The sequence below is a fragment of the Mustela lutreola genome, chromosome 2 (genome assembly GCF_030435805.1).
Source record: "Mustela lutreola isolate mMusLut2 chromosome 2, mMusLut2.pri, whole genome shotgun sequence".
NCBI classification, from domain to species: Eukaryota; Metazoa; Chordata; class Mammalia; order Carnivora; family Mustelidae; genus Mustela; species Mustela lutreola.
The window spans coordinates 11,445,766-11,517,854 of NC_081291.1; the positions used below are offsets into that span (position 1 = coordinate 11,445,766).

Here is a 72,089-nt window from a genome sequence, read left to right on the forward strand (position 1 = left end):
AGTCTTTATTTCTGTAGATTTTCTCTTTATTTCTGCTCAACGGCATTCTTAGGATTTTTCCTCTTTTATAGAACCCCCCTTAATATTTCCTGCAGTGTCGGTTTGGTGGTTGCATATTCTTTTAAGCCTTGCCGGTCCTGGAAACTCTCTATCTCTCCATCCACTTTGAATGTCAGTCTTGTTGGATAAAGTATTCTTGGCTGCATGTTCTTCTCATTTAGTGCCCTGAATATATCTTTCCAGCCCTTTCTGGCTTGCCAGGTCTCTGTGGACAGGCCTGACGTTATTCTGATGCGCTTTCCACTGTAAGTAAAGAGCCTCTTTGTCTTAGCGGCTTTCAAAAGATTATACCTACAATTATGACTGCTCAATTTGACTATCAGGTGTAGTGATGTTTTTTTGGAATGTATAATCTTGGGTGGCGACATTTTGGCCTCTAGTACATGAATGCTGGTTCCATTCGCGAGATTGGGAAAATTTTCATGAAGAACTTTTTCCACTATATCTTCTTGACTTCTTTCTTTCTCCTCTCCTTCAGGGATTCCAATAATTCTGATGTGGGAACATTTCATGGCATCATTTATTTCCCTGATTCTGTTTTCGTGGTTTCTAAACTGTTTGTTCCAGGCTTCCTCCTGATCCTTTCTCTCTATCTGTTTGTCCTCCAGATTACTAACTCTATCTTCTGTCTCAGTTATCCTAGCTTTGAGAGAATTTAGATTAGATTGGAACTCATTAAGAGCATTGTGAACCTCAGCCCTGGTAGCTTTTAACTCTGCCCTAACATTGTGAACATCATCTCTGGTCGCTTTCAGCTCAGCCCTAATCAATTCCGTTTGGTCATCCATGGCTTTCTCCAACCTAGCTATTGCCTGGATAATTGTTAGCCTGAATTCTCTTTCTGACATATTGTCTATGTTGATAGCCATTAGCTCTGTTGCAGAAGGTTCATCCTCTGTATTTTTCTTCTGTTGGGCATTCCTCCTTCTAGTCATTTTGGTGAGAGATGACTGAATGGATGTAGCTGGATGTATTGACTGTGGTGCAGTCAAGGTGCACCTTAAACACATCTGAGCAATCAGGATTCCCCTCCCATATAAGAGACAAAAGAAAAGGAAAGGAAAAAAAGAAAAAGAGAGAGAGAGAGACAGGAAAGAAAGGGAAGATGAAAGATAAGGTTCAGCCCAAAGAGGCCCCAAGGTAAGATTTATGAAGTAGACAAACAAAAACAGACAAACACAAAGACTGATAAAAGTATATGACAAGAGAAATATATATATATATGCAAATAAAAGAAGAGCCTCATCAAAAAGAACCCCAAGTGTAAGATTTATATACTATCAGGAAAACAAAAAAAACACTGAAGCACTGGTGGAAGAAAAAGATGGGAGAGTGGTTATCAATTCTCAGAGTGGGCGAGGAACTTTGTTTTGATTCTTCCCGGATGTATCTTGATCTCTTTGTTAAAGAACTCAACTTTCCAAATAGAAAGGGGGAATAAAAATTGGTTTACCTATAGGGGTAGTATTGATTGGGGAAAGGGGATTACCTTGAAGTTTAACTCTATATTAATATTAGAAAATAATAATAAAAAAGGAATAAACTAGACTAAACTAAAATTTAGGAAAAAAATTAAAAAACAGAAATGGAAAAGAAAAATACAGGTGTATGTATAAAAAGTTCAGGTTAGAAGGTTATTATGAAATTTGATGTACTGGACATCTCACTGTGATGGTAAATAGGTTAAAAAATTATCTATATAAAAAAATACTTTTGCTAGGACTTCTTTTTTTTTTAATTTATAATTTTTTTATTTTTTATAAACATATATTTTTATCCCCAGGGGTACAGGTCTGTGAATCACCAGGTTTACACACTTCACAGCACTCACCAAAGCACATACCCTCCCCAAAGTCCATAATACCACCCCCTTCTCCCAAACCCCCTCCCCCCAGCAACCCTCAGTTTGTTTTGTGAGATTAAGAGTCACTTATGGTTTGTCTCCCTCCCAATCCCATCTTCTTTCATTTATTCTTCTCGTACCCACTTAAGCCCCCACGTTGCATCACCATATACACAATGGAATACTATGCAGCCATCAAAAGAAATGAAATCTTGCCATTTGCGACAACATGGATGGAACTAGAGCGTATCATGCTTAGTGAAATAAGTCAAGCAGAGAAAGACAACTATCATATGATCTCCCTGATATGAGGAAGTGCTAGGAGTTCTAATACTATGTTGAACAAAAGTGGTGAGAGTGGGCATCCTTGTCTTGTTCCTGATCTAATGGGAAGGCTGCAAGCTTTTTCCCATTGAGGATCATATTTGCTGTGGGTCTTTCATAGATAGATTTTATGAAGTTCAGAAATGTTCCCTCTATTCCTATTCTTTGAAGCATTTTAATCAGGAATGGATGCTGGATTTTGTCAAATGCTTTTTCCGAATCAATTGAGAGGACCATGTGGTTCTTCTCTCTTCTCATATCAATTTGTTGTATCGCATTGATGGATTTGTGAATGTTGAACCATCCTTGTAGCCCAGGGATGAATATCACCTGGTCATGGTGGATAATCTTTTTAATGTGCTGTTGGATCCTGTTGGCTAGGATCTTGTTGAGAATCTTAGCATCCATATTCATCAGTGATATTGGTCTGAAATTCTCTCCTTTTTGGTCGGGTCTTTGGCTGGTTTGGGGATCAGGGTAATACTGGCTTCATGGAAAGAGTCTGGAAGTTTTCCTTCTGCTTCAATTTTCTGAAACAGCTTCAGGAGAATAGGTATTAATGGCCACGGTCGCCAAACTATGGAAAGAACCAAGATTTACTTCAATGGACGAATGGATAAGGAAGATGTGATCCATATACACTATGCAGTATTATGCCTCCATCAGAAAAGATGAATACCCAACTTTTGTAGCAACATGGACGGGATTGGAAGAGATTATGCTGAGTGAAATAAGTCAAGCAGAGGGAGTCAATTATCATATGGTTTCACTTATTTGTGGAGCATAACAAATATCATGGAGGACAAGGGATGTTAGAAAGGAGAAGGGAGTTGGGGTAAATTGGAAGGGGAGGTGAATCATGAGAGACTATGGACTCTGAAAAACAATCTGAGGGGTTTGAAGTGGAGGGGGGAGTGGGAGGTTGGGTTACCAGGTGGTGGGTATTATAGAGGGCATGGTTTGCATGGAGCACTGGGTGTAGTGAAAAAATAATGAATGCTGTTATGCTGAAAATAAATAAATTAACTTCAAAAAATGAACCAGAATAGTGGGAACGATTTAAAAATAAAAGTTCTTCTTGAAGTAGTGGTGGTTGTTCTCTTGTACTCTTTTTTTTTTCTCCTTTTTCTGTTTCTTTCCTGGTTTTCTGGGGGAGGGGACTGCCACGTGTGTTTTCAGTCAATGATGTTCCCCGAGTTAAGTCCTCCTGCCCCCATCAAAGAGGTGGGCTCTGATGAAACCGTTTTTTTTCAGGCTTTTGTTCTCTGAGGTTTTTATGTTTGTTCACTTTTTTTTCTCTCACCTTGACCACTTTTTATCATTTTTGTAGGTTTAGAGGAAAGCAAACTGCACCCTGACCTCCCTCTAAGAAGACTCAGTCTGCTCTCCTGTGGGTGTTGCAGAGTACATAGAAAGTCCCCCTTGGCCACTGGCAGAGCAGGTTCTGAGTCACGGTCACTGGGGGTGCAGGATCTTCTGCCTGTACCACAGCAGCAATGGCTGTCTGGGCTGCTCCAGACTGCCAGAGAGGTTCCCAGCAGTGATCACACACTGAGATTTTCTCGCTTGCCTGGGCTGGGAGTGATTGGTCTTTCTGGGTCTAAGAGCGCCGGGCTTGCACACACCTCTCTCAGGGGAGGCTTTGGAAAACAGTGTGGAGATTCCTTAAGAAATTAAAAATAGAGCTACTCTATGACCAAGGAATTGCACTACTGGTTATTTACCCCAAGGATACAGATGTAGTGAACAGAAAGGCCATCTGTACCCCAATGTTTATAGCAGCAATAACCACAATCGCCAAACTGGAACAAAGCAAGATGCCCTTCAACAGACAAATGAATGAAGAAGATGTGGTCCATATATACAATGGTGTATTATGCCTCCATCAGAAAGGATGAATACCCAACTTTTATATCAACAGGGATGGGACTGAAGATTATGCTAAGTGAAATAAGCCAAGCAGAGCAAGTTAATTATCATATGGTTTCATTTACTTGTGGAACATAAGGAATAACATGGAGGACATTAGAAGAAAGAAAGGAAAAGTGAAGTGGGGGAAATCAGAGGAGGTGATGAACCATGAAACACTGTGGACTCTGAGAAACAAACTGAGGGTTTTGGAGGGGTGAGGGTGGGAGGTTGGGTGAGCCTGGAGGTGGGTATTAAGAAGGGCATGTATTACATAGAGCACTGGATCTTGTACATAAACAATGAAGCTTGGAACACTGCGTCAAAAACTAATGATGTTTTTTATGGTGACTAACATAACACAATAAAAAAAGTGTATGCTACCCATAGCAATCTACATACTCAATGCAATCTCTAATAAAAAGAAAGAAAGAAAGAAAGAAAGAAAGAAAGAAAGAAAGAAAGAAAGAACTCACATTTATATTTTAGAAATAGAGAATTCACTTTTCATATTCCATTTCAACAATGGAACAGAAGCTCCAGATTGACTTTAATATTTTTATTACATATAGTATTTCAACACACAATGCCCTAACCTAACAGAAGAGAAATTAATTGATGGAGAGACTAAAATTCACCTTCCCCAAAACAATTTTTTCCCTAAAGATTTTTTTTGAAAGTATGTCTATTTTAATAATTTTATTTTATTTCACAATTTCATTTCATAATTTTATTCCTTCACTTGGGACACCTAGTAGACTGGATATGGGATACCTGGAATATTAAACACTGAGGATATGGAATTAAAAGTATATAATCTTAAAAAAGAAAGACATTAAAGCGGCACGAGGGTGGCTCGGTCAGTTGAGCATCTGACACTTTTTGTTGTTGTTGTTTTGTTTTGTTTTGTTTTGCTTTTAATGTATTTTTTTTTATTTTCAGTGTAACGGTATTCATTATTTTTGCACCACACCCAGTGCTCCATGCAGTCTATGCCCTCTATAATACCCAACACCTGGTACCCCAACCTCCCACCCCCCACCCCTTCAAAACTCTCAGATTGTTTATCAGAGTCCATAGTCTCTCAGGGTTCACCTCCCCTTCCAATTTACCCCAACTTCCTTCTCCTCTCTAATTCCCCATGTCCTCCATGCTATTTGTTATGCTCCACAAATAAGTGAAACCATATGATAATTGACTCTCTCTGCTTGACTTATTTCACTCAGCATAATCTCTTCCAGTCCCGTCCATGTTGCTACAAAAGTTGGGTATTCGTCTTTTCTGATGGAGGCATAATACTCCATAGTGTAAATGGATCACATCTTCCTTATCCATTCGTCCGCTGAAGGGCATCTCGGTTCTTTCCACAGTTTGGCGACCATGGCCATTGCTGCTATAAACATTGGGGTACAGATGGCCCTTCTTTTCACTACATCTGTATCTTCAGGGTAAATTTTATCTATTTATTTGACAGAGAGAGAGAGATCACAAATAGGCAGAGAGGCAGGCAGAGAGAGTGGGTGAAGCAGGCTCCCCATTGAGCAGATAGCCTGATGTGGAGCTCGATCCCAGGACCCTGTTCCTTGGAGGTATTTACCAGCATCCCTCAGACATTGCTAGCAATGCCAGGGGAAAAGAACTACCTCTGGTTGGGACCACTGCAACAGAGTTTGAAACCTGGGAGCATCCTGACAGAATGCAATCAACACCCATCAAAATTTTTGGAATAAGTTTGATGTGAACACTAAATTTTTCAAACCCCATTTCTCCATAGGGAATGAAGTTCACACTAGTGCTTCCTCACAGAATGGATTTGTATCAATATTAAATTTGACAATTCCTATAAGGCAATAAACTCAGATTACATGTACAAAAAGACCTAAATATAACTCTTACAAGTAACAAATATTTTATAGTGACATTTTAAGCCATAGTTCTGAACTCAAGATAGAATTGTGAGATTAGTGGCCAGGGTTTTATATTAAAGGAGCAAACCTTTCATCTTTGTTTAAAAAGGCAAAAGTAACATTCTAGAGATATCAGGTATTGTGTCTCCACAACTCAAAGCTTTGAGTGGCCCAATGGACCTTGTCAGGGTTGATTCCTCAACTGTCAACAGGAGAAAACATTCACTCAGGAGTGGGATAATGTGCTGGGAATTTAGATCCCTGAAAGGCGGAAGAAGATATAGAAAAGAATAAGAAAAACTGACTTCATTTGGATTATCACCTGGTTTCCTAGGAACAGAAATTCAACAGAAAAAATTTCATTTCTGTCCAGACTAGTGTCCCGCAGGGAAATCATGTGCCTAAATGTAGGAGGAACAAGAAGGAAATATGCCTAATGAGCAGACCAAAGCAGCTGTAAATACCTCCTCTGCTGCAGTCCCACAGCATGGACAACCTCGGACTGGACAAGACCTGGTCTTTTCTGGTGCAGCCGTAAGTCTGGATGGGGCACAGGAATCTGACTCATTCCCGCTCTCTTGTCTGGGGACAGAGCTTCATACTCCATCATCTACCAACCGGACAGGTATTTTGACTTCCATATGGAGACCTTCCTCACGGAGGCTCAATCTAGATGAATTTTACTGCCCAGTAGGAACTGAATTTGGTCTGAGAATGAAAGTCTACAGCATTTAACTGAGGTCATCTGAGAGCAAATCCAGCCTAGCCCAGAGCTGAGAGTTTGCTGTGGCTGTCTGCTGGTTTGATTAAGAAAATTATTGGTTGATTCACTAATGTATTTATAATGCTAAAAATAGAAGTGAACATGGAACTCAGAAATGCAAGGTTCAACCTGAACAACTAAATCATAATAAGGGAAATCCAATCATATGGGGGATGGGAAGCATAAAAGTAGAACATGAAACCAAGGATCTTTGTAATTAACCAGAGTAGAAAAGTCAAGTGTTAGTTGTGGAGGGATAGACAGTGAAGTGAGGACATGTCTTTTCATGTGTAATATAGAACATAGTAAACTACATTTCCATACTGAAGAGAAAATCCTGACAAAAGAATCTCCCTGGTTTATCTATGCAAGAGCAGTGCATGAAACATACATATCACAGTACCTCCTCTCTCTTGAGTGTTCAAATGAATTTTTTACATGTATTATGTGAAAAAGGTATGCTGATAAGCTTCCTTTACAATTACCTCATTGCCTGTGAGCCTGAATATATCCTAACTAAGCTAGCCATACACTTTCTCCATTGAAAATTGTGGGAGTCCTTGATGTTTACATAATGGAGTCGGAGTGGTTTTATTCCTGTTTTTATTGCATTATTTTAAGCACAGTATTGCTTTATATCACCAATTTAGATACTTTCAATTTCATTTTTATGTATGTGTAAATGTATTTGTGCAGAATGTGCCAGAGTGTATGAATTTCATGTGATAAAGTCTGTGAGTTACTCACAATATATTCCCTCCACTGGTTTTTAGGTTTGTTTGTTTGTTTGTTTGTTTTGTTAGAATAATTGATCTGTCATCTTAATATTCTTTGCTTGTTGATATCTGTGTTTCCAAACACTGAAAGTGAATGTCCTTCTGCATACTTATTGCTCACAAATCACCCTTTATATCTGTATTCCGAATAGTGTTCACATCTCTGTATACCTTATTGTTCCTTCTGGCCTTTTATCATTGGCTCTATTTCTAAAATAGAAATTCCATCACTTGAAAGGGATTTTTCTTTATGTTTGACCAAGAAGAACCTTTACCTTCCATAAGCATGCTTGTCTCATATCTCTTTATATGAGATGAAACTAAAACTTTAGATACTGCTTCTCTCCACATTAAAAGACTTTTTCAAATTCTTTTATGCCCTAGTCCTTGGAAATCTAATTTAAATTTGGATCCATGTCAATTTCATTAAATTATTACTCTTTTAAATCTTTTTGCTCAGAAATTGGTTTTGGGTCTTCCTTCAATTTCATTTCAGACATTTGTTTTTAGACACTGCTTAACATAAGTGCAGCTTCACTGTTCTTTCTTTCAAAAGTATTCATTTCTTTTAAAATTATTCTGTTATGGACACATACACATTCACACTTTAAATCTAAACGTATGAAAAGACATCTAATATATTTTAAGTACTCTTAACATTCTAACACAATCTTTTTTCTAGCTCTTCTTCCCTGGCCTTCAGACTCAAGAGTATCTTATATAAAACCCTCTAGTCAACCAATGTAAACCTGACTCATTATTTCAATTCCTGCATGACATTTCATGGTGTGACTGTGTTATTTACACTTTTGATAATCTTTTTAAATTTTTCTTCATTAAATTATTATTTAATGAGAAATATTATTGAATATATATGCCACAAAATACTCTTTAAATAGTTAAAATTATCTTTCTTAACCAAAGGTGAATTTGTGCCCTGGGGGCATTGGGCAATATTCAAAGTCATTTTGGGGTGTCACACTGGGAAAGGGTGCTTGGTGGCCAGGGTCCCTCTAAACACCCTATCATACATAGGACACAGCGCACCACAAAGTAGGATCTAGCCCTGAATACACATAGTGCAGAGACTGAGAAATCCTGAGTTAAATCATATCCATATTTTTAAAAAGTAATATTACTCAGCCATCAGAAAGGGTGGATATCCAACTTCTGAATCAATGTTGTTGGAACTGGAAGAGATTATGCTAAGTGAAATAAGTCAAGCAGAGAAATCCAATTATCATATCATTTCCCTTATTTGTGGGACATAAGGAATAGCATGGAGGACTTTAGGAGAAGGAAGGGAAAAATGAAGGGGTGGGGGAATCAGAGGGAGAGATGAACCATGAGAGACTATGGACTCAGGAAACAAACTGAAGGTTTTAGAGGAGAGTTGGGTGGGGGAATGGGTTAGCCCAGTGATGGGTGTTAAGGAGGGCATGTATTGCATGGAGCACTGGGTGTTATACATGAACAATGAATCATAGAGCACTACATCAAAAATTAATGCTGTACTGTATGGTGACTAACATAAAATAATTAAAAAATTAAAAATAATTTAAAAAATTGAGTTTTTTAAATTACTTTTCAGTGTAACATAAGTGACTCTTAATCTCACAAAACAAACTGAGGGTTGCTGGGGGGAGGGGGTTTGGGAGAAGGGGGTGGTATTATGGACATTGGGGAGGGTATGTGCTTTGGTGAGTGCTGTGAAGTGTGTAAACCTGGTGATTCACAGACCTGTACCACTGGGGATAAAAATACATGTTTATAAAAAATAAAAAATTATATTAAAAAAAATAAAAAAATAAAAAAATAAAAACAGAATTCATTGTTTATGCACACTCAGTGCTCCATGCCATATGTGCCCTCCATAATACCCACCACCTGGCTCTCCCAACCTCCCACTCCCCGCCCCTTCAAAACCCTCAAATCGTTTTTCAGAGTCCATAGTCTCTCATGGTTCACCTCCCCTTCCAATGAGTATTTAAGTAATCTCTATACTCAACCGAGGCTTAAACTTACAAACCCAACTTCAAATCTCATGCTCTACTGAATGAGCCAGCCAGCCACCCCAAAGAATGTCTGTATTTTTAATATTTCTAACTATCTTCAGAGATTCTCCAAAACATTGTAACACTTCACAATTGTGACAGCAAAGTTAGAGAATACCCATTTGCTACTTGATTAAAAATACCAACCCAATCAATGTGACAGCTCCTTGAGTGTTTTCTTGGGGTGATGAATTTGAAAGAGATTTCTGTTGATTTTTTAAACCATTACTGAGTCCCAGTAAAGATTCATATATTTGATCACCATGTTCAATTTTCTATTGTTATTATATGCTCACATATCATATGCCTATTAACAATTATCAGCATTTCAAATAATTATTGTAAATCTGTTTCTCTATTGAATTTTAGTTTTAAATTTTATTTAGTTAAATATACTATCTTTTTACCTCTGAAATTTTTGCCTAAATTATGATTTTCCCACCTGTGGATTTCATTTCATTCTATATGTGTATTAAAAAATGGAATGGTTATTCTTATACCAAGGGTTTACTCTTTCTGGTTTTTGTAAGATGTGTGAGATAAGGAACCACTGAAATTCATTCCACAGAGAAAGCTGTTTGTGCCAACTTCCATTCAACAATCCAATCTTCTCCAACGAAGTCCAAATGCAGCTCTGTCATGTATTAAATGTCCATATATAATGAGAACTAATTCCTGGTTCACTCAACATATATTAAAAGAGCATATGCTATGTTCCAAAAATTTCTAAGAGCTTACATGTAACAGACAATTATTTCAATGTCATGGGGAGTTTTAATATTCATCCATGTTGATTTTGTAAAATTACTGCTCCTGTAGCTCCTATTTCAGTTAGATCTCAAAACTTCCTTAAATGTTGTTGAATACAGTTGTACAGAAACTGCTCTCCTGCTCTCTTTAACCTGGTTTTACTTTTTCTGTCATTCTCTGGATTTCATTATGTCCCACTTTCTTCAATTTGTTTCTATATAAGTACATATACATCCCATGAAGAAAAACATGAACAACACAGGTGATGTCCCTGCTCCTTTGGTTCTTACCTCATAGTGCCAGACAAGAGCACAGTGAGATAAATCTGAGTCTGATTTAGTGTCCTCAGATAAGTCACACAAAAAGTATTCAGAGTAAGAGGATAGATTGCCTCTAGGTGTGTAGGATTTCACAGAGTCTTGCATGTTGAACAAGAACATTGAGTCATTGTGTTCATCAGACTTGTCAAGAAAGTAATTGTACCCAAAGGCTAAAAATAAGAAATTTTAAAAAAAGATACCACAAAAGAAAAATGATAAAAGGTTCACCTCATCCTCTATGGAACCAAACAAAAAAGCATGGGTCAAATAAATATGGATGAGGCACAGGAAGAAAAATGAAAAAGTCTTCAGTCTGCTCTCTGGTAATAAAAATGTCCAAATTTTGTGAAATGTTGGTTTATTTTTTTCTTGTTATGTTCAATCAATAATGTGATTCACACCATAAAGATGTCACTACTTTGTGAACAAAACTTATTTTGCTCTTATTATTTTTGCTGATTAAAAATGGTATGTAGGGGCACCTGGGTGGCTCAGTGGGTTAAGCCTCTGCCTTTTGCTCAGGGTCCTGTGATCTCAGGGTCCTGGGATCGAGCCCGACATTGGGCTCTTTGCTCAGTGGGGAGTCTGCTTCCCCCTCCCTCTTTCTGCCTGCCTCTCTGCCTACTTGTGATCTCTCTCTCTGTCACATAAATAAATAAAATCTTTTTTTAAAAAAATGGTATGTAAGCAAGACTGGATGCCGCTAGCACCAAGGAAGCTTTCCCTTCCTTGTAGTCTATCAGAAAAACTGAGCTTATTAGATCATTTTACTCTGTATGTCCATCTCATTTCTCCCTCCCTCTGTCTGTCTCTCCCTATCTCTCTATTTATTGAACACAATTTTTTGCGGCTGCTTTTTAAAAAAACTTTATTTAAATTCAGTGTAATTAACATATAGTGTATTATTAGTTTCAGAGATAGAATTTAGTGATTCATCAGTTGCATATAATGCCCAGTATTCATTCCATCAAGTGCCCTCAATGACCATCACCCAATTAACCCATCGCCCCCCACCGACCTCCCCTCGAGCAACCATCAGTTTCTGTCCTATTATAAAGGCACTTGTGGTTTCCCTCCATCTCTGTTTGTATCCTTTTTTAATTTTTTTCTTCCTTTCCCCTATATTTATCCATTTTGTTTCTTAAATTCCACTTATGAATGAAATCATATAGTATTTGTCTTTCTCTGACTTATTTTGTTTAGCATAATACATGCTACCTCCCTCCAGGTCTTTGTAAATGGCAAGATTTGATTCTTTAATGGCCAAGTAATATTACATTGTGTATATATACTCACCTTTATCCCACTGAGTCCACCCAGGAGCCCCTACTACATCTTTATTCACTCATCTGTGGATGGACTTCTGGGCTCTTTCCACATGTTGCCTATTGTGGACATGACTTCTATAAACATTTAGGCACATGTGCCCTTTCAAATCACTGTTTGTATCCATTGCAGAAATACCAAGCAGTGAAATTGTCACATGGTATGGTGGCTATTTTGATTTTTTTCAGAATCCTCCTTACTGTTTTCCAGAATGTCTGCACCAGTCTGCATTTACACAGACAGTGTGAGGGGTTTCCTTTCTCTCTGCATCTTGGCTAACATCTGTTGTCTATCAAGTTGTTAATTTTAGCCTTTGTGAACAGTGTGAGATGGTATCTCACTGTGGTTTTGATTTGTATTTGCCTGATGATGAGAGATATAAACATTTTTTCATGTATCTCTTTGCTGTTTACAGTTGTATTGAAAACCATAAGTTATCTAGGAAGAAACCTAACCAAGGAGGTAAAATATCTGTAGTCCAAAAATTGTAGAATACTTGTGAAAGAAATTGAGGAAGGCACAAAAAATTGGAAAACATTCCATATTCATGTATTGGAAGAAAAAATATTATTAAAATGTCTATGCTACCCAAAGCAAATATACACACTCAGATTAATCCTTATCAAAATACCACCAACATTTTTCACAGAACTGGAAAAAATTATCTAAACTGCATACGGAACCAGAAAACACCCTAAATATTGAAAACATTTTTTTACATTTCTTTACACACAGGTCAGAAAGTGGCTATTACAAAATGGAGACCCAAGATGATTTGTCCCTGGGAAGCTCTGAGTAGGAATTTCTGGGTATTATTCTACATTCTTTATGGGAAAGGTAATATGATGCATATCCATTCATATCCTAAACACTGTGTTGGAGTGGGTAGGGAAAGATAATAAGGACTTCGAAGTAACACACACAAGGAGGACCTGGTGTGCTCTGTTGTATGTAAGTGACACTGTGTGTGTGTGTGTGTGTGTGCGCACGTGCATGTGGACATCTTGATGAGTGAGAGCAGTCCTCAGAGAAGGGTTAGACAGGTTCCTCCATTGCAAGATGCCAATTATAATACATAGGCCAAATTCAATAACAGAAGATACTAAGGAGGGGTGTTCAATGGACAGGAGGCTGATGCAACCAGATCATAAAAAGGAGGAGGTACACAGTGTGGACAAGGAAGTCCCTGTGTCTTGAATATTAAGCAGGTATGAGGCCACATGATTCTACAAAATTCACTGCCACCACCTCTCATCACTGCTGTCCATTCCCCTCAACACACAGGCTTCCTTTTGAGCCTTCATTTTCTGACAAAAGTACTTCCTCAGGGCCTTTGCATCAGCTGTTTCCTCTATCAGGAAGACCTCTCCCTTCCACCCACTCTTCCATGAAGTCTCATTTCAAAGGTCACCTTCTTAGCCAACCTTGACTGAACACCCAACATAACACCTGACATATTCTCTCCCTTAACCTGCTTTTGTTCTGTTCATATCATCTCTCCCCATCTCATGATTATTTAATCGTTATATATGCATCTACCCTATCACCGTTGTTGAATTGTAGGGACTTTTGCTTTTCAACACCCACTACTTTATGACTAGAATTTCCAAAACTTGGTCAACATTGCATATATTTTTCAAATTCATGAAATGTTTTCTTACTGAAACTGTAAAATACCCGACCTTTTGGGAAAACATTGGATGTTGTGATGAAAATTCCTAATCAGAGAGAACTAGGGATCCTCTTAAGGGGCCCAAATTCATTCACAAAATACTGTGATTACTTTCTTGACTGTAAAACAAAAATTGTTGCATTTCCACAATGTGAGCAAGGACTATTTGTGTAAAAATTAATTCTGTTACTTCTCTCTGTGCTGGTAGTCACCTACAACACATGGACCCAGAAAACAATACAGGAATTTCAGAGTTCCACCTTCTTGGATTTACAGAGAAACCAGAACTGCAGCCCCTAATATTTGGGCTTTTCCTCTCCATTTATCTGATCACTGTGTTTGGAAACCTGCTCATCATCCTGGCTGTCAGCTCTGACTCCCACCTCCACACCCCCATGTACTTCTTCCTTGCAAACCTGTCTTTTGTAGACATCTGTTTCACCTCCACCACTGTCCCTAAGATGCTGTGGAATATCCAAACTCAGAGAAAAGTCATTACCTATGCAGGCTGCATCACACAGATGTATTTTTTCATACTATTTACAGGATTAGACATGTTCCTCCTGACAGTGATGGCTTATGACCGCTTTGTGGCCATCTGTCACCCACTGCATTACACAGTCATCATGAACCCCTGGCTTTGTGGACTGCTGGTTCTGGTATGTTGGATCCTGAGTGTCTTTCATTCTTTACTACACACTTCCATGGTGTTGCGGTTGTCCTTCTGCACAGAGGTGGAAATCCCACACTTTTTCTGTGAACTCAACCAGATGATCCAACTTGCATGTTCTGACACCTTTCTCAATAATATGGTGATGTATTTTGCAGCCATATTGCTGGCTGTTGGTCCCTTCATTGGTATCCTTTACTCTTACTCCATGATTGTTTCCTCCATATGTGGGATCTCATCAGCTCAGGGCAAGTATAAAGCATTTTCCACCTGTACATCTCACCTCTCAGTTGTCTCTTTATTTTATTGTACGAGCCTAGGAGTGTACCTTAGCTCTGCTGCTACCAAGAGCTCCCACTCAAATACAGTAGCTTCTGTTATGTACACGGTGGTTACACCCATGCTGAACCCATTCATCTACAGCCTGAGGAATAAAGACATAAAGGAAGCTCTGATGAGATTCTCTAGGATGACAGCTCTAAAAGGGATAATTGTTCTAGCACTGAAGACGTGCCCATGAGTGCGGGGCCCAAAGCCTGATCCAAATGTTGAGATACATTGATCAGATTGTGGAATTGGAACATCCCTCTTCTATTTTTTTTTTTCTGGGAATTTCTATTTTTTTAACCTCTCTGCATAATTTACATAACTCAGTTTGTTAAGCTTTGTGATAACTCTGATATCCAAGAGATTTTCCCTTTGTCATTATCCTGCTCTCTCAATGTCATTCCTAATCTCAAATGTGAAATATTTGGATATTCTCACTTATTCAAAGGACTCCATGAATCTGTTAAGAATTATTTCTTCTCGGGCCTTCTGGGTGGCTAAGGGGATTAAAGCCTCTGCCTTAAGCTCGGGTCATGATTCCAGGGTTCTGGAATTGAGCCCCACATTGGACTCTCTGCTCAGTAGGGAGCCTACTCCCTCCCAATGCCTCTCTGCCTACTTGTGATCTCTGTCAAGTGAATAAATACAATCTTTGAAAAAAAAATCTTCTCAAATTAAATACATCAGGGTAAGTATAGTTTCTTTAGTTTGACTGAATACTACTCCTATGGAAAATCTACTCTTGGCCACCAGGGCTATTTATGTAAATTTATAATAGAGGAAATTCTAATACCACTGTGCTTCCCTCTCATGAACATCATTCCTTTGTATATTGTTATCTTTACTGTTCTGTCTGAGAATGGATATTTAGATATACTGGTGATTGTAGCTGTTCATGGAGATTTTTCTACACATTAGTATCCTGTTGTTACACAGCTTATGTTCATCATGCCTACCATAGTCTTTAGGGGAAAAAAAAGATAGTAAAATACATTCTCCAAGTGGAATCTATACAGAAATGGATAAAATAGAATGATAATATATGGCCTTATAATCAACTTTGGCTTTAAGTGTGATAAAGCAAAATATTAAAGCATACATTTGTTATTGGCACTTCATCTATTCATTGAATTATGGAATATCAGAATCCATTCTAAAAGAATGTTCATTAAGATGAAAAAGTGATAGACACGTTTGGGGTTTTATTAAATTATTTTCTGGATTCTGGTCCTTCCATTTCTCTAAATGAAGTATTTCCCACTATTCAAAATTTTGCCATAACCTCTAAAGTGTCAATGAGTAAAGAGTATCATTATCATACATTATATATCATCCTCATAACTACGGCTGACTTACAAGCAAGCTTGGATTCCTGTCCATGATGTGACCTAGAGTCACAAGTTTTGTGCACACAGACTTGTCCTTCCAACCTTTCCATGTTACCTCAAAGAGGCCTCAATGGAGTCATTTTTATTTTTTATTTATTTTTTTAGATTTTTTTTTTATCTGAGAGAGAGAGAGAGAGAGATGGAACACAATCAGGGGGAGTAGTAGGCAGGGAGAGGGAGAATCAGACTCCCTGATGAGTAGGGAGCCTGATGCAAGAGTGGATCCCAGGGTTCTGGGATTCTGACCTCAGCCGAAAGCAGCCACTTAAGGTACTGAGCCACTAGGCATCCTGGAGTCATTTTTATAATACATGAGATAAACTTGAAGAACAGAGTTCTTGAAAGCTAATTTCAAGTATCAGAAAAAATTCTTAGAATAAAAAGAATCAGATCATTACAAATGCTATGTGTTCTCCCTGAATTGATTATTATAACACTTAGCTATTGGTACATACAAAACACCCTAAAACAAAATGGATTAGTATAGGGGTGCCTGGATAACTCAGTTGGTTAAGCATATGCCTTTGGCTCAGATCATGATCCAGGGGTCCTGGAATTGAGCTCCCTACTCAGCAGGGAGTCTTTTTCTCTCTCTACTTCTTTCACCACCACCTGCCACCATGCTCCCTCTCTAGGTTATGCACTCTCTCTCTCTCTCTTTCTTTCTCTCTCTCTCTCTCATGTAAATAAATGAAATCTAAAAAAGAAATGGCTAATATAACATCTTTATTATAGAAGGGGACTGTAGGGTAGGCAGTTGTTCTGATCTGTGCAGGGCTTCTCATGAGTCTGAAGTCAGTTTTGACTCTCTACATTGTGTTTCTAAGGGTCATCAGAGGCATGTTGCTATAGTGCTTTTCCATCTTGAACCAATTTATGCCATTTTATTCCTTTCAAATATGTAGGTAATTTTTGGGAGCCTCGTGCCTAGAAGGGGTTAACCCAATAAAGCAACAGTTCTTGGGAACCTCTTCAACCGAGGACTTTCACAGGTGGCAAGCTAGAGTGCCACCGTTTTACCCTGGTGATTGTTATGAGAACATTGTAAGGTTTGGCTTGTTGCCATTGCCATTGCTGTCTCAAGACTAAGTTAATAAGGCTCCTGTGTTTTGTGAATATTGAGTTATGGCCTAGGTGTCCAAACCACGAAGGTCAAGGCTGTCTGATATCTCTGCATGGCCAGCTACTCTCAGGCCAAAATAGAAACTAGCACCAGATGTACAGGAGGTGATTCCCTTACTGTGTGGTATAAATCAGAACTCTGCTAAATAAACTTTGGCACTATTGCTGCTATAAACATTCGGGTGCATGTGTCCCTTTGGATCACTACATTTGTATCTTTAGGGTAAATACCCAATAGTGCAATTGCTGGGTCATAGGGCAGTTCTATTTTCAACATTTTGAGGAACCTCCATGCTGTTTTCCAGAGAGGTTGCATGTTTATAGCAGCAATGTCCACAATAGCCAAACTATGGAAAGAACCTAGATGTCCATCAACAGATGAATGGATCAAGAAGATGTGGTATATATACACAATGGAATACTATGCAGCCATCAAAAGAAATGAAATCTTGCCATTTGCAACAACATGGATGGAACTAGAGCGTATCATGCTTAGCGAAATAAGTCAAGCAGAGAAAGACAACTATCATATGATCTCCCTGATATGAGGAAGTGGTGATGCAACATGGAGGCTTAAGTGGGTAGAAGAATAAATGAAACAAGATGGGATTGGGAGGGAGACAAACCATAAGTGACTCTTAATCTCACAAAACAAACTGAGGGTTGCCGGGGGGAGGGGGTTGGGGAGAAGGGGGTGGGATTATGGACATTGGGGAGGGTATGTGATTTGGTGAGTGCTGTGAAGTGTGTAAACCTGGTGATTCACAGACCTGGGGATAAAAATATATGTATATAAAAAATATATGATTATAAAAAATAAAAAATAAAAAATAAATAAAAAAAAAATAAACTTTGGCACTATGGGACATCCTCCTTAGTGCTCCTCCTGCCCCCATCTCTTTGACTCTTAATTTCTTTTCACCATCCTCTTACCCTCACTTTCCTGGTCGGTATGTCACGCCAGCCACGACAGGTAATCTTCTAAATACAAAATAAATGAGTTTATGAAATGTGAATGGCCTTAATTTATTTCCACTATTTTAACATGCAGATGTGAACCTTTGCTTTTCCACAGTTGGAAGAGACCTCTCCCACTTGGACAGGGGTGGCTCAGCTACCTGTGCTCCAGATCTGCCCTGAGTCATAAGCACTACTAGAATTTTTTTAAATTCTCATTAATTTACTGGAGCATTATTACATGTGATAAACTGTACATGCTTAGGTATACAACTTTGGATGTGCTATTGTGAGTGCTGTGAAGTGTGTAAACCTGGCGATTCACAGATCTGTACCCCTGGGGATAAAAATGTATTATATGTTTATAAAAAAATAATAATAAAAAATCAAGTATGTAAAAAAATGTATACAACTTTGGGAATTGAAAGAATTACTAAAAAATCATGGGTACATACAGCATCATTCCATTTCCATAGAACTCAAGAAGGTGCACAGAAAGCTCTAACTACTTCAATTTTTTTAAAATTTATTATTTCTTTTCAGCATTACAGTTTTCATTGTTTTTGCACCACACCCAGTGCTCCATGCAAACCATGCCCTTTCCAATACCCAACACCTGGTTCCCCCAACCTCCCACCTCCTGCACCTACAAAACCTTCAGGTTGTTTTTCAGAGTCCATAGTCTCTCATCGTTCACTTCCCCTTCCAATTTCCCTCAACTCCCTTCTCTCCATCTCACCTTGTCGTCCATGTTATTTGTTATGCTCTCTCTGCTTGACTTAATTCACTCAGCATAATCTCTTCCAGTCCTGTCCATGTTGCTACAAAAGTTGGGGATTCAAGTAATACCCCTAATACGAGAGCATCCTTTCTGATGGAAGCATAATACCCCATAGTGTATATGGACCACATCTTCCTTATCCATTTGTCCAGTGAAGGGCATCTTGGTTCTTTCCACACTTTGGCAACTGTGGCCATTGCTGCTATAAACACTGGGTTACAGATGGCCCTTCTTTTCACTCTATCTGTATCTTTGGGGTAAATACCCAGGAGTGCAATGGCAGGGTCATAGGGAAGCTCTATTTTTAATTTCTTGAGGAATCTCCACACTGTTTTCCAAAATGGCTGCACCAACTTGCATTCCCACCAACAGTGTAAGAGGGTTCCCCTTTCTCCACATCCTTTCCAACACAAGTTGTTTCCTGTCTTGCTAATTTTGGCCATTCTAACTGGTGTAAGGTGGTATCTCAATGTAGTTTTAATTTGAATCTCCCTGATGGCTAATGATGATGAACATTTTTTCATGTGTGTGATAGCCATTTGTATGTCTTCATTGGAGAAGTGTATCTACTTTATTATGCAGTTGTTAGGGTGTAATCCCTCCACCTTCGCTTTCAGAAAAGGCAATTCACCTTGTCTTCAGAAAAGGCAATATTAAATCATAAACATAACTTCAAGAGATGTTTTAAGGCAAGAGGAAATGTGAAATACCTTGTTGGGTCCAAAGAAGTTTAAGATTAAGGGTTGTGTGTATGTAAATGTATGTATATTCATGTATATATTTATTTCAAGAAAATACACATGCATGGATGTACATGCATAAGGTTCATAACCCTAATTATAACTCATTATACCTGTCTATAGTGTTGAAAGAAAGCTTGAGAGAAACTTGGAGGGTAAATGAATGAAAAGAATGAGCACTTGCTTTCACGTGGACTGCTAGGAATTTAGAAATTCAGACCCCAAAATTTTGAGAACAGGTGGCCTGAATTTTCAAAATGTATCACTTTTCTTACCTACGTGCCCAGAGGCCTCAAAGACAGAACCACACTGACATTATGCAAGGAGAACTCCTCTGTACCAGCTAATTGGGCTGAGTATCTCCAAAGTGACTTTAGATTTAAATCTCATGATTATAACATTTCACTATAAAGACATTCTCTGTCAAAAAGCCATGTCTACATCCTGGCAGACGACCCACAAAGTAAGTTTTTTGTTGATCTGACTGCAGTAAACTCTTCAATGAAAAAAAAAAAAAAAGTATATATTTTTTTCTTATCGTTAAGGTAGGGTTTCAGTACAAAATGCCCTTACCCAAAGAAGTTAAGTGAATGATTTGAGAGGCTTAAATTAAGCTTCTTCAAAAAAAAAAAAAAAAGTATTGGAGAAATGTCTTTGTCCCTTTTTATTGCTACTATCACCAATTACCACACTGAGGGGTTAATAGAAACAAATTTATACTCTTCTAGTCCTTGAGGTCAATGCAATGCAAAAATGAATCTTTTGGGGCTAAAATCAAGATGTCTCAGCAGGCATGGAGGTTCCTCAAAATGTTGAAAATAGAACTACCGGAGGGGGGAAAAGATGGCGGGGAAGTAGGAGGAGGTGCCTTTTCAACCTGTACCCCAATGTGAGCTGGTTACCTACCAAAGAACTCCAATCACCCATGAAATCAGCCTGAGATCAGAATTATACATGTCTGGATCTCTACAGGGCCAGAAGATGCCAGTGGGCAGGAAAAGTGGTGTGGGAATGGTGGACTAATATCGGAAGATAAACAAAAGGGGGAGGGAGCCACCAGAGGTGACCTGTTTGAAAGTAATACCCCAATAAGAGCGAGACTGCCCTGTGTCTGGGGACCAGCATTAACTTGGAGACTGGTTGAAAGCACTCCAAAAGAGCAAAGGATCACAGTGGGGAAATTGTGGGAATCAGGGCAGCTAGGGACAGGGGCTTAAGTCCCCAGTCCCAGGACAGCCTACCCTGGAGCTGAGCCAGAGAGAGTGTGGTGGAGAAACCAGCTCTTGGTCCCTAGCCTGCCAGCACGCCCGAGAACGCATGGGGTCCGGCTCCTGTGAGGGGATGGGAGACACACCAGACAGCAGAACTGCTGGAGCCCTGCTATAGAGCCTGAGATGCATGCACCCCTCATCCTCCCCTGAGAGAGGTAGAAAGGCGCAGCCAGCGCCTTTTGATATGCACCATTGTTTCAGAGCCTAAGATGTATGCCCCAAATTTTACCCCCAGAGAAGTGTGCAAAGGCCCAGCCTGGTGCTTTCGGACCTGTGCCCGGTTCTCAGAGCCTGAGACCCCCGTGTGACCCACAGCCTCCCCTGAAAGAGGTGCACGCAAGCTGGGCGCTCTTAAACCCAGATAGACCAGGCACTCCCAGCCCCGGTCCAGTGGGAAAATCTCAGTGTGCTATCACTGCTTGGAACCTCTCTGGCAGTCTGGAGGTGCCCAGACGGCCGCCACTGCCATGGCTTTGGGTAAAAGCAAAAGATGGGATTGGGAGGGAGACAAACCATAAGTGACTCTTAATCTCACAAAACAAACTGAGGGTTGCTGGGGGGAGGGGGTTTGGGAGAAGGAAGTGGGATTATGGACATTGGGGAGGGTATGTGCTTTGGTGAGTGCTGTGAAGTGTGTAAACCTGGTGATTCACAGACCTGTACCCCTGGGGATAAAAATATATGTTTATAAAAAATAAAAAATTATATTAAAAAAAAAAAAATCCTGCATCCCCAGGGACCGCAACTTGGAACTTGCTCTGCCAGTGGCCAAGGGGGAACTTATTTGGGTTCTGCAGCCAGACTGAGGCTTCTTTCTGAGAGGGAGGTCAGAGTGCTATTTGTTTTCCTCTAAAACTACAAAAACCATCAAAAGCGGTCAAGGTCAGAGAAAAAAAAAAGTGAACAAACATAAAAACCCTCAGAGAATGAAAGGCTGAAAAAAAAAAAAAAAAAAACAGTTTCCTCAGAGCCCACCCTCTTGAGGGGGAAGGGAGGACTTAACTCAGGGAAAATCATTGACTCACAACCCACATTGCAGGCCCTTCCCCCAGAAAACAAACCAAGAAAGAAAAAGAAAAAAAAGGAGGACAAGAGAACAACCACCACTACTTCATAGGAAAACTTTTATTTTTTACTCATTCCCACTACTCTGGTTCATTTTTTTTTGTATATAGATAATTTTTTTAACCTATTTACCATTACAGTGTGCTGTCCAGTACATCAAATTCCATAATAACATTCTAACCTGAACTTTTTGATACATACACCTGTGTTTTTCTTTTCCATTTCTATCTTTTGAATTTCTTTTTTTTAATTGTAGTTTAGTTTACTCTATCTTATTCCTTTTTATTTTTATTTTCTAATATTCATATAGAGTTAAACTTCAAAGTAGTCCCCTTTTCCCAATCAATACTACCCATATAGGTAAACCGATTTTTAATACCCCTTTATCTTAGTTGAGTCCTTTAACAAAAATATCAAGATACATCCAGGAAGAATCAAATCAAAATTCCTTGCCCACACTGAGAATGAATAACCACTCTCCCATCTTTTTATTCCACCACTGTTTCTATGCTTTTGTGTTTGTCCTGATAGTATATAAATCTTGCACTTGGGGTTCTTTTTGACAAGGTTCTTCCTTTATTTACATATATTTTTATTTCTCTTGTCATATACTTTTATCAGTCTCTTTGTTTGTCTGCATTTGTTTGTATACTTCCTAAATCTTACCTTGGGGCCCATTTGGGCTGAACCTTCTCTTTAATCTTCCCTTTCTTTCCTGTATCTCTCTCTCTTTTCTTTTTTTTTTTTTTTCTTTTCTTTTGTCTCTCGTTTGAGTGGGGAATCCTGATCGCTCAGAAGTGTCCCAGGGTGCACCTTGACTGCACCACGGTCAATACATCGAGCTATATCTGTTCAGTCATCTCTCACCAAAATGACTAGGAGGAGGAATGCCCAACAGAAGAAAAATACAGAGGATGGACCTTCTGCAACAGAGCTAATGGCTATCAACATAGACAATATGTCAGAGAAGAAATCAGGCTAACAATTATCCAGGCAATAGCTAGGTTGGAGAAAGCCATGGATGACCAAACAGAATTGATTAGGGCTGAGCTGAAAGCGAACAGAGATGATGTTCAGAATGTTAGGGCGGAGCTTAAAGCTACCAGGGCTGAGGCACACAATCCTGCAATGAGTTCCAATCTAATCTAAAGTCTCTCAAAGCTAGAGTAACTGAGACAGAAGATAGGAGTTAGTGATCTGGATGACAAACAGATAGAGAGAAAGGATCAGGAGGAAGCCTGGAACAAACAGCTTAGAAACCACGAAAACAGAATCAGGGAAATAGATGATGCCATGAAGCATTCCAACATCAGAATTATTGGAATCCTTGAAGGGGAGGAGAAAGAAAGAAGTCTAGAAGATATAGTGGAACAAGCTCTTCATGAAAATTTTCCCAATCTCGTGAATGGAACCAGCGCTCATGTACTAGAGGCTGAATGGTTTCCACAAAAGATTATACATTCCAAAAAAACATCACGACAACTGATAGCCAAATTGAAGAGACATAATTGTAGGTATAATCTCTTGAAAGCCACTAGGACAAAGAGTCTCCTTACTTACAAAGGAAAGCCCATCAGAATAACGTCACACCTGTCCACAGAGACCTGGCAAGCCAGAAAGGGCTGGCAAGATATATTCAGGGCACTAAATGAGAAGAACATGCAGTCAAGAATACTTTATCCAGCAAGACTGACATTCAAAATGGATGGAGAGATAAAGAGTTTCCAAGATCGGCAAGGCTTAAAAGACTATGCAACCACCAAGCCGACACTGCAGGAAATATTAAGGGGGGTTCTATAAAAGAAAAAAAATCCTAAGAATAGCATTGAACAGAAATACAGAGACAATCTACAGAAAGAAGGACTTCAAAGGTAACTCAATGTCAATAAAAACTTTTCTATCAATAATCACTCTCAATGTGAATGGCCTAAATGTGCCCATAGAACGCGACAGGGTTGCAGATTGGATAAAACAACAGGACCCATCCATATGTTGTCTACAAGAGACCCATTTTGAATCTAAAGATACACCCAGACTGGAAGTGAAGGGATGGAGAAGAATTTCTCATGCCAGTGGACCTCAAAAGAAGGCTGGATTAGCAATTCTCGCATCATATAAATTGGATTTTAAACTGAAGACTGTAGTCAGAGATACAGAAGGACACTACATAATCCTTAAAGGGACTATCCACCAAGATGATATAACAATTGTAAATATCTATGCCCCCAATATGGGAAGAGCCAATTACATAAGAAAACTGCTAATCAAGATAAAGAGTCATATTGATATGAATACACTAATAGTAGGAAATATTAACACGCCTCTCTCAGAAATAGACAGATCATAGTAGCAGAAAATCAATAAAGAAACAAGAGCACTGAATGACACATTGTAACAGATGGACCTCATAGATATTTGCAGAACATTCCACCCTAAAACAACAGAATACTCATTCTTCCCAAGTGACCATGGAACCTTCTCCAGAATAGACCGCATACTGGGTCACAAATCAGGATGCAACCGATACCAAAAGACTGAGATGATTTCTTGCATATTCTCATATCACAATTCTTTGAAACTGGAACTCAATAACAAGGAAAAGTTTGGAAGGAACTCAAACACCTGGAAGCTAAAGACCACCTTGCTTAAGAATGCTTGGATCAACCAGGAGATCAAAGAAAAACTGAAACAATTCATGGAAACCAATGAGAATGAAGACACTTCGGTCCAAAACCTATGGGAAACAGCAAAGGTGGTCCTAAGGCAGAAATACATAGCCATCCAAGCCCCTCTCCAAAAAATTTAAAAAATCCAGAACACAGCACCTGTCTCTACACCTTAAAGAACTGAAGAATCAACAATAAATCAAGTTCCACACGTAAGAAGGGAAATATCAAGATTGGAGCTGAGATCAATGAGGTAGATACCAGAGATACAGTAGAACGTATCAATGAAACTAGAAGCTGGTTTTTTGAGAAAATCAATAAGATCGATAAACCATTGGCTACACTAATCCAAAAAAAAAGAGAGAAAGCCCAAATTCAAAAATTATGAATGAAAAGGCAGAGATCACAACTAACACCAAGGAAGTTGAAACAATCATCAGAAGATATTATCAACAATTAGATGCCAATAAGCTTAGCAACCTAGATGAAATGGATGCATTCCTGGAAAACTATAAACTCTCAAAATTGAACCAGGAAGAAATCGACAATCTGAATGGACCGATATCTAGTAACGAGATTGAAGCAGTGATCAAAAACCTCCCAATACACAAGAGCCCAGGACCTGACAGATTCTCTGGGAAATTCTACCAAACTTTCAAAGAAGAAATAAGACCTATGCCCCTGAAGCTGTTTCAAAAAATTGAAGCAGAAGGAAAACTTCCAGACTCTGTCTATGAAGCCAGCATCACCCTGATCCCCAAACGAGGCAAAGACCCATTCAAAAAAGGAAAATTTCAGACCAATATCACTGATAAATATGGATGCTAAGATTCTCACCAAGATCCTAGCAAACAGGATCCAACAGTACATTAAAAAGATTATCCACCGTGACCAGGTGGGATTCATCCCTGGGCTACAAGGATGGATCAACATTCGCTAAGCAGTCAATGTGATAGAACAAATTAATATGAGAAGAGAAAAGAACCACATGGTCCTCTCAATTGATGCAGAAAAAGCATTTGACAAAATCCAGCATCCGTTCCGGACTAAAACCCTTCAAAGTATAGGGATAGAGGGAACATTCCTGAACTTCATCAAATCTATCTATGAAAAATCACAGCAAATATGATCCTCAATGGGAAAAGTTTTCAGCCTTCCCGTTGAGATCAGGAACAAGACAAGGATGCCCACTCTCACCACTCTTGTTCAACATAGTATTAGAAGTCCTAGCAACAGCAATCAGACAACAAAGAGAATTAAAAGGTATCCAAACTGTCAATGAAGTAGTCAAACTCTGTCTCTTCGCAGATGACATGATTCTTTAATGGAAAAACCAAAAGACTCCACCCCCAAATTACTAGAACTCATACAGCAATTCAGCAACGTGGCAGGATACAAAGTCAATGTATAGAAATCAGTGGCTTACTTATACACTAACAATGAAAATACAGAAAGGGAAATTAGAGAATCAATTCCACTTACTATAGCACCAAAAACCATAAGATACCTGGGAAATAAACCTAAGCAAAGAGGTAAAGAATCTGTACTTGGGGAACTACAGAATACTCATGAAAGAAATTGAAGAAGACACAAAAAGATGGAAGACAATTCCATGCTCTTGGATTGGAAGAATAAACATTGTTAAAATGTCTATACTGCCTAGAGCAATCTATCCTTTTAATGCCATTCCGATCAAAATTCCACTGGTATTCTTCAAAGAGTTAGAGCAAAGAATCCAAAAATTTGTATGGAATCAGAAGAGACCCCGAATCGCTAAGGAAATGTTAAAAAACAAAAATAAAGATGGGAGCATCACGTTACCTGATTTCAAGCTTTATCACAAAGCTGTGATCACCAAGACAGCATGGTACTGGCATAAAAACAGACACATAGAGTAGAGAGCCCAGATATGGACCTTCAACTCTATGGTCAATTAATCTTCAACAAAACAGGAAAAAATATACAGTGGAAAAAAGACAGTCTCTTCAATAAATGGTGCTGGGAAAACTGGACAGCTATATGTAGAAGAATGAAACTTGACCATTCTCTTACACCATACACAAAGATAAACTCAAAATGGATAAAAGACCTCAACATGAGACAGGAATCCATCAGAATCCTAGAGGAGAACACAGGAAGTAACCTCTTTGATATCAGCCACAGCAACTTCTTTCAAGATATGTCTCCAAAGGCAAAGGAAACAAAAGGGAAAATAAACTTTGGGGACTTCATCAAAATTAAAAGCTTCTGCACAGCAAAGGAAACAGTCAAGAAAACAAAGAGGCAACCCACGGAATGGGAGTAGATATTTGCAAATGACAATACAGACAAAAGGTTGATATCCAGGATCTATAATGAACTCCTCAAACTCAACACACACAAAACAGACAATCCTATCAAAAAAATGGGCAAAAGATATGAACACACACTTCGCCAATGAAGACATACAATTGGCTATCCGACACATGAAAAATGTTCATCATCACTAGCCCTCAGGGAGATTCAGATTAAATCCACATTGAAATATCATTAAATCCACATTGAGTTAGAATGGCCAAAATTAGCAAGACAGGAAAAAACATGTTTTGGAGGGGATGTGGAGAAAGGAGAACCCTTTTACACTGTTGGTGGGAATGCAAGTTGGTGCAGCCTCTTTGGAGAACAGTGTGGAGATTCCTCAAGAAATTAAAAATAGAGGTTCCCTATGACCCTGCAATTGCACTCCTGGCTATTTACTTCAAAGATACAGATGGAGTGAAAAGAAGGGCCATCTGTGGGCGCCTGGGTGGCTCAGTGGGTTGAGCCGCTGCCTTCGGCTCAGGTCATGATCTCAGGGTCCTGGGATGGAGTCCCGCATCAGGCTCTCTGCTCAGCAGGGAGCCTGCTTCCCTCTCTCTCTCTCTCTCTGCTTGCCTCTCCGTCTACTTGTGATTTCTCTCTGTCAAGTAAATAAATAAAATCTTTAAAAAAAAAAAAAAAAGGGCCATCTGTACCCCAATGTTTATAGCAGCAATGGCCACGGTCGCCAAACTGTGGAAAGATCCAAGATGCCCTTCAACGGACGAATGGATAAGGAAGATGTAGTCCATATACACTATGGAGTATTATGCCTCCATCAGAAAGGATGAATACCCAACTTTTGTAGCAACATCGACCGGACTGGAAGAGATTATGCTGAGTGAAATAAGTCAAGCAGAGAGAGTCAATTATCATGTGGTTTCACTTATTTGTGGAGCATAACAAATAGCATGGAGGACATGGGGAATTAGAGAGGAGAAGGGAGTTTGGGTAAATTGGAAGGGGAGGTTGAACCATGAGAGACTATGGACTCTGAAAAACAATCTGAGTGGTTTGAAGTGGGGTCGGTGGGAGGTTGGTGTACCAGGTGGTGGGTATTATAGAGGGCACGGATGGCATGGAGCACTGGATGTGGTCATAAAATAATGAATACTGTTATGCTGAAAATAAATATAAAATTAATTTTAAAAAATGAAAAGAAAATAGAACTACCTTATGACCCATCAGTTGCACTACTGGGTATTTACCCTAAAGATACAAACGTAGTGATCCAAAGGGGCACATGCACCCGAATGTTTATAGCAGCAATGTCTACAGTAGCCAAACTATGTAAAGAACCTAGATTTTCATCAACAGATGAATGAATAAAGAAGAAGTGTTATATATACACAATGAAATACTATTCAGCCATCAAAAGAAATGAAATCTTGCCATTTGCAAGGATGTGGATGGAACTAGAGTGTATCGTGCTTAGTGAAATAAGTCAATCAGAGAAAGATAACTATCATATGATCTCCCTGATATGATGAAGTGGTGATGCAACATGGGGGGGTAAAGGGGGTAGGAGAAGAAATATGAAACAAGATGGGATTGGGATGGAGACAAACCATAAATGACTCTTAATCTCACCAAAAAAAAAAAAAACTGAGGGTTATTGGGGGGAGGGTGGTTGGGAGAAGGGGGGTTGGGTTATGCACATTGGGGAGGGTATGTGCTATTGTGAGTGCTGTGAAGTGTGTAAACCTGGCGATTCACAGACATGTAAATAAAATATATTATATATTATATGTTTATAAAAAATAAAAAAAAATTTTTAATTATGTCTCAGCAGGACACAGAGAGCAGTAATTTCTTCCACATTATGTGATTCTGAGGCACTATGTATTCTCCACAAAAATGAATATCCTTCCAAACTCTTCTTGGCACATGAAAAAGATCTTCATTAGGTTCACCCTTTTTTGTGTGTGTTCAGTTAGCCAACATATAGAACATCATTAGTATTTGATGTAGTGTCCAATGATTCATTACTTGCATATAACACCCAGTGCTCATCACAACACACACCACTTAAGATTTACTTATTTATCTGATAGAGAGCAAGAAAAAGGAATGGGGCAGAAGGAGATTGAGAGAGAATCTCAAGCAGACTCCTAGCTGAGCATGGAGCCCAAAGTTGGGGTTCACCCCTGGAGCTGGAAATCATGACCCAAGCTGAAACCAAGAGTTGAAAGCACAACTGAATAAGCCACCCAAATGCCCTTAGAGTCACTTTTTAACAATTATCCAAAATTAACTTTAATAACTGAATGATTAAAAATGTTGCTGCATGGCAAGATATCCTAAAAACAAATGGCTTGCTATAATATCTATACTATCAAGTGGAATTGTTTGGTGATGGATTGTTCTAATCTTTGTTGCTTTCCTCAAGAGTCTTGAACCAACTGTGTGTCAGCTGTGGGAGATCTGCTGATCTTTTCTGGGAATCCTAATATACCTGGGGATTAGCTAGCTTGTTGTGGCTGAGCTATGGTGGCCTTGGCTTTTACAGCTTAGCCCTGCTCCACCTGTCCTCACTTCCTCTAGCAGCCCACCTAGCTTAATTCCCTTTTTCAAGACAGAGTTCCAAGAAAGAGCAGCAGAAATGCACCAAGGCTCTCAGGTCCACTGTCACTCCTACCATATTCTGCTAGCCACAGCAAATAAAAAATCCTAACCCAGCCCAAATATAAGGCAGAGGAAAAGTCTTCACCACTTGAGGGAATGTGTTGGTCACATTGACAAAGACTGGGCTATAGAGAAAGATGAGGATCTAGGGCCATCTCTGAAAATAGTGTGAATTACAATCTGAAAGTTTTCATTTCCACTTTCCCTTTCAACAGTGGAATGATCTCAGAGAAGACACTGAGACTGAATTATGTGTATACTGGGCTGTTATGGAAATTCTCCTTCACAGGGTCAGGCTTTCCCCCAAAGGAAAATATTTACCCCTTGCCTAATGATTACCATTTCTACTCTAGGAAAAGATCAAATAAATAAAATCTTGTCATTCCAGATTCCTCAGAGAACAGGGACCTTGTATGTAACTCACTGATTAATGGAGCTAAGAACTGTTGCATCACTGATCCTATCTTCTTGGCACCCTTATGTAGATACTGTTTTCCTATTGACTGACCTTCCCATTGACATATGCATAATGGTTTTCATCCTGGTACTGTGTTTTATTTATTTTTTTATGGGGAGTGCTCCACTGGAAGGAGGTGACATTTGGAATGCAAATAGAAGACAGAGACATAAGAATATTTTTCCTCATTTACCCACTTTTATCGAAATACAATAGACAAACAAAAATTGTGAAAGTTGGAGGGCGGACAAGATGGCAGGGAAGTAGGAGGAGGCGCCTTTTCAACCTGTACCCCAAAGTGAGCTGATTACCTACCAAAGAACTCCAATCACCCATGAAATCAGCCTGAGATCAGAATTATACACATCTTGATCTCTACAGGGGCAGAAGACAGACGCCAGTGGGCAGGTAAAGCGGAGTGGGAATGGTGGACTGATAATGGAAGATAAACAAAAGGGGGAGGGAGCCACCAGAGGCGACCGGTTGGAAAGTAATACCCCAATATGAGTGAGAGTGCCCTGCGTCTGGGGACCAGCATTAACTTGGAGACTGGTTGAAAGCACTCCAAAAGAGCAAAGGATCGCGGGGTGGGGGGGGGGGGGATTGTGGGAATCGGGGCGGCTAGGGACAGGGGCTTACGTCCCCAGTACCAGGACAGCCTCCCCTGGCACTGAGCCAGAGAGAGTGCGGCGGAGAAACCAGCTCTTGGTCCTTAAGCGGCCAGTGTGCCTGAGAACACATGGGGTCTGGCTCCTGTGAGGTGATGGGAGACACGCCGGAAGGCAGAACGCTGGAGCCCTGCTATAGAGCATGAGATACTCATTCCCCACATCCTCCCCTGAGGGACAAAGGCCCAGCCAGCGCCCTTTGATACTTGACATTGTTTCAGAGCCTAAGACTCGTGCACCAAACTCTCCCCCAGAGAGTTGCGCGAAGGCCCAGCCTGGTGCTTTCGGACCTGCGCCCAGTTCTCAGAGCCCGAGATGCACGGGGGACCCACAGCCTCCCCTGAAATTGGTGCACATAAGCCGGGCGCTCTTAGACCCAGAAAGACCAGGCATTCACAACCCGGGCCAGCAGGAAAATCTCAGTGTGTGATTGCTGCTTGGAACCTCTCTGGCAGTCTGGAGCTGCCCAGACAGCCGCCACTGCCATGGTTTGGGTACAAGCAAAACATCCTGCGTCCCCAGGGACCGCGACTCGGAACTTGCTCTGCCAGTGGCCAAGGGGGAACTTATTTAGGCTCTGCAGCCAGACTGAGGCTTCTCTCTGAGAGACAGAGGTCAGGGTGCGGTTTGTTTTGCTCTAAAACTACAAAAACTGTCAAAAGCAGTCAAAGTGAGAGAAAAAAAAAAAGTGAAACCACCAGAAAACAAAAGCCTGAAAAAAAACAGTTCCTCAGAGCCCACTCCCTTGAGGGGGGGGCGGGAGGACTTAACTCAGGGAGCATCATTGACTGAAAACACACGTGGCAGGCCCCTCCCCCAGAAAAAATACCAAGAAAGAAAAAAACAGAGAAAAAAAAGGACTACAAGAGAACAACCACTACTTCATAGAAAAACTTTCATTTTTCACTCGTTCCCACTATTCTGGTTCATTTTTTTTTATATATAGATAAATTTTTAACCTATTTACCATCACAGCGAGCTGTCCAGTACATCAAATTCCATAATAACCTTCTAACCTGAACTTTTTGATACATACACCTATGTTTTTCTCTTGCAATTTTATTTTTTGAATTCCTTTTTTTTTAAATTTTAGTTTAGTTTAGTCTAGTCTAGTTTATTCCTTTTTATTTTTATTTTCTAGTATTCATATAGAGTTAAACTTCAAAGTAATCCCCTTTTGCCAATCAATACTACCCCTATAGGGAAACCAATATTTAATCCCCCTTTATCTTAGGAAAGTTGAGTCCTCTAACAAAGATATCAAGATACATCCAGGAAGAATAAAAAAAAAACCTTCCTCGCACACACTGCGAATTTATAACCACTCTCCAATATTTTTCTTCCACCAGTGTTTCTGTGTTTTTGTGTTTGTCCTGATAGCATATAAATCTTACACTTGGGGTTCTTTTTGACGAGGTTCTTCCTTTATTTGCATATATATAGGTTTTTTTCTCTTGTCATATACTTTTATCAGTCTTTTTCTTTGTCTGTTTTTGTTTGTCTACTTCATAAATCTTACCTTGGGGCCAATTTGGTCTGAACCTTCTCTTTCAACTTCCCTTTCTTTCCTGTCTCCCTCTCTCTCTCTTCTTCCTTTTTTCTTTTCTTTTCTTTCTTTTTTTTTTTTTTTGTCTCTCTCTTTTTCTTTTCTTTTTTTTTTTTTTTTTTTGTCTCTCATTTGGGTGTAGAATCCTGCTTGCTCGGAAGCGTTCCAGGGTGCACCTTGGCTGCACCACAGATGTACATCCAGCTACATCTGTTCAGTCATCTCTCTCCAAAATGACTAGGAGGAGGAATGCCCAACAGAAGAAAAATACAAAGGATGGACCTTCTGCAACAGAGCTAACAGCTATCAACATAGACAATATGTCGGAAAGAGAATTCAGGCTAATAATTATCCAGGCAATAGCTAGGTTGGAGAAAGCCATGGATGACCAAACAGAACTGAGTAGGGCTGAGCTGAAAGCGATGAGAGATGATGTTCACAATGTTAGAGCGGAGCTTAAAGCTACCAGGGAGGACATTCACGATGCTCTCAATGAGTTCCAATCTAATCTAAATGATCTCAAAGCTAGGGTAACTGAGAAAAAAGATAGAATTATGATCTGGAGGACAAACAGATAGAAAGGATCAGGAGGAAGCCTGGAACAAACAGCTAAGAAGCCACGAAAACAGAATCAGGGAAATAAATGATGGCATAAAACATTCCAACGTGAGAATTATTGGAATCCCTGAAGGAGAGGAGAATGAAAGAAGTCTAGAAGATACAGTGGAACAAGTTCTTCATGAAAATTTTCCCAATCTCACGAATGGAACCAGCATTCATGTACTAGACACTGAATGGTCTCCACAAAAGATTATACATTCCAAAAAAACATCACGACAACTGATAGTCAAATTGAGCAGTCATGATTGTAGGTATAATCTCTTGAAAGATGCTAGGGCAAAGAGGCTTCTTACTTACAGAGGAAAGCCCACCAGAATAACGTCAGACCTGTCCACAGAGACCTGGCAAGCCAGAAAAGGCTAGCAAGATATATTCAGGGCACTAAATGAGAAGAACATGCAGTCAAGAATACTTTATCCAGCAAGACTGACATTCAAAATGGATGGAGAGATAAAGAGTTTCCAAGACCGGCAAGGCTTAAAAGACTATGCAACCACCAAGCTGACACTGCAGGAAATATTAAGGGGGGTTCTATAAAAGAGAAAAAATCCTAAGAATAGCATTGAACAGAAATATAGAGACAGTCTACAGAAAGAAAGACATCTAAGGTAACACAATGTCAATAAAAATGTATCTATCAATAATCACTCTCAATGTGAATGGCCTAAATGTGCCCATATAACGCCACAGGGTTGCAAATTGGATAAAACGACAGGACCCATCCATATGTTGTCTACAAGAGACCCATTTTGAACCTAAAGATACACCCAGACTGAAAATGAAGGGATGGAGAAGAATTTTTCATGACAATGGACCTCAAAGGAAGGCTGTGTTAGTGATTCTTATATCAGACAAATTAGATTTTAAACTAGTAAAAAAAGACTGTAGTCAGAGATACAGAAGGACACTACATAATCCTTAAAGGGACTATCTACCAAGATGATATAACAATTGTAAATATCTATGCCCCCAATAGGGGATCAGCCAACTACATAAAAAAACTGTTAATTAAGATAAAGAGTCATATTGATATGAATACACTAATCGTAGGAGATCTTAACATGCCTCTCTCAGAAATAGACAGACCATCGAAGCAGAAATAAAAAAACAAGAGCATTGAATGACATATTGGACCAGATGCACCTCATAGATATACACAAAACATTCCACCCTAAAGCAACAGAATACTCATTCTTCTTAAGTGCACAGGGAACCTTTTCAAGAATAGACCACATACTGGGTCACAAATCAGGACTCAACTGATACCAAAAGACTGAGATGATTCCCTGCATATTCTCAGATCACAATGCTTTGAAACTGGAGCTCAGTCACAAGGAAAAGCTCAAAAGGAATTCAAACACCTGGAAGCTAAAGGCCACCATGCTTAAGAATGCTTGGATCAACCAGGATTATCAAAGAAGAACTGAAACAATTCATGGAAATCAATGAGAATGAAGACACTTCTGTCCAAAATCTATGGTATACAGCAAAGGTGGTCCTAAGGGGGAAATACATAGCCATCCAAGGCTCCCTCAAAAAAATTAAAAAATCCAGAACACAGCACCTGTCTCTACACCTTAAAGAACTGGAGAATCAACAACAAATCAAACAAACTCCACACATAAGAAGGAAAATATTCAAGATTAGAGCTGAGATCATGAGGTAGAAACCACTGATACAGTAGAATGTATCAATGAAACTAGAAGCTGGTTTTTTTGAAAGAAAAAATAAGATCAATAAACCATTGGTCACACTAATCCAAAAGAAAAGAGAGAAAGCCCTAATTCATAAAATTATGAATGTATTATGCCTCCATCAGAAAGGATGAATACCCAACTTTTGTAGCAACATGGACGGGACTGGAAAAGATTATGGTGAGTGAAATAAGTCAAGCAGAGAGAGTCAATTATCATATGGTTTCACTTATTTGTGGAGCATAACAAATATCATGGAGGACAAGGGGTGTTAGAGAGGAGAAGGGAGTTGGGGTAAATTGGAAGGGGAGGTGAATCATGAGAGACTATGGACTCTGAAAATCAATCTGTGGGCTTTGAAGTGGCGGGGGTGTGGGAGGTTGTGGTACCAGGTGGTGGGTATTATAGAGGGCACAGATTGCATGAAGCACTGGGTGTGGTGAAAAAATAATGAATACTCTTTTTCTGAAAATAAATAAATTGAAAAAACAAATGAATGTTAAAGAAAAATTTTTTAAAAAATTATGAATGAAAAGGGAAAGATCACAACTAACACCATGGAAATAGAAACAATCATCAGCAGTTACTATCAACAGTTATATGCCAATAAGCTTAGCAACGTAGATGAAATGGATGCATTCCCGGAAAACTATAAACTACCAAAATTGAACCAGAAAGAAATCAACAACCTGAATAGACTGATATCTAGTAACAACATTGAAGCACTGACTAAACCCCCCCCCCCCACAAAAAAAAAAGAGCCCAGGACCTGACATATTCCCTGGGGAATTATACCAAACTTTCAAAGAAGAAGTAACACCTATGCTCCTGAAGCTGTTTCAAAAAATTGAAGCAGAAGGAAAACTTCCAGACCCTTTCTACGAAGCCAGCATTACCCTGATCCCCAAACCAGGCAAATACCCTACCAAGAAAGAGAATTTCAGACCAATATCACTGATGAATATGGATGCTAAGATTCTCACCAAGATCCTAGCAAACAGGATCCAATAGCACATTAAAAAGATTATCCACCATGCCCAGGTGGGATTCATCCCTGGGCTACAAGGATGGTTCAACATTCGCAAATCAATCAATGTGATACAACAAATTAATAAGAGAAGAGAGAAGAACCACATGGTCCTCTCAATCAATGCAGGAAAAGCATTTGACGAAATCCAGCATCCGTTCCTGATTAAAACGCTTCAAAGTATAGGGATAGAGGGAACATTCCTGAACCTCATCAAATCTATCTATGAAAGACCCACAGCAAATATCATCCTCAATGGGAAAAAGCTTGCAGCCTTCCCGTTGAGATCAGGAACACGACAAGGATGCCCACTTTCAACACTCTTGTTCAACATAGTATTAGAAGTCCTAGCAACAGCAATCAGACAACAAAGAGAAGTAAAAGGTATCCAAATTGGCAATGAAGAAGTCAAACTCTCTCTCTTTGCAGATGACATGATTCTTTATATGGAAAACCCAAAAGACTCCATCCCCAAACTACTAGAACTCATACAGCAGTTCAGCGATGTGGCAGGATACAAAGGCAATGTACAGAAATCAGTGGCTTTCTTATACACTAACAATGAAAATACAGAAAGGGAAATTAGAGAATCGATTCCATTTACTATAGCATAGTTTAAACATACAACTTGGTGATCACTACATATAGTTAGTAAATACATCCATCACTTCACAAAGTTATCATTTATTTTTGTTGTAGGAACATTCACTATGTACGCTGTATCAACATTCAAGTATACAACATAATAGAATTAAGTGTATTGACAATGTTGTACATAAGTTCCCTGAACTCATTCATCTTTTAACTGTTTGTAGGCTTTCACCAGCATCTTCTCATTTTTCCAAACCCCAGGTAAACATCAACCTACTGTTTTTTTCTTTTATTTTAAGATCTTATTTATTAATAGAGAGAGTGAAAAAAATAGAGAGAGAGAGAGCACAAACAGGGGACTATCAGGCAGAGAAAGAAGCAGGCTCTCTGCTGAGCAAGGAGCCTGATGGGAGATTCAGTCCCAGGCGCCAAAATTATGACCTGAGCCAAAGGCAGACAATTAACCAACTGACTCACTCATGCATCGCCTACTCTCTGTTTCTATGAGTTCAGATTTTTGAATTTTATTTATAAGAAAGATCACACAGTAATTGTCTTTCTCTGACTGATTATTTCACTTAGTGTAATGCCCTTGGGTTCTTCCATGTTTTAGCTAAGGAAAGGCTGTCTTCCTCTTTTTTTTAATTTGTTGAATTCCCTTGTACTGATATGCCATCATTATTAATTCCTCTGTTGATGGATACTGGGCTGTTTCCATGTCTTGGCTATTGTGAATAATGTTACAATGGATGGAAGGACACAGATATCCGATATATTGACAAATATGTGGGAATTAAATCACTCACACCAATCAATAAATGCCATACACCCCATTAATAAAATGAAATAGAAAAATCCTATGATCATCTTAATACATGCAGAAAAAAAAGCTTTTGACAAAATACAACATCCTTTCATGATTGAAACAAAACAACAACAACAACAACAAACAAACAAATAAAACCTTCAACAAACTGGGTATATGAGGAACATATATCAACATAAAAGAAAAACGTATATGACAATCCCACAATAACATTATATCAGTGTTGAATGGTTATAAAACACTTCTCTTTGGGATCAGGAGCAAGACAAGAGTGTCTATTTTCACCCTTTCTTAAAGTATGACAATTTTCAATGTCATTGATTTATTTTTAATTAGGGCAAGCATCAAAACTTTGTACTTAGATTTATGAGTGGTTTTGTTTTTAAAGATTTTTTATTTATTTATTTGACAGACAGAGATTACAAGTAGGCAGAGAGGCAGTCAGAGAGAGGAAGAAGCAGACTCCCTGCTGAGCAGAAAGCCTGTTGTGGGGCTCGATCCCAAGACCCTGGGATCATGACCTGAGCTGAAGGCAGAGGTTTAACCGACTGAGCCACCCAGGCAGCCCCAGATGTATGAGTGTTTAATCAATCATCTCTTTTGTATACATCTATTAGATTGAATGTGTTGTTCAATTCTTTAATTGAAGTTCTGTCCATTCTGTTATTAAGAGATGTTTATTAAATTTTCCCACTGTGGTTAGAGATTCCTCTGTTTTTCCTGGGAGTTTTGCCAGATTAGTTTTTATATTTATAAACTGTGTTATTAAATGTATGCAAATTTGTACTTATTATTTATACCTGACAGATGGAAACGTTGGCTCTGTAAAAATATACTCTTTCTCTCTAGGATGAAACTGGAGGGGATTACACTAAGCGAAATAAGTCAAGAAGAGATAGACATTTATATTTTTTAAAAACACTTCTTTTTTGTTTAAAAGACTTTATTTATTTATTTGACAGAGAGAGATCACAAGTAGGCAGAGAGAGAGGAGGAAGCAGGTTCCCTGCTGAGCAGAGAGCCCGATGTGGGACTCGATCCCAGGACCCTGAGATCATGACCTGAGCCAAAGGCTGCGGCTTAACCCACTGAGCCACCCAGGCGCCCGAAATAGACATTTATTATATGGTTTCAATCATATGTGGAACATAAGCAATAGCACAGAGGATCATAGGGGAAGGAAGGGAAATCTGAAGGGGGAGAAATCAGAGAGTAAGATGAACCATGAGACACTATGGACACTGGGAAACAGACTGAGGGTTTCAAACAGGAGAGGGTGAGGGAAGGGCATTACAGGGTGATGGGTACTAAGGGAGGGCATGTGTTATGATGGGCACTGGGTGTTATACACAACTAATAAATCACTGATCACTACCTCAAACACTAATGATGTCCTAAATAAATAAATTAAAAAACAATGAGATACCATTACACAACTATGAGAATGGCTAAAAGCCAAAACACTGAAAACAATAAATGATGCCAAGGATGTAAGCCAATGGACACTTATTCACTGCTGGTCAGAAGGAAAAACACTACAGTCACATGAAGATGGCTTGGCAGTTTCTTGCAAAGTTAAGCATAGCCTTACTGTACAATCCAACAATCATGCTTCTAGGTATTTTCCCAAATTTATTGCAAATTTATGCTCCCACAAAATTTATGCAGTTCCCAACAGGTGCTAAGTTGTTTGGACACAAGCAATTAACAAAGAATTTGTTTTGCTTTTAGGGGCACCTGAGTAACTCAGTCCTTAAGTGTCTGACTTTAGATCACATCATGATCCCAGAGTCCTAAGATTGAACCTCACATCAGGTTTCCTGCTCAGTGGAAAGCCTGCTTCTCCCTTTCCCACTCCAGTTGCTTGTGTTCCCTCTCTCACTGTCTCTCTCTGTGTGTCAAATAAATAAATAAAAGTCTTTTTAAATTTTTTTTTGTTTTTCTTATGGTTTAGGATGACTATGAGAAAATTACTGAGACCCTGAAGTCATCATTAACTTCTGTGAGAACTCTTTTTTTTTTTTTTTGTAAATTTTTATTTTCTAAAATTTCATTGAGCTCTTTTGCAATAAGCAACAAGTTACAAAAAGTTAAGGTTTATTTACCCCAATTCTAAATTATTTGGAATATAATCACAGAGGTTGAAGTATTTAAAATATTGAACCCCAAATATTTTATTAGGTAAATTCATGAATGCTGAGCATTCACTGTTAAAATATACTAATACTATTGATAGACTGGTAGAAGCCTAAAATCAAATATTTATTAAATATTTATATCCATATCTTTTCGTGGCTTGGTAATTCATTTCTCTAGCATTAAATAATATTCCATTGTTTGCATGTACTACACTTTATTTGAACTTTCACCTATGGAAGGAAATCTTGGTTGCTTCCAAGCTTTTGTCAGTTATGAATAAAACTACTATAGACATCTTTGTGGGTATAGATTTCATCTTCTTTGGATAAATATCAAGAACTGCTACTGCTGAATCATTTGGCAAGAATATGTTTAATTTGTAAGAAACTGCCAAGTTGTTTTCCATTCTTTATTCTCTTTTTTTTTTTAATATTAAAGTTTTGAACAGTTTATTTATTTTTTTTATTTCTTTCTTTTTTTTTTTATAAACATATATTTTTATCCCCAGGGGTACAGGTCTGTGAATCACCAGGTTTACACACTTCACAGCACTCACCAAATCACATACCCTCCCCAATGTCCATAATCCCACCCCCTTCTCCCAAACCCCCTCCCCCCGGCAACCCTCAGTTTGTTTTGTGAGATTAAGAGTCACTTATGGTTTGTCTCCCTCCCAATCCCATCTTGTTTCATTTATTCTTCTTCTACCCACTTAAGCCTCCATGTTGTATCACCACTTCCTCATATCAGGGAGATCATATGATAGTTGTCTTTCTCTGCTTGACTTATTTCGCTAAGCATGATACGCTCTAGTTCCATCCATGTTGTTGCAAATGGCAAGATTTCATTTCTTTTGATGGCTGCATAGTATTCCATTGTGTATATATACCACATCTTCTTGATCCATTCATCTGTTGATGGACATCGAGGTTCTTTCCATAGTTTGGCTATTGTGGACATTGCTGCTATAAACATTCGGGTGCATGTGCCCCTTTGGATCACTACATTTGTATCTTTAGGGTAAATACCCAATAGTGCAATTGCTGGGTCATAGGGCAGTTCTATTTTCAACATTTTGAGGAACCTCCATGCTGTTTTCCAGAGTGGCTGCACCAGCTTGCATTCCCACCAACAGTGTAGGAGGGTTCCCCTTTCTCCGCATCCTCGCCAGCATCTGTCATTTCCTGACTTGTTGATTTTAGCCATTCTGACTGGTGTGAGGTGATATCTCATTGTGGTTTTGATTTGTATTTCCCTGATGCCGAGTGATATGGAGCAATTTTTCATGTGTCTGTTCGCCAACTGGATGTCTTCTTTGCAGAAATGTCTGTTCATGTCCTCTGCCCATTTCTTGATTGGATTATTTGTTCTTTGGGTGTTGAGTTTGCTAAGTTCTTTATAGATTCTGGACACTAGTCCTTTATCTGATATGTCGTTTGCAAATATCTTCTCCCATTCTGTCAGCTGTCTTTTGATTTTGTTAACTGTTTCCTTTGCTGTGCAAAAGCTTTTGATCTTGATGAAATCCCAGTAGTTCATTTTTTCCCTTGCTTCCCTTGCCTTTTGCGTTGTTCCTAGGAAGATGTTGCTGCGGCAGAGGTCGAAGAGGTTGCTGCCCGTGTTCTCCTCAAGGATTTTGATGGATTCCTTTCGTACATTGAGGTCCTTCATCCATTTTGAGTCTATTTTTGTGTGTGGTGTAAGGAAAAGGTCCAATTTCATTTTTCTGCATGTGGCTGTCCAATTTTCCCAGCACCATTTATTGAAAAAGGCTGTCTTTTTTCCATTGGACATTCTTTCCTGCTTTGTCGAAGATTAGTTGACCATAGATTTGAGGGTCTATTTCTGGGCTCTCTATTCTGTTCCATTGATCTATGTGTCTGTTTTTGTGCCAGTACCATGCTGTCTTGATGATGACAGCTTTGTAATAGAGCCTGAAGTCCGGAATTGTGATGCCACCAACGTTGGCTTTCTTTTTCAATATCCCTTTGGCTATTCGAGGTCTTTTCTGGTTCCATATAAATTTTAGCATTATTTGTTCCATTTCTTTGAAAAAGATGGATGGTACTTTGATAGGAATTGCATTAAATGTGTAGATTGCTTTAGGTACCATAGACATTTTCACAATATTTATTCTTCCAATCCAGGAGCATGGAACATTTTTCCATTTCTTTGTGTCTTCCTCAATTTCTTTCATGAGTACTTTATAGTTTTCTGAGTATAGATTCTGTGTCTCTTTGGTTAGGTTTATTCCTAGGTATCTTATGGTTTTGGATGCAATTGTAAATGGGATTGACTCCTTAATATCTCTTTCTTCTGTCTTGCTGTTGGTGTAGAGAAATGCAACTGATTTCTGTACATTGATTTTATATCCTGACACTTTACTGAATTCCTGTATAAGTTCTAGCAGTTTTGGAGTGCAGTCTTTTGGGTTTTCCACATATAGTATCATATCATCTGCGAAGAGTGATAATTTGACTTCTTCTTTGCCGATTTGGATGCCTTTAATTTCCTTTTGTTGTCTGATTGCTGAGGCTAGGACCTCTAGTACTATGTTGAATAGCAGTGGTGATAATGGACATCCCTGCCGTGTTCCTGACCTTAGTGGAAAAGCTTTCAGTTTTTCTCCATTGAGAATGATATTTGCGGTGGGTTTTTCATAGATGGCTTTGATGATATTGAGGTATGTGCCCTCTATCCCTACACTTTGAAGAGTTTTGATCAGGAAGGGATGTTGTACTTTGTCAAATGCTTTTTCAGCATCTATTGAGAGTATCATATGGTTCTTGTTCTTTCTTTTATTGATGTGTTGTATCACATTGACTGATTTGCGGATGTTGAACCAACCTTGCAGCCCTGGAATAAATCCCACTTGGTCGTGGTGAATAATCTTTTTAATGTACTGTTGAATCCTATTGGCTAGTATTTTGTTGAGTATTTTCGCATCTGTGTTCATCAAGGATATCGGTCTATAGCTCTCTTTTTTGGTGGGATCCTTGTCTGGTTTTGGGATCAAGGTGGTGCTGGCCTCATAAAATGAGTTTGGAAGTTTTCCTTCCATTTCTATTTTTTGGAACAGTTTCAGGAGAATAGGAATTAGTTCTTCTTTAAATGTTTGGTAGAATTCCCCCGGGAAGCCGTCTGGCCCTGGGCTTTTGTTTGTTTGGAGATTTTTAATGACTGTTTCAATCTCCTTACTGGTTATGGGTCTGTTCAGGCTTTCTATTTCTTCCTGGCTCAGTTGTGGTAGTTTATATGTTTCTAGGAATGCATCCATTTCTTCCAGATTGTCAAATTTGTTGGCGTAGAGTTGCTCATAGTATGTTCTTATAATAGTTTGTATTTCTTTGGTGTTAGTTGTGATCTCTCCTCTTTCATTCATGATTTTATTTATTTGGGTCCTTTCTCTTTTCTTTTTGATAAGTCGGGCCAGGGGTTTATCAATTTTATTAATTCTTTCAAAGAACCAGCTCCTAGTTTCGTTGATTTGTTCTATTGTTTTTTTTTGTTTCTATTTCATTGATTTCTGCTCTGATCTTTATGATTTCTCTTCTCCTGCTGGGCTTAGGGTTTCTTTCTTGTTCTTTCTCCAGCTCCTTTAGGTGTAGGGCTAGGTTGTGTACCTGAGACCTTTCTTGTTTCTTGAGAAAGGCTTGTACCGCTACATATTTTCCTCTCAGGACTGCCTTTGTTGTGTCCCACAGATTTTGAACCGTTGTATTTTCATTATCATTTGTTTCCATGATTTTTTTCAATTCTTCTTTAATTTCCCGGTTGACCCATTCATTCTTTAGAAGGATACTGTTTAGTCTCTATGTATTTGGGTTCTTTCCAAACTTCCTTTTGTGGTTGAGTTCTAGCTTTAGAGCATTGTGGTCTGAAAATATGCAGGGAATGATCCCAATCTTTTGATACCGGTTGAGTCCTGATTTACGACCGAGGATGTGATCTCTTCTGGAGAATGTTCCATGTGCACTAGAGAAGAATGTGTATTCTGTTGCTTTGGGATGAAATATTCTGAATATATCTGTGATGTCCATCTGGTCCAGTGTGTCGTTTAAGGCCTTTATTTCCTTGCTGATCTTTTGCTTGGATGACCTGTCCATTTCAGTGAGGGGAGTGTTAAAGTCCCCTACTATTATTGTATTATTGTTGATGTGTTTCTTTGATTTTGTTATTAATTGGTTTATATAGTTGGCTGCTCCCACATTGGGGGCATAGATATTTAAAATTGTTAAATCTTCTTGTTGGACAGACCCTTTGAGTATGATATAGTGTCCTTCCTCATCTCTTATTATAGTCTTTGCCTAAAATCTAATTGATCTGATATAAGGATTGCCACTCCTGCTTTCTTCTGATGTCCATTAGCATGGTAAATTCTTTTCCACCCCCTCACTTTAAATCTGGAGGTGTCTTCGGGCTTAAAATGAGTTTCTTGGAGGCAACATATAGATGGGTTTTGTTTTTTTATCCATTCTGATACCCTGTGTCTTTTGACAGGGGCATTTAGCCCATTCACATTCAGGGTAACTATTGAGAGATATGAATTTAGTGCCATTGTATTGCCTGTAAGGTGACTGTTACTGTATATGGTCTCTGTTCCTTTCTGATCTACCACTTGTAGGCTCTCTCTTTGCTTAGAGGACCCCTTTCAAGATTTCCTGTAGAGCTGGTTTGGTATTTGCAAATTCTTTCAGTTGTTGTTTGTCCTGGAAGCTTTTAATCTCTCCTTCTATTTTCAATGATAGCCTAGCTGGATATAGTATTCTTGGCTGCATGTTTTTCTTGTTTAGTGCTCTGAAAATATCATGCCAGCTCTTTCTGGCCTGCCAGGTCTCTGTGGATAAGTCAGCTGCCAATCTAATATTTTTACCATTGTATGTTACAGACTTCTTTTCCCGGGCTGCTTTCAGGATTTTCTCTTTATCATTGAGACTTGTAAATTTTACTATTAGGTGACGGGGTGTGGGCCTATTCTTATTGATTTTGAGGGGCGTTCTCTGAACCTCCTGAATTTTGATGCTCGTTCCCTTTGCCATATTGGGGAAATTCTCCCCAATAATTCTCTCCAGTATACCTTCTGCTCCCCTCTCACTTTCTTCTTCTTCTGGAATCCCAATTATTCTAATGTTGTTTCGTCTTATGGTGTCACTTATCTCTCGAATTCTCCCCTCGTGGTCCAGTAGCTGTTTGTCCCTCTTTTGCTCAGCTTCTTTATTCTCTGTCATTTGGTCTTCTATATCACTAATTCTTTCTTCTGCCTCATTTATCCTAGCAGTTAGAGCCTCCATTTTTTTTTAAATATTTTATTTATTTATCTGACAGACAGAGATCACAAGTAGGCAGAGAGGCAGGCAGAGAGAGAGAGAGAGGAGGAAGCAGGCTCCCTGCCGAGCAGAGAGCCCGATGCGGGACTTGATACCGGGACCCTGAGATCATGACCCGAGCCGAAGGCAGCGGCCTAACCCACTGAGCCACCCAGGCGCCCCTAGAGCCTCCATTTTTGATTGCACCTCATTAATAGCTTTTTTGATTTCACCTTGGTTAGATTTTAGTTCTTTTATTTCTCCAGAAAGGGCTTTTATATCACTCGAGAGGGTTTCTCTAATATCTTCCATGCCCTTTTCGAGCCCGGCTAGAACCTTGAGAATTGTCATTCTGAACTCTAGATCTGACATATTACTGATGTCTGTATTGATTAGGTCCCTAGCCTTCGGTACTTCCTCTTGTTCTTTTTTTTGTGTTGAATTTTTACGTCTTGTCATTTTGTCCAGATAAGAGTAAATGAAGGGGCAAGTAAAATACTAAAAGGGTGGCAACAACCCCAGGAAAATATGCTTTAACCAAATTAGAAGAGATCCAAAATCGTGAGTGGGGAGAAAGGGGATAAAAAGAGGTTCAAAAAGGAAGAATGAAAAAAAAAAAAAAAAGAAAAGAAAAGAAAAGAATTTTTTAAAAAAGAATACACCTAAGAAAAATGTAAAAAAGAAAAAATATATATATTAGATAAACTAGTATAAAATCGTTAAAAAAGAAAAAGGTAACAGTTAAAAAAATTTTTTACCCGAAGGCGAGAAAAAAAAAAATGAAAAAGAAAAAATTAAATTAACTGCAAGACTAAAAAAAAATCACAGGAAAAAAGCCATGAGTTCCGTGCTTGGCTTTCTCCTCCTCTGGAATTCTGCTGCTCTCCTTGGTATTGAAACCACACTCCTTGGTAGGTGAACTTGGTCTTGGCTGGATTTCTTGTTGATCTTCTGGGGGAGGGGCCTGTTGTAGTGATTCTCAAGTGTCTTTGCCCCAGGCGGAATTACACCGCCCTTATCCGGGGCCGGGGTGAGTAATCCGCTCGGGTTTGCTTTCAGGAGCTTTTGTTCCCTGAGGGCTTTCCCTAGAGTTCCAGAGGACGGGAATACAAATGGCGGCCTCCTGGTCTCCGGCCCGGAGGAGCCGAGAGCCCAGGGCCGCACTCCTCAGTGCGCGCTCAGAGAACCGCGCCCAGTTACTCCCGTCTGCCTGACCTCCGGCCGCGCTCCGAGCTCACCGAGCCTGCGACCGGTTCAAGGTCACCCCGAGCTGCGAGCTTACTGTCGGCTCTGTCTCTGTAGCCGGCTTTCCCGTTCCAATACGGCTTTCCCGTTCCAATACCCGCAAGGTCTGCGACACTCAGACACCCCCGATCCTTCTGTGACCCTGCGGGACCTGAGGCCACGCTGACCCCGCGTGGGCTTCGCCACGGTTTAGCCTCTGGAGCGATGTCCCTCAGCGGAGCAGACTTTTAAAAGTCCTGATTTTGTGCACGGTTGCTCCGCCGCTTGCCGGGAGCCGGCCCCTCCCCCCGGGGTCTATCTTCCCATCGCTTTGGATTCACTTCTCTGCCAGTCCTACCTTTCTGAAAGTGATTGTTTTTCTGTTTCCAGAATTGCTGTTATTCTTCTCTTCGATCTGCCGATGGATTTTCAGGTGTTTGCAATCTTTAGATAAGCTATCTAGCTGATCTCCGGCTAGCTGAAGCAGTCTCAGCTTGCTACTTCTCCGCCATCTTGACTCCTCCCTCTGTGAGAACTCTTAACAAAAAACTACAATACTTATCACAAGAAAGCAAGAATAGCTTTATTATTAACAGACATAATAAACATTAAAGCACTCTCACCACTCTTATTCAACAAAATCCTAGCGATCAATCAGGTGAGATAAAGAAATAAAAAGCATCAAAATAAAAAAAAAAGGAAAGGAGTAAAATTGCATATTTATTTACAGATAATAGGAAATAAGTATATAAAATTCTGTAGACTCAACCATTATTTATTTTTATTTTGTTCATTTTATTTAATTTGTTTATTTTTTAATGTTTTAAATTTATTTTCAGTGTAAGAGTATTCACATTTTTTTGAGAAAATAAATTCTTTTTTTAATTTTTTAAATTAATTTATTTATTTTCAGCATAACAGTATTCATTGTTTTTGCACCAACCCAGTGCTCCATGCAAACCGTGTTGTCTCCATACCCACAAGCAGGTTCCCCCTACCTCCCACCCCTGCCGCATCAAACCCCTCAGATTGTTTTTCAGAGTCCACAGTCTCTCATGATTCACCTCCCTTCCAATGTCCCTCAACTCCCTTCTGTTCTCTAACTCCCGTTGTCCTCCAAGCTATTTGTTATGGTCCACAAAAAGTGAGACAATATGATAATTGACTCTCTCTGCTTGACTGATTTCACTCAGCATAATCTCTTCCAGCCGCGTCCATGTTGCTACAAAAGTTGGGTATTCATCTTTCTGATGGAGGCATAATACTCCATAGTGTGTATATGGACCACATCTTCCTTATCCATTCGTCCGTTGAAGATCATCTTGGTTCTTTCCATAGTTTGGCAACCGTGGCCATTGCTGCTATAAACATTGGAGTACAGATGGCTCTTCTTTTCACTCCATCTGTATCTTTGGGGTAAATACCCAGGAGTACAATTGCAGGGTCATAGGGAAGCTCTATTTTTAATTTCTTGAGGAATCTCCACAATGTTCTCCAAAGAGGCTGGACCAACTTGCATTCCCACCAACAGTGTAAGAGGGTTCCCCTTTCTCCACATCCCCTCCAACACATGTTGGTTTCCTGTCTTGTTAATTATGGCCATTCTAACTGGTGTAAGGTGATATCTCAATGTGGTTTTAATTTGAATCTCCCTGATGGCTAAGGATGGTGAATATTTTTTCGTGTGTCTGATAGCCATTAATATATCTTCCTTAGAAAACTGTCTCTTCATATGTTCTCCCCATTTTTTGATATGGTTGTCTGTTTTATATGTGTTGAGTTTCAGGAGTTCATTATAGATCCTGGATATCAACTTTTTGTCTGTACTGTCATTTGCAAATATCTTCTCCCATTCCGTGGGTTGCCTCTTTGTTTTCTTGACTGTTTCCTTTGCTGTGCAGAATCTTTGGTTTTGATGAAGTTCCAAAAGTTTATTTTCTCTTTTTGTTTCTGTTGCCTTTGGAGACATATCTTGAAAGAAGGTGCTGTGGCTTATATCGAAGAGATTACTGCCTATGTTCTCCTCTAGGAGTCTGATGGATTCCTGTCTCACGTTGAGGTCTTTGATCCATTTTGAGTTTATCTTTGTGTACAGTGTAAGAGAATGGTCGAGTTTCATTCTTCTACATGTAGCAGTCCAGTTTTCCCAGCACCATTTATTGAAGAGACTGCCTTTTCCCCACTGTATATTTTTTCCTGTTTTGTCGAAGATTAATTGACCATAGGGTTGAAGGTCCATATCTGGGCTCTCCACTCTGTTCCACTGGTCTATGTGTCCGTTTTTATGCCAGTACCATGCTGTCTTGGTGATCACAGCTTTGTAATAAAGCTTGAAATCAGGTAACGTGATGCCCCCAGTTTTATTTTTGTTTTTCAACATTTCCTTAGCGATTCGGGGTCTCTTCTGATTCCATACAAATTTTTGGATTCTTTGCTCCAGCTCTTTGAAGAATACTGGTGGAATTTTGATCAGAATGGCATTAAAAGGATAGTTTTCTCTAGGCAGTATAGACCATTAAACAATGTTTATTCCTCCAATCCAAAAGCATGGAATTGTCTTCCATCTTTTTGTGTCTTATTCAGTTTCTTTCATGAGTGTTCTGTAGTTCCTCGAGTACATATCCTTTACCTCTTTGATTAAGTTTATTCCCAGGTATCTTATGGTTCTTGGTGCTATAGTAAATGGAAGCGATTCTCTAATTTCCCTTTCTGTATTTTCATTGTTAGTGTATAAGAAAGCCACTAATTTCTGCACATTGACTTTGTATCCTGCCACATTGCTGAATTGCTGTATGAGTTCTAGTAGTTTGGGGGTGGAGTCTTTTGGGTTTTCCATATAAAGAATCACGTCATCTGTGAAGAGAGAGAGTTTGACTTCTTCATTACCAATTTGGATACCTTTTATTTCTCTTTGTTGTCTGATTGCTGTTGCTAGGACTTCTAATACTATGTTGAACAAGAGTGGTGAGAGTGGGCATCCTTGTCATGCTTCTGATCTCAACGGGAAGGCTGCAAGCTTTTTCCCATTGAGTTCTCATTGTTTTCGCACCACACCCAGTGCTCCATGCAATCCATGCCCTCTCCAATACCCGCCACCTGGTTCCCCCAGCCTCCTACCCTCCACCCCTTCAAAACCCTCAGATTGTTTTTCAGAGTCCATAGTCTCTCATGGTTCACCTCCCCTTCCAATTTCCCTCAACTCCATTCTCCTCTCCATCTCCCATTGTCCTCCATGCTATTTGTTGTACTCTACAATAAGTGAAACCATATGAAAATTTACTCTCTCTGCTTGACTTATTTCACTCAGCATAATCTCTTCCAGTCCCGTCCATGTTGCTACAAAAGTTGGGTATTCACCCTCTCTGATGGAGGCATAATACTCCATAGTGTATATGGACCATATCTTCTTTATCCTTCATCCGATGAAGGGCATCCTGGTTCTTTCCATAGTTTGGCGACCGTGGCCATTGCTGCTATAAACATTGGAGTACAGATGGCCCTTCTTTTCACTCCATCTGTATCTTTGGAGTAAATACCCAGAAGTGCAATTGCAGGGTCATAGCGAAGTTCTATTTTTAATTTCTTAAGGAATCTCCACACTTTTTTCCAAAGTGGCTGCACCAACTTGCATCCCCACCAACAGTATAGGAGGTTTTCCCTTTCTCCACATCCTCTCCAACACATGTTGCTTCCCGTCTTGTTAATTTGGGCCATTCTCTCTGGTGTAAGGTGGTATCTCAAAGTGTTTTATATTTGAATCTCCATGATGACTAGTGATGATGAACATTTTTCCATGTGTCTGATAACCATTCAGAAAGATAAACTTGAAATGGATAAAAGACTTCAACATGAGGCAGGTATCCATCAGAACCCTAGAGGAGAATATAGGCAATAACCTCTTCAATATCAGCCACAGCAACTTCTTTCAAGATATGTCTCCAAAGGCAAAGGAAATAAAAGTGAAGATGAACTTTTGGGACTTCATCAAGATCAGAAGCTTCTGCACAGCAAAGGAAACAATCAACAAAACAAAGAGGCAACCCACAGAACAGGAGAAGATATTTGCAAATGACAGTACAGACAAAAGGCTGTTTTCCAGGATCTATAAAGAACTCCTCAAACTCAACACACACAAAACAGACAATCATATAAAAAAAAAAATGGGCAGGTGATATGAACAGAGACTTCTCTGGAGGTTTTTATGTTTGTTCACTTTTTTTTTTCTCTCGCCTTTACTGCATTTGATCATTTTTGTAGGTTAGAGGAAATCAAACTGCACCCTGACCTCCCTCTCAGAGAGAAGCCTCAGTCTGCAGAGCCCTTCTAAATTCCTCCTTGGCCACTGGCAAAGCAGGTTCTGAGTCATGGTCCCTGGGGCACTGGATCTTCTGCTTGTACCCAAAACCACAGCAGCGGTGGCTGTCTGGGCAGCTCCAGACCGCCAGAGATGTTCCAAGCAGTGATTGCACACTGAGATTTTCCTGCTGGCCTGGGCTGGGAGTGCCTGGTCCCTCTGGATCTAAGTGTGCTGGGTTTGTGTGCACCTCTTTCAGGGGAGGCTGTGGGTCACGCATGCATCTCAGGCTGATAGCTGGGCACGGGTCCAAGAACACCAGGCTGGGCCTTCATGCACCCATCTCAGGGGAGAGTTTGGGGCAGGAGCACGTCTCAGGTTCTGAAACAATGGCGCAGGTCTAAGAGAGCCAGGTGGGCCTTCCCGCACCTCTCTCAAGGGAGGGTGTGGCCCATGTGCATCTCCAGCTCTGTTAGCACAGCTCGGTGTTCTGCCATCTGGCGAGGCTCCCAGCCCCTCACAGGAGCCCGACCCCATGAGTTCTCTGGCGCCCTGGCAGCTCAGGGACCAAGACCTGATTTCTCCGCCACACTCTCTCTGGCTCAGCACCAGGGGAGGCTGTCCTGGGTCCAGGGAACCCCCTCTCCCTAGCCACCCCGATTCCCACAATATACCCCCCCCATGATCCTTTGCTCTTTCTGAGTGCTTTCAACCAGTCTCCAAGTTAATGCTGGTCCCCAGATCCAGGGCACTCTTGTATTAGGGGTATTACTTTCCAATCAGTCGCCTCTGGTGGCTCCCTCCCCACTTTGTTTATCTTCTTATATCAGTCCGATGTTCCCACTCCGCTTCACCTGCCCACTGGCGTCTTTTGCCACTGTAGAGATACAGACATGTATAATTCTGATCTCAGGCTGATTTTATGGGTGATCGGAGTTCTTTGGTAGGTAATCATCTCACTTTGGGGTACAGGTTGAAAAGACGCCTCCTCCTTCTTCCCCGCCATCTTCTATTTTGTTCATTTTTTTAAAGAAAATTTATTTTTATTCCATTTCCATTTTAATTTTTCTTAATTTTTTAATATGTTCAGTTAGCCAGTGTATAGTTCATCTTTAATTTTGATGTAGAGCATACTCACAATCATGAGTCCAAGTCATGTGTAGAATTATTAAATCACTGTATTATACTTACTAGATTGTTCTCTATGTTGGCGTTATGTTCTACACCAATAAAATTTTTTTAAATTGAAAATTGTACAGACTGTAGACCTTTTTGCTGAGATGCCCACAATTCAACACTTATCTCTGTATCCACGTACTTGGCAATGTAACTGTGAAGCTCCTTTCATTGAGAGGTAGAGTCTATTTCTCCAACTTTGAATCTGTACTGAACTTAGTTGGGGTGTTTTTGCCTTGACTAATAGTATCTGCTGAAAATGACAATGTGCTTCAAGGGGTCATTGTGTGTTTTTGCTGCTGCCTTGTAACTCTGCCTCTTCTATGTACACAAGTCCAGACTATCTTGCTGTGAGAGGTAAAAACATGTAAAACAGAGCTCAGCAACTGTAACCATGGTCAACCTAAACCAGCCTAATGCGAGAATGCAGCTAGGATGAATGGAGCATTTCCAGCTGAGCTACAGCTGACCACAGCCTCAAGAGACCAGTGGAGACCAAAAGACTTCCCCATCATAGGCCTCCATGCTATTTTAAAGGAAACATAATCTTATATCTTTTACATTTAGCATGGCTTTTCATACAGCAATTGGTGACTGATTCAATAACCAATGTAAACAGAACTGAGAATATTAAGAATAATCAACTGCTTTTTAGTTTTGATATTTTTCTGATATATGAAAGCACTATTCATAATGGCCTGGTTATTCACATTTATTTCAAATAACTGTACTAAAAGTTGACACCATTGAGACTCCCATTCAGGTAACTGGGAGAGTTTGGAAAGACCTCTATTTTTTTACAGGAATAACTTGTGGGACCCTAAGTCACAAGTTTCCACTCTCAGGGCATTACTGAGCAGTAATTCCAGCTCTTGTCTGAAATTGATCTATGATCCTCTGATCATAGGATGAAAGAGAGTTTAGAACAAAAAAATGGTAAAGAAATTAATGACAGAATGAATGCACCAATTGTTCACTCACTCACACTATGATATTGATGACAACATTTTTAAAGGGGGAGAGTTTAGGGCAATGGAAGGAGTAATATTTGTAGGCAGGGCTTGAATTTTTCAAGTAGAAACAGGATGTCATCCAATTAAATAACCCATACTCTACCACTAAATTCTTCAGTACAATTAATAAAACCCTTTAAACATGGACACCGTAAGGAATAGATGTTCATGATCAAAAACACATTATCCACAAAAAAATATGGTGTGATAGAAAATTTAACATCGTATTTCAGGTATTCTCTGACACATATTTACATATTAAGTAAATTGGTTTGTGCAAATTTGTCTTTCCATAGATTACACTTGAGGGGCGTTTTTCATAAGCAATTTCTGCCTTACTATTCTCTGACAGAGATACTGTGGATGCTTAGCTGATAGGATCAGGAACATGATCTTAAGGAGGATCATAAAGTCCCATGACTACCTATGAAACAAAATAGTAGGTTAAAGCTTGTATTACCAAGAAGGGTATTTAAGTTATTAACATAGAAAGAATGACAAACAGAGTGAAAAACTGTGATCTTAGAATTTCCTCTACAAAAAAAAATTATAAAAATGACCTCAGTTGCCAATGTCATTTAGTTAATAAAACTAGGACCATTCATTACTATATGAGGTAAATGGGAATCTCCAAATAGTTTCTAATTCAAGGTTGGGACGAACTTTGGAAATTAAGGAAACAAAAAAAAAATTGTTAGCTCTCAGAAGCAGTAGAAAATTTAACAGACACTTATTTAAATTCCATAAAGCAGTTGATCTTTAGAAAAATTGAAACTCCAGGATATAAAAGAGAGATTAAGTTCCTCTTTCATGATCTGATTAAAGAATCACAATTTCTGGGTATTAGGCACTAAGCCTGCAAGCACAGGTACTTGTTGAAAAATGGCCTCTTTATGGATGCTCTGAAAAATACATTTAGAGCCTCCTTTATATCTTTGTTCCTCAAACTATAGATGAAGGGATTCAGCATAGGTGTGACCATCGTGTACATCACCGAGGCTACTGCACTTGAGTGGGAGCTCTGGGTAGCAGCAGAGCTAAGGTACACTCCTAGGCTAGTACAATAAAATAAGGAGACAACCAAGAGATGTGACGCACATGTGGAAAATGCCTTATGCTTGCCCTGAGATGATGAAATCCCACATATGGAGGAAACTATCTTAGAATAAGAGTAAAGGACCCCGGCTAGGGGAACACCAGCCAGGAGGATAGCTGCAGAATACATCACCATGTTATTGAGAAAGGTGTCAGAACATGCAAGTTGGATCATCTGATTGAGTTCACAGAAAAAGTGGGGGATTTCCACCTCTGTACAGAAGGATAGCTGCAACACCATTAAGGTTTGTAGCAAAGAATGCAGGACACTCATGATCCAGGATACCAGAACCAGCAGTCCACAGAGCTGAGGGCTCATTGTTGCCATGTAGTGTAGGGGGTGGCAGATTGCCACAAAGCGATCATAAGCCATCACAGTCAAGAGGAAGTTGTCCAAAGTTGCAAAAAGTATAAAAAAGAACATCTGCATGATGCAGCTGCCATAAGGTATGACTTTTTTCTGTGTTTCTATATTCACCAACATCTTGGGAATGGTAGTGGAGGTGAAACAGATGTCTACAAAGGACAGGTTGGCAAGGAAGAAGTACATGGGCATATGGAGATGGGAATCTGAGCTAACAGCCAAGAAGATGAGCAGATTTCCAAGTATGGTAACCAGGTACATGGACAGGAACAGCCCAAAGAGGAAGGGTTGCAATTCTGGTCCCTCTGAAAATCCCAGAAGAAGAAATCCCAAAATTTGTGTGTCATTCTCCAGTTCCATGTCATTGATGTGACTACAAAAATAAGAAAGAACAAGCACAACACAATCATGCATTACTAACCTGAAGATATATTATTGTTTATATTCTGCACTCAGGATGTTGATGTTTATATGTGTGTATAGAACATGATAAAAACATTAAAAACTGTGAAAAACAATCTCTGGTTTTTGGAGGGGCAGGAGTTGGGAGGTTGGGTAAGCCTGGTGGTGGGTATTATGGAGGGCACATATTGCATGGAGCACTGGGTGTGATGCACAAACAATGAATTCTGGAACACTGAAAAGAAATTTTAAAAAAAAGAACGAGGAATAGGAATAGAAGAAAACTATCTCAACATAAAACCATTTAAAGAAAACCCACAGGAAGCATAATACTCAATGGGGATACAGTCGACATTTTTCCTTTATGATCAGAAACAAGGAAAGGATGCCCACTTTCCTGATGTCTGCTCAACATAACACTGGAAGTTCTAGCCAGAACAATTAAAGAAAGAAAAAGAAATAAAATACATCCAACCTGGAAAGGAAGAAATACATTTATATATGCAGGTGTTTTGATCTTAAATGTAGAAAATCATAAAGATCCCACAGAACACTAACAGAACTAATAAATTAACTCAGCCAAGTACTGGATATAAAGCAACTCTTCAACAAATAATTGTATTTCTATATGCAAACAGTGAAGAGTCTGAGAAGGGAATGAAATAATTCCATTTATGTGACATCCAAAAGAGTATCACCTTACACCAGTCAAATGGCTAATATAAAAAGACAAGAAATAACAAGTGTTAGTGCAGAGGTGGTGAAGAGAGAACAGTCATGCACTGTTGGTGGGAATTCAACTGCTTCAGCTACAGTGGAAACAGAATGGAGGTTCCTTAAAAATTTAAAAATAGAAATACCACAAGATCAACTAATCCTACTATTGGGTATTTACCCAAAGAAGACAAAAACACTAATTCAAAAATACACATGAACCCTATGTTTTGCAACATTATTTACAAAAACCAAGGTATGGAAGCACCTCAAGTGTCCATTTATAGATGAATGGATACGGAAGATTGATTGATATATATGCAATGGAATATTATGCAGCCATTAAAAAGAATGATGTTTTGCCAAAAGCAACAACATGGGTGGCTCTAGAGGTTATAGTGATAAGTGAAATAACTCAGTCAAAGAAATACAAATAACATATGATTTTACTCATATAGAATTTAAGAAACAAAACAAATGAACAGCAACAACAAAAAAGAAAACCAAACAAAAAACAGACTTTTCAATGTGGAGAACAAATTGGTGGTTGCCAGATGGGAGGTGGATGGGGGAATGGGTGAAATAGATGAAGGGAATGAAAAGTAGACTTACCATGATGAGCACTGAGTAATGTATACAATTATTGAATCACTATACTGTACACCTAAAACTAATATAACACTGCATGTCAATTATATGGAAATTAAAAATAAATTTAAAAAAATACAAAAAATCACCCAAAGTCCTTTAAAAAAATTCCCCAAAATAAAAAAATAAAATGAAACAACTAAAATCAACAGGCAATCTTAATTAAGGCAAGAAATTGAAAAAGTTATACATTAACTCATAGAATTAAAAACATTTTTATGGCCCAAATATCTCCATAGAATTCAATAGAGAAACAATCTGTAAAAATCATTTGAAATGCTGGCAACTGTAGAAAGTGGGCATATAATATATGGGCATATAATAATAATGGGTAAATCAAAATGGTGACCAAATGTATGAATTTGCTCAAACTCGCTAATTGCTCATGAAAAGAATAAGAAATTCCTTCCATACCCAACAGCCTATAAAAAAACTTAAAAAGCTATCACATCAATTGGAATTGGAACTTTTAAAAAGGCAGCAAAGTGGTGTTCTTTAATTTCCATCACAGAAATGTGAGGTCCTATAACATTTGGGGAATAATCTGAAAACAGCTGTAAGTATTAAAAATATAGAAAGCATTATTTACCTCAGGGTTTCTCAATCTCAGCACTAATATTATTCAGGCCCAGATTAGTCTCTGTGCTGGGGTTTGTCCTGGGCAATGTAGGATGTCTAGAGGACTACCACGTCTAGTGATACCACCCTTACCTGACAGCCTAAGATGTCCCTGAACATTGTTCAATGTCCCCAGAAAGACAAAATTGCCCCCAGTGGAGAGCCAGCATTTTAACTCGGTCTCAAAATATTTTTGTACCATTGATAAAATAGCAATTTAATGAGAAAGAATATGAAAAATCTTCAAAAGTGTAAATGACCCAGCCAAACCTTGAAATACTATGCAATCACTGAAATAATGAATTATCACTATACAAGATGGTAGAAGCAAGTCTGTAAGGTACTATTGAGGGAGACAAGCTATTAAAAAAATACTGTACTAAAGCCTAAAGGCAATTTATAACGTGTATAAGTTCTATTCATGAATTTGTATGAAAGTGTATGAACAGGAGCATATGGGTAGTTCAATCAGGTAAGCGTGTATCTTGGGCTCAGATCAGGATCCTGGGGTGCTGAGATCCAGCCCCCTGTCTGGCTCCCTACTCAGCGGGAGCCTGCTTCTCCCTCTGCCTCTCCACTCTGTTTGTGCCTTCTCGCACATACTCTTTCTCTCTGTGTCTCTCTCAAATAAACACATAAAATCTTTTCTTAAGGATATGAATATTTGTGTGTGCATAATATAGAAACACAACATTTTGGGGGGAGAAAGAGAGAGTACAGAAGCTAAGTGGAAGCAGGATAGAGGGACAGGCAGAGAGACAAACTCAAGAAGACTCCATAATCAGCCCAGAGCGAAACTCAGGGCTCCATCTCATGACCCTAACAGCATGGCCTGAGCTAAAATAATAGGTCACATGCTCGATCGACTGAGCTACCCAGCACCCCTAGAAATGTAAGTTTTAAAAGAAACTAAAAGTTTATGGAACAAAGAATAACAGTAGGAGTAAGAATAGATTAGGCATGAAGCTATCTCAAACAACAGTCTGAAACACAACAATCTAAAACTAACTTTCTAGACAGGCATAAAGTAGTATTAATTTAATGACATCAACATGGGTCACTAATTCAAGAGTAAAGTACAAAAGACATGGAAACAGGGGCATCTGTCTGGTTCAGTCAGTAAAGAGTACAGCTCCTGATTTGGGGTTTGTCAGTTTGACCCCACTTTGGGTATACAGATTACTTTAAAAAAAAAAGTTATAACAAAACAGTGGGTAGGAAGCATTATCTAAAGTGATGCTTTCATTTCATATAGAGATATATATTACTTCATATTTATTTAAGAAAGTGAATGTTGGTCAAATGATAAAAAAGAATACCTTAAAAACATTGGCTGCCAATGACATGACTGAGAAATAGGTCTAATCACAAAAGGCCAAAAGGTACAATAACAAATAACAGAAATGTAAACACAAGGTGAAAATATGTATAAAAGGTGATTTATTACTTTAGATGTTGTGGAACTTTCTACACTTAAACAAGCAAGAGAGGGAGGAAAATATGATAAAATGATAGGTTTGAGCACACAAAATGTATTAACTTTCCTACTACCCTCAGATACATCTACACGTACATAAAGGAACTGAAGGTCAGATAACAAAATTGAAGGAAAAACTTCAATTCCTATGCTTGAAAAAATGCAATCAAAAACAGGAATATGAACGCTTGAAACCCATAAAACAAAAGAGAAAACAAACGTCTAGGAAACACACAAATATACTCATCCTCCCAGGAAGGAAATAATTGTAATGTAAAGCTTTTCTCCTATAACCCTTTCACATATTAATATTACATATTATTCATTACATATTTACATATTAATTTTACATATTTCACATATTAATTTATTGGAATTCTCAGCAAGAAAAAGGTCACTGTGAAATGTATGTCTTATGATCTATTGGTCTGGGTCTTTCTCATCAATATGAGAACATACTCAAATTTTCTATGGCTTAAAAGAATAAAAGAATGCTTTCATTTGACTGCCTAGCTATTGTAGATAATACCCTATAACTTCATTCCTCTTAATTGCAAAGATTCTTAGACTGTTGTTCTACTCACTGCAACCACTTTCTGTCACCCATCATCACTCTTCCATCAATACTACTTAATTCTCAGCAATCTCTCCTGCATGGCTGATTTCAGTGTTTATTTTTCTTTTTAGGATTATAATTTAATCTAATCATTAACTAATCAAACAACCCAACAACCTTAGCAATGTCGTGGTGCTGGGCTAGGTTGAGTTGGCTCTCAGGCGGTTTCAGGTAAATGTTCCCACCCTTCTATTCTCTCTGGCCCTTTCTTGCAATGTGTGCTGGGCTCTCAGACTTACCTTTGTGGGGTTCTTTATGTAGAAGTCCCGATTCCTTCCTAGACAGTTGATGATGGACGCTGAAGTCTGTTCTCAAACAATAGAACAGGCATCTCCTATCCAAAAGAAATGACCATGCCCCAGCAGCACAAGGTTGCACCTGTTGAGAGACAACAGCAAAAGAGATATTTAAAGCTCCCTATCTGCTCCTTAAGTGTATTTCCCTCCTGTTTCTCCAAACTTTGAGCACATCATCCCCCATGGGACATTGTTCTGGACAGATAGGACTTTTTTTTTCAGTAGTTTTTCTGGTCCCAAAAGACCAAATTACAAGTCAGGAGAATCCAGTTATTATTTTTCCCTGAACTCACCTGCTTCCCATAGAAGTAACCTTCTAGCACCTTATCACAACCCTGATTTAAAGATTTCTCCAAATCTAAGAGTGAAGAGCTGTTCGTTACTAGGATCCTTGGGCCTCCAAAATATTGATTTGTGATGGAACACAGAACTGGTATCTCCAAAAAATGGCTATCCCCTCTTCAGTGAGGTGAAGAACTGTATTCCTCTAACATAAAACCATGAGTACTAGGTCCTTGGCTTCCATGACAGTTTTGCCAAAACAGTTAAGAATTAATGCTTTAAGACAAATTAAAAGGTATTGTTTCTTCTTTTTTATAACTTACATAATATTTTGGTAATTAAAAAAATATATATTTAGGTTTAGAGCTTGAGGTTCCCTAGAAGAAAAAAGTTCTGGAGATAGATGGTGATGTCAGCTCACAACAATGTTAATGTATTTAATTCCACTGAGCTGTGCACTTAAAAATGATTGAGGGGCACCATGGTGGCTTAGCCGCTCCGGCCTCTGACTCAGGATCTCAACTCCGGTTTTGATCTCAGGTTCCTGAATTCAAGCCCTGTGTTGGGCTCCCACTGGACATAGGGCCCACTTAAAAATAAAACAAACTGAGGGTTTTGGATGGGAGGGGATTGGAGGGTGGGGTGAGCCTAGTGGTGGGTATTAAAGAGGGCACATATTGCATGGAGCACTGGGTGTGGTGCATAAACAATAAATTTTGGAACACTGAAAAAATAAGGTATTTTTTTAAATAAAATAAAAATAGATGGTTAAGAGGTGGGTAAAATAGATCATTGGGATTGAGCAACACACTTGATTTGATGAGCATGGGGTGATGTAAGGAAGTGTTAAATTACTAAATTGTACACTTGAAACTACTATTCTGCTATATATTAATGATATGGATTTTTTTATTTAAATTCAGTTAGCCAACATATAGTGTACATCCTTGGTTTTTGGCTTTCCAGGCCCTGGAAACTTATAAACTACCAAGACTGAAACAGGAAGAAATAGACAATCTGAACAGATCAATAAATGCAAGTAAATTGAACCAGTAATCAAAACCTTCCCCCAAAACAGGAGTCCGGGGTCAAATGGCATCCCAGGGGAATTCTACCAAAATTTTAAAGAAGAAATCATACCTATTCTACTGTATCTGTTTCAAAAAAATAGAAATGGAGGGACAACTACCAAACTCATTCTTTGAGTCCAGCATTACCCTGATCAGAAAACCACACAAAAACCCCATCGAAAAGAATTACAGACCAATACCCATGATGAACATGGTCCCAAAATACTCAAGTTCCCAGTTAATTCTTCTCTTAGTTAATACTATATTCCACCATGGCTTGACCAATATGCATTTTAACCAACAGTACAAAGGGTTCCAATTTCTCAGTTCCTCGCTGTTTTATCTGAATTTAAGTTGAGTGGCTATGCTTTTCAAGCTGCCACCTTAATTCTCTCTTGCAATATACAATATCATGTGCATAGGTACTAGGGATTAGGATGTGCACATATTTTGGAGGTCATTATTCTGCTTTCTAAAATGGTTTTTCTTTTCATTCTCTGATTAACTTAGTTCACTTAGCATAATGCCCTCCAGTTCCATCTATGTCCATGTAAATGGTAGGTATTCATCTTTTCTGATGACTGGGTAATATTCCATTGTATATATGAAACACATCTTCCTTATCCATTCATCTGTTGAAGGACATCTCAGCTCCTTCCACAGTTTAGCTATGGCGGACATTGCTGCTATGAACACTGGGGTCCAGGTGTCCCTTCTTTTCACTACATCTGTATCTTTGGGGTAAATAACTACTTGTCCAATTGCTAGATCATATGGTAGCTCTATTTTGAACTTCCTGAGGAACCTCCATACTGTTTTCCAGAGTGGCTGTATAGCTTGTTATCCTACCAACAGTGTGGGGAAAGGGTTCCCATTTCTCCACATCCTTGCCAACACTTGTTGCTTCCTGTCTTGTTAATTTTTGCCATTCTGACTGGTGTAAGGTGGTATCTCATTGTGGTTTTGATCTATATTTCCCTGATGAGAAGTGATGGGGAGCATTTATTCATGTGTCTATTGACCACATGTATGTGTTCTTTGGAGAAATGTCTGTTCATGTCTTCTGCCCATTTCTTGACTGGACCATTTGTTTTTTGGATGTTGAGTTTGAGAAGTTCTTTATAGATCTTGAATGCCTTGCTTTTCTCTGATATGACATTGCAAATATCTTCTCCCATTCAATAGGTTTCCTTTTAGTTTTGTTGATTGATTTTTGTTGATTCCTTTTAGTTTTGCTGTGCAGAAGGTTTTTTTATCTTCATGAAGTCCCAAAAGTTCATTTTTATTTTGCTTCCCTTGCCTTTCAGAGACATGTCTTGAAAGAAGTTGCTGTGGCTGAGTTAGAAGAGGTCACTGTGTATGTTCTCCTCTAGGATTTTGATGGATTCCTATCTCACATATGATCCTTCAACCATTTTGAGTTTAATTAACTCCCTTTATTAAGCTTCTTCTCTGTCTGATACACATAGAATTTCCCCTTTGTCAATTGCATGGCTTCCTATGATTCATGAACACTGTATCACAAATGCCTAGTAAATTCTGTATCTTAGCTGGGGCAATTAGGATTCTTTAAACTAATTTCATTTCAAATGAAACTATTTCATTTGGAATGAATTATGACATGCCAAGTAAATTATGCCTAGATTTCCCAGGAGAATAATCCTGAGCTGTATTCCTCATATTTAAGAAACTATGTGTGGCCACTGAGCCCTCACATAACTTTGTTGCAGAGGAATATATAAAACCTCAATTTTCACCTAGAGTCTGTCAGTTCTTTTACATCAATACCCTCACTCCTCTTCCTGATAATGTGGACTCTAACCTCCTTCCCTTTAAGGCTCAGGCTACAGACAAGGATGCTCAGGCTAGGAAAGCCTAGTTACTTCCCTGTACTCCTGTGCATGTGGACATTCCCACAGAGACTTCCCTGACCAAAGCCTCTGCTATGGCTGAGCCAGCCCTTAGGTTCTTACTGTGATTTCAAGACACACCTCAGCAAAACCCATCTGGGAAGTCTAACAAAACCAGGTATATTTTTAACAGGTCCTGGAGGGCAGAGGGGATGCCCAAAGGCAATTTCAGAAGGAAAGAAGCATTGAGAGGGAGGGAAAGAAATTGCTGCTGAAGGATATGCACTTATCCAGGTCCATGGCCAGAATGGTAGGGGACTGTATGATCAAGATTTATTGGTAAATTTTATATGAGTAGAATTTAGCTTCTGAAGGGGAAAGCAGAGTCACTCATGTGTCAGTATGGAGGTTACCGAAGGCTTTCTGAAGAGATATTTCATGACTGGGGCAGCCTGAGTGTTTCTTTGATAATTGTGTCCCATACCTGACTGTGTTTACTCCACATGGTTGTCTCTGAAATAACCAGAAACTTAATATGAGGCAATTACTCTACAGACATGCTACTGTGTCCTAATGAGTCTCCTGTTTTTACCTGGTGATTCAGCTTAGTGTCCAGAAAACCTACCATAGCCCCTGCAAACACTGATTAGCAAACATATATCTCCCAATGGAGACTACATGGAAAAGACAAATTTGAATAAATACATGAACCTGTTATGTTCTTAATGTCATGGTGATCATAACTATGATGAAACAAAATTTCAAAATACTCATTTTGTTACTACTCAAATATTTCTTTTTTTCTTTTTTGCATTTTTTTATATCACAGTTCATGCTGTGCATCTATTATTTATTGAAACATATAACATTGGTGTCTGCAAAGGGTTTATTCATTGACATGAAGGATTGCTTAGTGTCTTGTATGTTTTATCACCAAGTGATCTTCCTGTTTCTACATGAGTATTTCAACTGCTCCCTGATAATATGATTCTCTCTATGGTTACATGAGATAACTCCCTTTTCCATTTGCCACAAATGCTAAGGGATCTTAGTATCATCTATTTCATATTTCCTTCCTGCTCAGAAATCTCTTCCACTTGTGTGATCAGAGGATGCTTCACAGGACAGCTGGATGTCCTGCCCATCATGTAGTTCAGGGTCACCAGTTCTTCTGCACAAAAGTTAAATGTGTATGTCATTCAAACTCTTCCAGTGACCCTGAAGGAAGCCCACATACAGTCAGTTATTCATAAAGTCACTGGAAATAAACTTCAGTAATAGGATGATCACAACCACTCTCCTCATTTGTCAGATCATGGGCCACAAATAAAGAGCAGCACATGCTCTAGTTGTCTCACGTGTGTTCACTTGGATTATTATGTCAATCAGCACTTGCTGTGTAACAGGCTGTCCTTTTCAAAGGGAAGAGCAACTGATGGAAGCTCATGGAACACAACAGTCAAGAGAGAATTGTTGAGCCATTTCACAATAGAAGAAGATGCTTTTATTATAGCATAAGAATAAGACCCATGGACAGAAAGAGCTGCACTGGGATTGTGAGGAGAGACTGGTTACTTCCTTTTAAATTTGTGGAGGAAAGGGTGATAGAGATAACATAAGTTTCTAAGGAATTTCTGTATGCTGAATGTGAGATTTACAGGACCTCGAGGTCTTACTATTGAAAGCTAAGGTTGTTTTAGTCTCTAATGAAACACCAATATTAAGGCAGCCATGAGTTGTTGGGGTGATGTCACACTCTGAATGTCTAAATGATTCCTCAGAGGCTGAAGATTGTAAGGATATGGACTCTTAGCTACATTTCTCTTGCACTTATTCTCATCATCAGTAATATCTTTACAGTCAAGTGACATTATACTTTGGGAAGCATTTCTGATCTCTACTGAGATGCTCATGAATCTGTGGTGAGTAGCATATCTCTACAGTGCATTACTAAGGCTCACCCAAGATGTGGTGTGGCCTGAGTGCTCTTCTGTCTCAGACAATCCATGGTCTTATTACTACATTTCTATATGTAGGTTATTCTTCTATTAACAATTTAAATATACTTATGTGAATTATTTGAATTTGAATATCACCCCACTGTTCCCACTTCAGTAATTAAAACTTGCTTTCCTTCCTTGTTAGAAGAGCTATCTTACAAAACTTCAGTGGAGAGTCAGGTACCTGTGCTCTATATCATACCCTTATCCATGTGCCATAGATATTTTTTTACTTATCCAACTATGGAATATAATTACATACAGTAAACTGCATATTTAAAGTGTAGAAGTTGATGAATTGAAGGAGCTATCCCCAAATGAGGATCACATAGTCCAAATTTCCATTTATGTATGATTAAGACTTTTACATAAACTTTAACTGCTTTGTTAAGTAATCATTAAAAATTTCAAGCCCCTGAGCCTCTGTCCTTATTTCTTTTTTTTTCTTTTTTGTTTTTTGTTCTTATTTCTGAAGGCAATGTGGAATGCCCAACATGGCTTCATATGAACGTTGTAAGAAAAGAATGAAATTTGTGGAAATTAATTTTTTACTCCAAAGAAAATAGCCAAGTGTAGTGATTGTGGAAAGAATGAATTCTGAATCAACATGAAATAGAAGGATGCAGAAATATAGACATAAAATTATAAATTACAGTGATGACCTTAATTTGAACCACAAATTTCTTTCCTATGTCACTGTCTCAAAGGCCTAGTAGTCAGGCCACATGCTCATTTAAGCCTGGAGGCATTTACTGAACCAGCATATAGGGTAGAATATCTCCAAATAGCTTTAGTTTTTTATCTACTTAACTGTGGGTTCTGTATTGCAATTTGCCCTTATCCAAGGGAAGCTACAAGTGAATTGGAAGACTTAAAATAACTATTCTCAAACAATTTTATTGACTATGTTCATATGAGATCCCTCCTGCTTCTGTAAAACATCCCCACAGTAGTTACTTAAAACAAACACATACATGCTCTTACAGTTCTGGAGTAAAAAGCTTGGAAGGAGTCTCATCGGGCTAATAGCAAGATGTCTGCAGGGCTGAGTTCATTCTAGAGGAGAATCTGTTCCCTTTCCAATTCCAGTTGCTCTTGCTGGCCACCTGCATTCCTGGGCTCTAGCTCTTCCTTTTCCTTCAGAGCCAACAGGGCAGCATTTTCAATCTCTCTCTAACACAAAGTCTTTTATACCCTTCTTGAACATTCAGAGGACTGTTGTGATGACCTTGGTCCCACCTGGACAATCATAACTAATCTCTTTATCTTAATGGCAGACTGATTATCAACCTTGTTCAACCTGCTACCTTGACTCTTCTGTGTTATAACAAGTAATACATGAAAGGCAGTGGACATCAGGATGTGGACATATCTGGGAGGGCATTATCCTTCATACTACAAAGTGCTTTTCATATGTGTATTACTTTGATCACTTACAAAAACAATAAACATGGACTTTACACAGCCTGAAGAATGAGTGAATATAGGGTCCATCATAATTTCATGCAATGACCATATATGGTGCAGAAGACTTAAAACTCCGTACACCTATCTTTAACACAGGATCACAGCCTTGCTAATGAATAGTTATCTGTATTCTAGGATCCACACATCAACATAGCCTGGAAGCTTGCTGGAAATACAGAATCTCTGAGCACCCTGGAACTATGATTGGATCCCAAATATTTAGTGGGATCTGTGTGGATTCACAGGCACACTGAAGTTGGAGAGATGCTAGTCTGGATGGGTTTCTTAGGTTTTATGGTTGATATTTGTGGTAGGATAATAATATTTTGGGGTGCTTTCCTTTGGATTGTGAGTGTTCAGCAGCATCCCTTCAGAAATTGCCAGACATGCCCAGGGATAAACTCATTTCTGGTTGAGAAACTGCCCGAGAGCTTGAAAGCTAGAAGCAGCCTGCAGAATGACACTCCAGGCCCACAACATACCTATATATTCAATGTGGACAGGTCACTAGACAGCATCAAGCACCATTTTGGCAACATAGATTGGAGATCATAGTGTACTTGCTCAGGGATGATATTTTTATAAAAATTATTATGGACATTGGGGAGGGTATGTGCTATGATGAGTGCTGTGAAACGTGTAAGCCTGATGATTCATGGACCTGTACACCTGGGGCAAATAATACATTGTATTTAATAAAAATAATTAAATTTAAAATATTAAATCAAACAATCCATATAAGATGCAAGCTCACATTATAGCACATAAAATGATCTAAACATGTCTGTTATGATTACAACCATTTTATGACAAAGGACTAAGTGATAGCCCTTTACCTGTGTAAAGTAAGAAAATCCTAATTGTAACAGCAAATTAAAGCCAATGTGTGTACTGGCCAAAGTTTATTATCAGAAGAGCCCTCTCCTCTGCCTTATTGAAAAGAATAACAAACTGTGTTTGGAGATAACAGGGCTGGGTCCCCAAAACATATGAGTGCTTTGAAGATAAAGAGACCTAATCCAAGTGGACACTGGGTCATAGACTTGGAGAAAATTGTAACTTGAAGCTGAGGTGAGATGCTAGAAGATTCACATATCAGGAAGGGGGCAAGTTCGGGGAAAGACACTACAAAAGAAAAGAAAAACTGATTTTACATGACCTCTAACCTAGTCTTTTGGGAACTGAGGTTCATTGGAAAAATAACCTTTCTGTCCAGAGGACTTTCCCACTTGGGAATCATGTGCTTAGAGTTTGGAGTCATGAGAGGGAAGTGTGCCTAATGAGCACACACAGGAAGTTGTAAATACCTTCTCGTCTCCAGTCCCTCAGTCCTGGCAACTTTGGACAGGAAGGACCATGCTTCTTGTCTATTTGTTACAAGTCCTTATTCTGGCTGGAGGCCAATGTTTTATTCCTTCCTGCTGCCTCAGCTGAGGACAGAGCTTGAGTCCCTATCATCTGTCATCCAGGGAGGAATTCAGACTTCCACAGGACACCGTCCTGTCACACAGCCCAGCCAGGTGAGTCCAGCGTCCCAGTGATCCCTGGATGGCAGGGTCAGAGAGAATGGAAGCCAAGAACATTGACCCATCACCATGTAAGAGCCAATTCGACTTAGCCCAGAACAACTGATCACTGTATTTGTCTGTTTGTTTGATTAAGTAATTAATATATTATTAGTGTGAATGTCAATTTCACAGAGTGACTTCTGCTCACACTTTTGAAGCTCTTTCATATTTGCTATTATTAAACCTCTACTATAGCAATGCTAGAAAAAGTATAAAAGTACACTTTATTTAGTGTAAAAGTTACACTAAATGTGTGGTTCTAACTGGGTTTGATTTTGTCCCCTAGGGGTTATTGATCCCTGCCTGGAGCCAGCTTTGCCTGTCACACTGGAGAAGGGTTCGTGGAGACAGGAATATCTAAACATCCTACAATGCACAGGACACACCCCACCCCTGGGCATACTCTGAGCAGAATGTCCATATGCAGGGACAGAGAAATCCTGAGGTAAAGAATATCACTATTTGGATCACAGCTATCTTCAGGTTCTGCCTTCAACCTTGTAACACTTACTTCCTGCTAGCAAATTCACAGTAATCCCTTAGCTACCAGTTTAAAAGTTTTAACCACAGTGGTACCTGGGTGGCTCAGATAGTTAAGCATCTGCCTTCACTCAGGTAATGATCTCTAGGTCCTGGGATCCAGCACCACAGAGGGCTTTCAGCTCAGCAGACAGTCAGCTTCTCCCTTTTACTCTGCCTGTCCACAGGCTTATTCTCTCTCTGTCTCTTAGATGAATAAATGGGATCTTTAAAATAAAATTAGTTTCAACCACAAACAATGCAACAGCTCTGTAATTTTTTTTCCCTACAGGCTACTGGTGATAGAGATGTTTCTTGTTTTCTTAAAGTGTCCTTCAGGTTCAGCAAATTTGATAGCTATCTGATTGGCCTTTATCATTACATGCCCATAAGTTATTCTCACTGTGTGTTTTTATTTTTAAAACATTATCAGCTTTTCAAATTATTTCCTCTGATCATTGTTTCTCAATTGACATTTGGAATATATTTTGACCATTAAATCTTTACATTTTATGTAAATATGTCTACCTTCCTAATTCTGAATTTCTTGCTTTATTTAGTGGTGTTGCCCATCTGTAACTTTTTTTTTTTTTTTCTGAAAGAAAAAAAAAATTTTTATTGTTTATTTTAATTCAGGTAGAGTTAACATACAGTGGTATATTAGTTTCAGATGTACAATGTAGTGATTCGGTGATTCTTTTTTTTTTTTTTTTAAATTTTTTATTTTTTATAAACATATATTTTTATCCCCAGGGGTACAGGTCTGTGAATCACCAGGTTTACACACTTCACAGCACTCACCAAATCACATACCCTCCCCAATGTCCATAATCCCACCCCCTTCTCCCAAACCCCCTCCCCCCGGCAACCCTCAGTTTGTTTTGTGAGATTAAGAGTCACTTATGGTTTGTCTCCCTCCCAATCCCATCTTGTTTCATTGATTCTTCTCCTACCCACTTAAGCCCCCATGTTGCATCACCACTTCCTCATATCAGGGAGATCATATGATAGTTGTCTTTCTCTGCTTGACTTATTTCGCTAAGCATGATACGCTCTAGTTCCATCCATGTTGTTGCAAATGGCAAGATTTCATTTCTTTTGATGGCTGCATAGTATTCCATTGTGTATATATACCACATCTTCTTGATCCATTCATCTGTTGATGGACATCTAGGTTCTTTCCATAGTTTGGCTATTGTGGACATTGCTGCTATAAACATTCGGGTGCATGTGTCCCTTTGGATCACTACATTTGTATCTTTAGGGTAAATACCCAATAGTGCAATTGCTGGGTCATAGGGCAGATCTATTTTCAACATTTTGAGGAACCTCCATGCTGTTTTCCAGAGTGGCTGCACCAGCTTGCATTCCCACCAACAGTGTAGGAGGGTTCCCCTTTCTCCGCATCCTCGCCAGCATCTGTCATTTCCTGACTTGTTGATTTTAGCCATTCTGACTGGTGTGAGGTGATATCTCATTGTGGTTTTGATTTGTATTTCCCTGATGCCGAGTGATATGGAGCACTTTTTCATGTGTCTGTTGGCCATCTGGATGTCGTCTTTGCAGAAATGTCTGTTCATGTCCTCTGCCCATTTCTTGATTGGATTATTTGTTCTTTGGGTGTTGAGTTTGCTAAGTTCTTTATAGATTCTGGACACTAGTCCTTTATCTGATATGTCGTTTGCAAATATCTTCTCCCATTCTGTCAGTTGTCTTTTGAATTTGTTAACTGTTTCCTTTGCTGTGCAAAAGCTTTTGATCTTGATGAAATCCCAATAGTTCATTTTTTCCCTTGCTTCCCTTGCCTTTTGCGTTGTTCCTAGGAAGATGTTGCTGCGGCAGAGGTCGAAGAGGTTGCTGCCCGTGTTCTCCTCAAGGATTTTGATGGATTCCTTTCGCACATTGAGGTCCTTCATCCATTTTGAGTCTATTTTTGTGTGTGGTGTAAGGAAATGGTCCAATTTCATTTTTCTGCATGTGGCTGTCCAATTTTCCCAGCACCATTTATTGAAGAGGCTGTCTTTTTTCCATTGGACATTCTTTCCTGCTTTGTCGAAGATTAGTTGACCATAGATTTGAGGGTCTATTTCTGGGCTCTCTATTCTGTTCCATTGATCTATGTGTCTGTTTTTGTGCCAGTACCATGCTGTCTTGATGATGACAGCTTTGTAATAGAGCTTGAAGTCCGGAATTGTGATGCCACCAACGTTGGCTTTCTTTTTCAATATCCCTTTGGCTATTCGAGGTCTTTTCTGGTTCCATATAAATTTTAGCATTATTTGTTCCATTTCTTTGAAAAAGATGGATGGTACTTTGATATGAATTGCATTAAATGTGTAGATTGCTTTGGGTAGCATAGACATTTTTACAATATTTATTCTTCCAACCCAGGAGCATGGAACATTTTTCCATTTCTTTGTGTCTTCCTCAATTTCTTTCATGAGTACTTTATAGTTTTCTGAGTATAGATTCTGTGTCTCTTTGGTTAGGTTTATTCCTAGGTATCTTATGGTTTTGGATGCAATTGTAAATGGGATTGACTCCTTAATATCTCTTTCTTCTGTCTTGCTGTTGATGTAGAGAAATGCAACTGATTTCTGTGCATTGATTTTATATCCTGACACTTTACTGAATTCCTGTATAAGTTCTAGCAGTTTTGGAGTGGAGTCTTTTGGGTTTTCCACATAGAGTATCATATCATCTGCGAAGAGTGATAATTTGACTTCTTCTTTGCCTATTTGGATGCCTTTAATTTCCTTTTGTTGTCTGATTGCTGAGGCTAGGACCTCTAGTACGATGTTGAAAAGCAGTGGTGATAATGGACATCCCTGCCGTGTTCCTGACCTTAGCGGAAAAGCTTTCAGTTTTTCTCCATTGAGAATGATATTTGCAGTGGGTTTTTCATAGATGGCTTTGATGATATTGAGGTATGTGCCCTCTATCCCTACACTTTGAAGAGTTTTGATCAGGAAGGGATGTTGTACTTTGTCAAATGCTTTTTCAGCATCTATTGAGAGTATCATATGGTTCTTGTTCTTTCTTTTATTGATGTGTTGTATCACATTGACTGATTTGCGGATGTTGAACCAACCTTGCAGCCCTGGAATAAATCCCACTTGGTCGTGGTGAATAATCCTTTTAATGTACTGTTGAATCCTATTGGCTAGTATTTTGTTGAGTATTTTCGCATCTGTGTTCATCAAGGATATCGGTCTATAGCTCTCTTTTTTGGTGGGATCCTTGTCTGGTTTTGGGATCAAGGTGATGCTGGCCTCATAAAATGAGTTTGGAAGTTTTCCTTCCATTTCTATTTTTTGGAACAGTTTCAGGAGAATAGGAATTAGTTCTTCTTTAAATGTTTGGTAGAATTCCCCCGGGAAGCCGTCTGGCCCTGGGCTTTTGTTTGTTTGGAGATTTTTAATGACTGTTTCAATCTCCTTACTGGTTATGGGTCTGTTCAGGCTTTCTATTTCTTCCTGGCTCAGTTGTGGTAGTTTATATGTTTCTAGGAATGCATCCATTTCTTCCAGATTGTCAAATTTATTGCCATAGAGTTGCTCATAGTATGTTCTTATAATAGTTTGTATTTCTTTGGTGTTAGTTGTGATCTCTCCTCTTTCATTCATGATTTTATTTATTTGGGTCCTTTCTCTTTTCTTTTTGATAAGTCGGGCCAGGGGTTTATCAATTTTATTAATTCTTTCAAAGAACCAGCCCCTAGTTTCGTTGATTTGTTCTATTGTTTTTTTGGTTTCTATTTCATTGATTTCTGCTCTGATCTTTATGATTTCTCTTCTCCTGCTGGGCTTAGGGTTTCTTTCTTGTTCTTTCTCCAGCTCCTTTAGGTGTAGGGTTAGGTTGTGTACCTGAGACCTTTCTTGTTTCTTGAGAAAGGCTTGTACCGCTATATATTTTCCTCTCAGGACTGCCTTTGTTGTGTCCCACAGATTTTGAACCGTTGTATTTTCATTATCATTTGTTTCCATGACTTTTTTCAATTCTTCTTTAATTTCCCGGTTGACCCATTCATTCTTTAGAAGGATACTGTTTAGTCTCCATGTATTTGGGTTCTTTCCAAACTTCCTTTTGTGGTTGAGTTCTAGCTTTAGAGCATTGTGGTCTGAAAATATGCAGGGAATGATCCCAATCTTTTGATACTGGTTGAGTCCTGATTTAGGACCGAGGATGTGATCTATTCTGGAGAATGTTCCATGTGCACTAGAGAAGAATGTGTATTCTGTTGCTTTGGGATGAAATATTCTGAATATATCTGTGATGTCCATCTGGTCCAGTGTGTCGTTTAAGGCCTTTATTTCCTTGCTGATCTTTTGCTTGGATGACCTGTCCATTTCAGTGAGGGGAGTGTTAAAGTCCCCTACTATTATTGTATTATTGTTGATGTGTTTCTTTGATTTTGTTATTAATTGGTTTATATAGTTGGCTGCTCCCACATTGGGGGCATAGATATTTAAAATTGTTAAATCTTCTTGTTGGACAGACCCTTTGAGTATGATATAGTGTCCTTCCTCATCTCTTATTATAGTCTTTGGCTTAAAATCTAATTGATCTGATATAAGGATTGCCACTCCTGCTTTCTTCTGATGTCCATTAGCATGGTAAATTCTTTTCCATCCCCTCACTTTAAATCTGGAGGTGTCTTCGGGCTTAAAATGTGTTTCTTGGAGGCAACATATAGATGGGTTTTGTTTTTTTATCCATTCTGATACCCTGTGTCTTTTGACAGGGGCATTTAGCCCATTCACATTCAGGGTAACTATTGAGAGATATGAATTTAGTGCCATTGTATTGCCTGTAAGGTGACTGTTACTGTATATGGTCTCTGTTCCTTTCTGATCTACCACTTGTAGG

The 72,089-nt window shown here is 39.1% G+C and overlaps 2 protein-coding genes across 2 annotated transcripts; one reads left to right on the top strand and one right to left on the bottom strand.

Annotated features, from left to right (window-relative positions):
- Positions 1-13,924: 13,924 nt before the first annotated feature.
- Positions 13,925-14,893, top strand: LOC131823123 (olfactory receptor-like protein OLF4). The gene has a single exon (XM_059159097.1). The coding sequence runs from the start codon at positions 13,925-13,927 to the stop codon at positions 14,891-14,893; it is 969 nt and encodes a 322-aa protein (XP_059015080.1).
- A 38,191-nt stretch (positions 14,894-53,084) lies between these two features.
- Positions 53,085-54,107, bottom strand: LOC131823124 (olfactory receptor-like protein OLF4). The gene has a single exon (XM_059159098.1). It carries the CDS (start codon positions 54,105-54,107, stop codon positions 53,085-53,087), a length of 1,023 nt encoding a protein of 340 aa, XP_059015081.1.
- Between the last annotated feature and the right edge of the window lie 17,982 nt (positions 54,108-72,089).

Excerpts from the sequence above, each read along its gene's own strand:
- LOC131823123 (XM_059159097.1), top strand. The coding sequence starts at position 13,925 with ATGGACCCAGAAAACAATACAGGAATTTCAGAGTTCCACCTTCTTGGA.
- LOC131823124 (XM_059159098.1), bottom strand. The coding sequence starts at position 54,107 with ATGCATGATTGTGTTGTGCTTGTTCTTTCTTATTTTTGTAGTCACATC.